Below are 72,089 nucleotides of genomic sequence, written 5' to 3'. Positions count from 1 at the left end.
AGGATTCCATCTCCACCAGCCTAAAAGGCAGCATTTCCAATGCAAGCAGTCGTGAAATGTGCGAATTTAGGACTGTGGCCTGTGGGGCGTTAGCTGCGAATTTCCGCTTTCATTCAAAGGTCTGGGATATGGACAATTGAACGCTGCGGTGGGACGTGGACGTGGACGTTGATGCTGTTTCTTGAGAAACTGCCATAACAAGTGAAGACTGAGAGGAGGGGGCATCTTTACATGCAGTATGGACAGGGGATTGCCTTGCACACACAACAGGGGGTGCTATTGCACGCACAACAGTGGAAGAAGCAGTGGTGACACCCACTGACACTGGTCGTGGACCCTGGGTTTCGCCCCACAAAGTCGGGTGCTTTGCTGCCATGTGCCTGATCATGCTGGTGGTGGTCAGGCTGGTAGTTTTGTCACCCCTGCTGATGCTGGCATGGCAGGTGAAACATATGGCCTTTTGGGGGTTATCAGCAGAGTCTTTAAAAAAATTCCAGACTCTGGAAGACCTACCGCTTGTACTGGCAACGTCCCTCGTGTTGGTGTTACGGGGAACGGTTGCCTGCCTTCTGTCTGCGGCCACCACACTGCTTCTTCCTGCCTGTTGGGGTACTCTGCCTCCCTCCCCCTGTGTGCTGCTGGCCTCACTCTGCATGTCCTCCTTCCACGTTGGGTCAGTTACTAGATCATCCACCACCTCCTCCTCTTCCACTTGCGCACCACGATCCTCCTCCTCACTTCCTGGCAATTGTGTCTCGTCATCGTCCACCTCTTGTGACAGATTGCCAACGTCGACTTCCTGTGGCCGTGGCTGTTCAAATATTTGGGCATCGCAACATGGGATCTCCTCTTCCACCACTTCAAGCGTATCAGGCGAGGGGCCCAAATATGGAAATGGACCAGTGAACAGCTCTTCAGAGTGTCCAAGTGTGGGATCACTTGCTGTCTGACGACACTCGGCATGGTGGGAGGAAGGAGCATCAGGGTGAGGAGGAGTATGCGGTCGAGACTCACGGCTACTAAGAGTTGACCGTGTGGAAGACAGACCGGAGGTGATGGTGCCCAGGTAACTGGAAGTATTGTCTGCTATCCAATTAATAACCTGTTCACACTGATCAGTTCTCAATACTGGTGTTGTTCTGTGCTTCCCTAGTAATTCGGTCAAGAAGTGGGAGCGAGAAGATGTGGCTGTTGGTTGTGGCACATTTTCACCTTGGCCACGGCCCCGTCCTCTGCACGAACCATCACCAGAACGTCCACTTCCACGTCCCTTGCCACGCGCCTTGCCCATTGTAAATGAAGTAAAGTAGCTTACACTTGCACTATCAATGGAAAAAGGGTAATAAAGAGTAGATTAGAACCGTGGAAGAGGAAAACCACAGTTATTGTTTACTGGGGTATACCACACTTTTTTAAATAGAGATATTTGCGGCTGAACAGTGAGCGACACACTCAAACTGCTTTTTTTTTAGATACCAAAGGCCCAAAACTGGATAGTACAGCGATTTGACCCGTGGAACTGCGAAACCACACTGGGATGTCGGGCCTACACAAGACTATTTTCAACAGATATATTTTTGTGTCACAACAGTCAGGAGACACTACTGTTTTTCTTTACGGAAAAAACTACCAAAACCTGAATAATAGAGATTTTTTACCGTGGAACAGCAAAACCACAGTTATAATTTACTGGTGTATACCAGACTTTTTAAAATATATATATATTTGCGGCTGAACAGTGAGCGACACACTCAAACTGTTTTTTTTAGATACAAATGGCCCAAAAGTGGATAATACAGAGGTTTGTACAGTGGAACTGCAAAACCACACTTGTATTTCTCGGGCCTACACCAGACTATTTTCAACAGATATATTTGTGTCTGAAAAATCAGGGAGACACTATTTTTATTTTTTTTTTACAGCAAAAAATGCAAAAAGCAGGATAATAGAGATTTTTTACCGTGGAACTGCAAAAGCACACTTCTGTCTCTCTGGCCTACACCAGACTATTTTCAACAGATATATTTGTGTCTGAAAAATCAGGGAGACACTATTATTATTTTTATACAGCAAAAAATGCCAAAAACAGGATAATAGAGATGTTTTACCGAGGAACATCAAAACCACAGTAATAATTTACTGGTGTATACCAGGCTTTTTAAAATATATATATATTTGCGGCTGAACAGTGAGCGACACACTCAAACTGTTTTTTTTAGATACAAATGGCCCATAGAACTGCAAAACCACACTTCTATTTCTCTGGCCTACACCAGACTATTTTCAACAGATATATTTGTGTCTGAAAAATCAGAGGCACACTTTTTTTTGGGGGGGGGGGGGCACCAAAAGGTTAATAAGATGGGTATTTGTACATTGTAAAGGAGGAAAAAAAAAAAAGGATTTAGATAAAAAAAAGGATTTTTCCTGGCCCCCTGGACCTGGAGCTAAGTCCAGCAATTTCAGCAACAGGAGCAGCACACAGGACTGTAATGCAGCGTTTGCTGGTATAACCACTGCGTCTCCTATACAGCCTGCCTGCCTGCCTGCCTGATATACCTGGGATGGATATTAGTCCTGAGAAGGACTGTTTGTTTGATCTGGCAGCCTTTACAGACCCTACACTAACTATTTTGCAGGATATAGCTCTCCCTAAATCAGCAGCGCTGTCCTTACACTGTCTGATCCGGAGCGACTGTGTCCAAGATGGCGGCGCCCGGTTTTAAATACTCGAGGTGACGCTGTGCGGCCAGCCAATCACTGTAATGCCCACAAACAACATGGCTGCGGCATTACAGTGACTGGCTGGCAATCCCTGCATGTTTATTGGCTCTGTAAAGAGCGCCAAACATGCAGGGCGGAGACCCGAGCTCCCGCCCGAGTAACCCGGAAATGCTCGGTGCTCGCCGAACATCCCGAGTAGCGTGATGCTCGGGCGAGTACCGAGCAGTGTCGAGCATGTTCGCTCAACACTAAATGTTATGTATTCAATATTTGTCATATTAATGGCTAATCATGCCCTGAGGTACTATCATAAGGAGATAGGTGATCGCAACCAAGTATAATCATAATATCTAAACAATGGCATATATGAATTTATTATTTTAATCCTGACCTCATAATATGAATTTTAAAATTCTACAATAAATGTTACATTTTATTGACCTGTTAGAGAGTGGTTTTATTTAGTGGATAGGTGATAACTTGCTTTCACTGGACATTGCCTTTAAGTTTTCTTGGCATGACTAAGTAAAATATAATTAAGTATCTAATGAATGACACAAGTTGAGTCAAAATTTGTGATTGCTTGACACATTACCAAAGGTTGGGTTTGGAAACTGAAGTAAGGTTTTTTTTTTTAACTAAGTCAACAATATATATGATAAGGTTAGGCTTTCTTTGGGCCCCCATCCAAAAAAAAACAAAAACATACAGTTACACCACAATTTTGTAGCCTACAACAACAAAACACCTCCTCAACCAGACTACATACCTCTGCTGGAACTGTAAAATGTTCTTACTTCTTTATCAATGACTGTGCAGAAAATCAAGTTTTACCACAAAACTTGGGCATCATCTAAATTGTATATGGATATGAAAAGGGCAAATATGAGTCTTTTTATCAGATATAAAACAGACTAACTCATTTAGCATTTGTAAGCTAGCTTTATAGGGCGTTAGTGAAACTGTCTCCTGAAACAAAATAACAGTTTTATGTAGTGGATACATTTCATGATAACAGGCTTATAACTCTGACCTCATTTTTTAATAGGGTTTAAAACACTGCAGCAGCACGGCAGGAAAATGCAAAATATGAGAACAAAATGTTACAACATATTTCTTTTGGTATATAATTAATGTTTTCTTTTAAAATTAAAAAGAAAAAGCGACAGACTCAAAAATAACTGATAGACTTACATGGCACTGGTTAATGCTCCTGATGCCCAATTTGCACCCGGCGCTGCACAGGCCAGAGCAGCCGCTTCACCAGCAGGGGTTGTGACCCCGTTGATACCCATGGCCCTGCCGTATATCCCTGGAGTGAAATGGATCCCCCAGTATAACAGCAAACCAGACACCCTGTCCGGATTCAAGAGAAAAATATGCGGTGTGCTGGATATGTACTCTATGACTGGCAAACAGAGAGCCGCTGTTGTATTAGGACAATTGACTGGTGCCGCAGAGCGGGAAGTTGAAACCTGGCCAGCCGCAGACCAGGAATCAGTATCCATCATCTTTAAGAGACTGCAAACTGTGTTTAAAAACCGCACTGAGACAGATCTCCGGATGAGGCTCTACCACTGTGTCCAGAAACCTGAGGACAGTGTCCGGGACTATGCCTGGCGCATACAGGAAGCCCTGCGGGCCCTGAAACAGGTTAGTCCAGCCAGCATACAAAATGAAAATAAAATGCTGACGGAACCGTTCATCCGGGGGTTGAGGTCCCAGGAGGAGAGCAGGACTGTACGGTGGTGGGCCTTAGACCATCCAGATGCCACCTTTGACACCCTTAAGGACATGGCTATAAAGGGTCTGCAACCCCTGGAAACAACAGATACTGCTATCCAGCGTTACCAGGGTGGGGCCACCCCAGTGCCAGCAGCACCCACTGCTCCTTCAGTAACGGTTGAAACAAAGATGCAAACAGTGCCTCCTAGCGAGCTGGACAGCCTACCCTCTGAAGTGCGCCAGTTAAGTAAAACTCTGGCCACTGTCCTGAGCACCCTGCAGCTACAGACGGAGCCTGAGCCAGAAAGATGGATTCTACTGGCCGACAGCCCTGAGGACTTCCTCTGGATGAGGAGGAAAAGGAGGACAATGCCACCCCGTAGGAGGACAACGCCACCACGGAGGAGGACAATGCCACCCCGTGGGAGGACCAATGACCAGCGTCGCCCTCCAGGAGAATTCATCTGCTACCGCTGCCAGAAGGCAGGCCACACAGTGCGGAACTGTCCTTTAAACGAGCAAACCCTGGGGCCGAGGGCCGATACCCAGGAGTAGATCAAGCAGGCCCATCAGGCTGGTACCATCGGTTCGTGGGAGGAAGACATTTCCTGTCCATTGTCCTGGATGGCATCGTGACACCTGCCCTGCTGAACACTGGATCTCAGGTAACCATCATACCTGATGTCCTCTACAAAAGGTACTGGTCCGTAGATGAACTCCAACCGCCAGCCCCGAACCTCTCCGTGTATGCCTCTAACGGCCTTCCTCTTCACCTAGTAGGGGTTAAGAACGTGACAGTGAAGATGGGGAGAGCAGAACTAAAGGACCAAGGACTGATTGTAGTGGAGTCTAATCCTGGTGATACCGACTTGTATATGATACTTGGTACAAATATTGTCGGTAACTGTTTGGGAGAAGTGTTGTTTTTGCTCCAACAGATTGCTGACACCACCAAACCAGGGCAGAGGAGTGTGCTCCAGAAAGAGATATGAGCCCTTATGTACCAGCAACAGGTAAAGCTAACAGGTGGTGAAATTGGTAATGTACGGGTGACAGACCCGATACCCATTGTGATTCCCCCGATGAGTGAAATGCTGATTTGGTGTAGGGCAGCAATAGGTCTCAAGGGACAGAACTACCAGGCGGTAGTGGAGCCTATTAGCTCAGAGCGCAAACCTACACTCTTAACTGCCAGAGGGGTGGTTGATGTACGCAATGGGAGGGTACCCGTACGTCTCCTAAATTGTGGGGAGGATGAAGTCAAATTACCACGATATGCCACTGTTGCCAGATTGTACACTGTAAATAACAACGCTATCCACACCGTGGAGTCCTTAACCTCACCAGACAGAGTGGAGGATAACGACTCGGATACCCAGTTGGAGGATTGGTGTCAACAGCTCCATGTTGGGACAGACGCCACTCCTGTCCATCAAAAACAAGGTGTATACAGGGTGGTTCAGGAATACGAGGGAGTATTCAGCAAACACCCACTTGATTTCGGGAGGATTAAAGGGGTACAACACCATATACCCACAGGTGACCATCCACCCATCAAAGAACGTTACAGGCCCATACCTCCAGCACACTACCAGAAAGCGAAGGAAATTGTTGCATGACATGAGGAAGGCAGGGGTAATAAGAGATAGCTGTAGCCCCTGGGCAGCTCCCCTGGTCCTAGTCAGGAAAAAGGATGGAAGCATGAGGATGTGTGTAGATTACAGACAGGTAAATCGCATAATACACAAGGATGCATACCCTTTGCCCCGTATAGAGGAATCCCTGGCTGCACTAAAGTCTGCAAATTACTTCTCTACCCTTGACCTCACAAGTGGGTACTGGCAAGTAGCAGTTGCTGAGGAGGACCGAGAGAAAACGGCCTTCACTACCCCGATAGGACTCTGCGAGTTCAACAGTATGCCGTTCGGACTCTGCAACGCCCCGGGAACATTCCAGAGATTGATGGAGTGCTGTTTGGGACACCGTAACTTCGAGACCGTGCTGCTATACCTGGATGACGTGATAGTGTACTCCAAGATGTAGGACCATTTGAAGCACCTGGCGGAGGTATTTGAGTCGTTGTCCCGGTATGGGATGAAATTGAAGCATTCCAAGTGCCACCTGCTCAAAAAGAAGGTTCAGTACCTGGGGCACATCGTCAGTCCAGAAGGAGTAGCACCAGACCCGGAGAAGGTCACTGCCATCCAGAAATGGCCAGAACCGAAGAGTCTCAAGGAGGTACGTCAGTTCCTGGGACTGGTCGGGTATTACCGGAGGTTTGTAAAGGACTACACCAAGAAGGCATCACCTTTGCAAGATCTCCTGGTAGGACAGTCCCACAGAGGCAAGAACACCCCCTTCCAGTGGGGTAAAGAGCAGGCTGAGTACTTTGCAGTGATGAAAGATATCCTGACCTGTGAAGAAATCCTGGCCTACCCTGACTACAGCCAACCGTTCCTGCTGTACACTGATGCCAGCAACGAGGGACTAGGAGCTGTGTTGAGTCAGAAGCAGTATGGCAAGGAGAAGGTGATCGCCTATGCTAGCAGGATGCTTCGTCCGACCGAGAGAAATCCGGAAAACTATAGCTCCTTTAAGTTGGAGTTCCTGGCCTTGGTCTGGGCCATCACTGAACGATTCAAGCACTACTTGGCCTCCAGTAAATTCACGGCTTACACTGACAACAACCCCTTGACTCATCTAGAGACAGCTAAGTTGGGAGCCATGGAATAGCGTTGGATGGCCCGGCTGTCAAACTATCAGTCAAGTGCAGGGCAGGCCACAAGAACGCCAACGCCAATGCCCTATCCAGAATGCCGCACTAGTCGGATACTGAAGAAGAAGTGGATGACCTGGAGGAGATTGAGCTACCTGCCTTCCACAGAAATGGGATGGTCCACGTGCAGCACACCTCCAGGAGGTATTGTGGTAAGACATTAAACCCTTTACCTCATCACAGTTGGAAGGAGACCCAGGACAGCGACCCGGTTGTCAGCCGTATCAAAGAACTGATAACCCAGGAAGGTTCCTCCCTGGAGAAGGACGCTCCTTCACAAGCCAAGCAACTGTGGAATGAGAGAAGCCGGCTGTTCATCTATAGAGAGAAGCTGTGCCGAAGGTATGTCAACCCCAGGACCCATGAGATGGTATGGCAGATAGTAGTGCCCAGGACTGACATCCAGATGGTGTTGGAGGCCTACCACGATCAAGTGGGGCACTTTGGCTGGAAGAAGCTAGAAACCCTGCTGAAGGGTCGGTTTTATTGGGTTGGAATGCGCAGTTCCATAGAGAGATGGTGCCGGGATTGTGGACCCTGTAGCCTCAGAAGAAAAGACTACAGCAGCCAGAAGGCACCCCTGCAGTCCATCAAGACAACCCAGCCTCTGGAGATCGTCGCTCTGGATCATGTCAAGCTGTCACCCAGCAGGTTAGGCTACTCGTATGCCCTGACCATGGTGGATCACTACTCCCGGTTCCTGGTGGCAGCCCCCGTCAAGGATCTGACAGCAGAAAGTGCAGCAAGGACGTTTCAAGCGTACTTCTGCAGGCCCCATGGATACCCAGAGCAGGTGCTGACGGATCAAGGCCCTGCCTTTGAAGCCAAATTGTTCAAAGAGTTTTGCCATCTGTACGGGTGTAAGAAGATCCGGACTACATCGTAGCACCCCCAAACCAATGGGTTATGTGAAAAGATGAATAACATAGTCATCGACCCGTTGAAGACCTTACCGCTAGAGGAGAGAAATCAGTGGCCAGACAAACTACCTGACCTGGTAGATCTGTACAATCACATACCTGTGAGTTCCACCAATTGTACTCCAGCGTACCTCATGAGAGCAAGATCCGGAAAGTTGCCCATGGACCTGGAGCTTGGAATGGTAGAGCCAGAAGCAGATATGTCCACTGAAGACTGGGACACGACGCGACAGGAGCAGTACAGGAGAGTACAGGCCTGTGTCGAAGACAGTCTAAATAGGGTGAGAGATAAGCAGGAAGCACAGTACAACAAGAGTGCACCAGCAGAACCCTTAACACCTGGAGAAGTTGTGCTAAAACAAAAAAGGAGAAACCACAAACTTGACGACCAGTGGGAAAGAGAACCTTATACTGTGTTGAATTCCAGATTCGACAATAGGAAAACCTGTCTAATTAGCAAAGACGGAGGAAGAACAACTGCAACAGTATCAAGAGACCATCTGAAGTTGTGCCCAAGTCTGTTGAAGCCCCAGGAGGAAGTGCCTCTCACTGTACCGGAGGAGCCTAAAGAAGAAGTACTCCATACTGACTTAGGAGATTTCCCGGCAGATTGGCCTCAATTGGATGGAGCACTAATAATACCTGTGCTACACTTCTACCAACAGCCAGAAGACTCTCCACTGGTAGTAAGACCTGTAAGTGCCCCAGAAGAGCCTGCTCAGGAAGAATCCCCGGAAGAAGGATCACCGGCTGAAGCAGAGCCAGTAGGCCCAGTAACCAGTATACTTGCCAGTCCCGTAGAGAGGTTAAGGCAGTCTTGCAGTCCACCAACACATAGAGCGGAAAATAGCGCAAGCATCTGACTCGCCCCCTGGGCCGTGGGGCACTCGGAGCCGGGCAACAGGGCAATAATGGGGGTAGTAGTGGCAACCCGGTCCGTGGCTCAGGGTGGTCAGACCAAATGTTGTGGCAGTCTATTTGTAGGGTTTTAAATGTCCGACTACGCCACCCGTGGATTGCGGTCAGGGTTAACCGCCGCTGCAGTGCAGACCGCTGGGGCAGATGTAAATGTGCAGCAATGAATAGTACAACTCTCCACAGGAGGAGTATGGCCCCAGGGCAGTATATAGATGGATGATTGAGGGGATGATTCCGACCGCAATAGCCAGGAAACGGAGGCCTCTTAAACAGTTCAGGGTCTTTATTAGAACAGGTGAGACGACCCAAAAACAGTCCCGGCTTCGAGGGGGCCTGGATGTCTGAGAACAAGTGGGAAGCTGGCCCTGGTCAGGGTGAGGGTGAAGGCCTACCGTACTCTCTGCGCTCTTTCTGGCTATTTCCCTCCTTGTGGTGTAACAGCCCACGTTCCTGAGCTCACCGTGTCTTCTCGCCCTTATGGCTTGCATCTTGGGTCCCTTTCTGATCATGGCTTGGTACAGTTCTGCTGGTCCCTTCTGCTGTGGCGGAACCTCCGGGCTTCTTAGGCCAAGGAATATACAATCCCCTGCGGACTGGTTATTTGCTGTAGGACTTGGAATCCTAACAGCCTCGGACACAAAAGTCCGGTAGTTCAGTTTCTCTCTCAGCCAGGACAGGCTTCCCTCGCCTTCCGTCCCTGGCTCGTGGCTACTCTGCTGCCACTCGTCCTCCTCAGCCTCAGCTGAACTGGCTCTCCCTTCTCTGGGACACCTCTCACTCCAGAGACAGGTCGTCCAGAACTCTCTAACCCTGCCCCCAGTTCCAGCTTTTATAGGGGCAACCTGCTCCCCCTACTGACCTGGGACAGGAGGTGCTGCATGCTAATGGTCCCTGACCAGAGAACCTCCCCCTTGCTCTCAGACACAGCTTTATTATACATTTGTGGTATCCAGGCCAGGGTGACACACATCCACACTACACGCATCCCAGTACTACGTAGGTCAACACGTAGCACGCAAGGTCAGACCCCTGTCAGATACAGAGAGTAGGAAGAGAAACTCTGACAGTATAAATAGTTGCCCCTTGGGGTATGTTATTCTTGTGTAATTTTCATGTATGTATTTATTGACTTATTTTTGCCTTGCAATGGACAATTTAGGTGACATGGACACTTTTCTTGTTGCATTTAGTTACCCGTAAGGGTATATATAAAGGACTATGTGGCTGAGGACTGTGTGCAGCCCAAAAACTGTTTACTTGTACATATTGCACTCCCTGGAGTGCCCCTTTTAGGTAACCACTGAAGAAAAACCTGTCTGGTGTGGCAAGACTTGTGGTCCAACATAGGATCACCTACGCCCTGCAGCCACGCCCAGGGCCTACGTGGAGGGTTTACGGACAGGTTCCTCAAGCTACCTTGTACTTTGCAGTGAAATGGACACCCTGTTAGGGGACTCACTGACAATTGCTCAAAAACTTAAACTATTGTACATATATTTATTATTTATTATGTTTTTGATACCTGTAACGTTCAAGCAAAGTGCCTCCCATAAAGGGAAGAAAAGTTATTACTGTTTAACCTGTTTATGAAAAATTGCTTCAAACCAGGAGTACTGAGTTTTACTAGGGGGGGAATGTGGCGCCCTGCTGCGCATTGGTGCCACAGATCCCAGAAGGGTGCATGGATGGACTTCTCCACATGAGGCCCTCACACATTCACACACCTCCACCCTACCACCTCAGACCAGCAGAGGGAGCCCGTTAGGGATATATAAAGGGAGGGTGGAGCCAGGCTGCTGAGATTAGTGTTCAGAGACAGAGAGGAACACAGCTCAGAGTGAGCAGAGAGCGTGCTGATGCTCAGAGAGCAGCGAAGAGGCAGCACGCTGGCTGCTGTGTTTAGGCGAGCCAAGGCCTACAGCACGTGTGAAACCCTAGTGAGGGCCTTGAGTGGGCCGAAGGCGAGAGGAGAAGGAAGAAGTAGTAAGGGTGCAGAGGAGCATACCAGGCTCACCCCGAGATATATACCGGACACCGAGTCCGCGCCTACAGGGACTCTTTGCACCCATTAGGGACTACCGGAACCCCTGGAAGACTACAGGTCCCAGGTTTGCCAAACGCTGACTACAGAACCAGGGCTAGGAGTCATGGAGGCCCCAGCATCCAGGGAGAGTGATCTCCAAAGAGAAGGTCCTACCACCAGGTCAGCAGGCGCAAGGGAGAGAGAGACAGTAACCAAGCTAGGCCTAGTTCCAGGCTGGCCAGAAGCTTAGTGAGAAAAGCCACGGATCAGGAGGGCCTATACCCGCTCACTGGGGAGAGTCCAAAAGTGCACCCTTCGCCCGGAGTACCCTGGACCGTACCTGCACCATCACCAGTAAAGGTACTGAAGCTTACCCCCATGTGAGTGTCCGTCTTTCCTCCGAGACCGTCCTGCCGTCTCTCCCCAGCATCCTCCATTACACCCCACACTGCCCTGGAGCTAGCTCTACCTGTGGAGAGCCACACCATTCCTGCTGCCGTAACACCAGCTCCAGAGGACTGCTCCACAGCGGCGGCACCCCTTTTTGCCGCATTCCACAGGTGGCGTCACAAACTTTCCAAATCCCCTATAAATTCCCCTTTTTTACTGACCGCCCTGGGTCACGGACCGGGCCAGCCACCGTGATATCCCCCACCGGCATACGCAGAGGCCCGGCTGCCGAGTACTCCCACGGCCCAGGGGGCGCGTCATGTATAGTTCGGAATTCTGTAGATGGGCAACGGATTCCAAATGGAATGAGTCAGCCCTTAGAAGTCAATTTTGTGAGGGCTTACTTAAAGGTTGAAAGATGCCTTGGCAGTATATGAAACCCTTCAGTCCTTGGAAGCTGCCATGTGGTTGGCAACACATCTTGATAGATGCCTACGGGATAGATGGGTGAGACCAACTTCTCCAGGGCCTTCTTGTCTGGGTTGTGTACCTCTGCCGGGGGAGCGGTCTGTAGGTGAACCAGTACACGAGGAGGTGAAGGAACCCATGCAATTAGGGGGTGTCGCTACATCATACATCTCCCCAGAGATTTGCAGGAAAAAAGGCGTATGTTTTTTTTGTGGGAAAAGGGGACATTTTGTTGGGACCTGTCCTTCAATTCCTAAACAAAAGGAGACTTGATTAACTCTTGGTAGTCTGGAGTTGGATAAACAGGGGGTTCATTTGTTACAAACCTGCAGTTCCCGCTTTGTCCTGTCAGCAGAGGTGGTGCTAGATTGCAAAACCGAGAACATTTCTGTGCTTGTTGACAGTGGAGCCGGAGTCACCATGGTTGATGTTGAGTTTGTGAAAACTCATGGTCTAGCTTGCTGTGCTTTAGCTGAACCTATTTCCATCTTTGCCATCGACTCGGTGCCACTTGCACAGAAAGCATTTACTCAGATTGTACACAATGTAAAACTGAGGGTGGAGTCAGTTCATTGTGAAATAATCCCTTGCTATGTCCTGGACAATCTTCCTACACCTATTGTATTAAGTATTCCTTGGCTTGTTAAACATAATCCATTGATGGATTGGCAAACCGGGGAGATTATTGAATGGGGAGATTACTGCCATGAGAACTGTTTAAATATTTCCCTTGCTACTGTCTCTATGGAAATATTACCTGCTTTTCTGTCTGGTTTTGAGGACGTTTTTTCTGGGAGGGGGTGTCAGGATTTGCCTCCTCATCGTGCTTATGACTGTCCTATTAACCTGACCCTGTGAGCTAAAAGTCCAGACTGTATAAACCTTTCTGGCCCTGAGAGACAAGCCATGAAGGATTTCATTGCGTAAAGTCTGGAAAAGGGACATATCAGACCCTCATCTTCGTCCATGGTGGCAGGGTTCTTCTTTGTGAAGAAAAAAGATGGCGGTCTACTTCCCTGTTTAGATTTCCGGGAGTTAAATTAAATTACCATCCGTGATACATATCCTCTTCCTCTGATTCCTGATTTGTTCAGCAAGGTTGTAGGAGCTAAGGTGTTCTCCAAGTTAGATTTAAGGGGCGCCTACAATCTAGTTAGAATCAGAGAGGGGGACGAATGGAAAACAGTGTTCAATACCCTAGAAGGACATTTCGAGAGTCTGGTTATGCCTTTTGGTTTGACCAATGCACCTGCGGTATTCCAGCATTTCATAAATGATATTTTCCATCATTTGGTGCGGAGGTTTGTGGTGTTCTATCTGGACGATATTTTGGTTTACTCATCTGATTTTAAGACACATTGGGGGCATGTTAAACAGGTGCTCCAGATATTAAGGGATAACAAACTTTATGCCAAACTGGAAAAATGTGTTTTCGCTGTTCAGGAGGTGCAGTTTTTGGGGTACTTTATGTCATCTTCAGGTTTTCGGATGGATCCGGAGAAGATCCGTACAGTCCTTGTCTGGGAACGTCCCGAGAACCTGAAGGCTCTACAACATTTTCTGGGCTTTACTAATTTTTATCGGAAATTAATCCAAAATTACTCTGTTATTGTGAAACCCCTTACTGACATGACTAAGAAGGGGCCTGATTTTTCCAAATGGTTGGATGCTTCCCTCCAGGCTTTTTCTTCCTTAAAGAATCATTTTGCCACTGCACCTATACTCAGTCAATTCGATGTTTCCCAACCCTTTATTGTGGAGGCTGATGCATCGGATGTCGGGGTTTGGGCTGTGTTGTCTCAGGGTAGGTCCCCTGGTAAATGGTGTCCGTGCACTTTCTTTTCTTAAAAATTGTCTTTGGCTGAGACAAATTATGACGTGGGTAATAGGGAACTTTTGGCAATCAGATTGGCGTTTGAATAATGGCGACATTGGTTGAAGGCGGCTGTACATCTTATTACTATTATTACTGACCATAAGAACCTGTCATACCTCCAGTCAGCTAAACGTCTCAACCCTAGGCAAGCCAGATGGTCCCTGTTTTTTACTAGGTTCAATTTTGTTGTCACTTTTCGTTCAGGGGTCAAAAATATCAAGGCTGATGCTTTATCCCAGAGCTTCCCTGGTGGTGGTGACCATGAGAACCCTTCCCTGATATTACAGAAAGGGGTAGTCATTTCAGAACTGTTTCCTGAACTAGAGGGTGAGGTGTTGGAAGCTCAGGGGGAAGCCCCTGCCTTCAGACCTTCAGGAAGGTTATTTGTAGCATCTGATCTGCGCCGCAAAGTAATTAAGGAACATCATAACTCTGTGCTTGCTGGGCATCCAGGTGGTGAGGCAACCGCGGACCTCCTCTCTCGTTGTTTTTGTTGGCCGGGGTTGCATCGGGATGTGATTGAACACGTAGCTGCTTGTAGTATTTGCGCACGTTCTAAGGTTTCGCATACCCATCCATCTGGTACTCTTCTTCTGCTACCTATCCCTAGTAGGCCATGGACACACCATGGATTTTATTACTGACCTACCGGTTTCTGCAGGCAAAATGGTGGTTTTGGTGGTTGTAGATAGGTTCAGTAAAATGGTTCATTTTGTTGCATTGCCTGCACTTCCAAATGCCAAGACACTTGCTCAGGTGTTCATAAATAAGATTGTGAAGCTACACGGAGTTCCCTCCAATGTGGTGTCAGATTGGGGGACCCAGTTTGTTTCCAAGTTCTGCAAAGCATTCTGTTCTCGACTGGGGGTGCAGCTGTCCTTTTCCTCTGCCTACCACCCACAGTCGAATGGACAGACCGAGCGTGTCAATCAGAATTTGGAGACCAACCTCACGTGTTTCGTCTCCGAAAATCAGGAGGATTGGGCATCCTACCTACTGCTGGCAGAATTTTCCATTAATAATCATAGGCAAGAATCCACTGGCAGGTCACCGTTCTTCGGTGCATATGGTTATCACCCAGAGATTGGTACCTTTAGTGGGGGAGGAGCTTCAGGAGTTCATGAGGAGGAACAGTTTGCTTTGTCGCTCTCCTCAGTATGGCAGGGTGTTCTAAGTAAATACAGATCAAGAGAGACAGGTATAAACGTATGACTGACAGAAAACGCTTACCAGGTCTGGACCTGAATGTGAATGTCTTTGTGTGGTTGTCTACCAGGAATATAAAATTTAAAGTTCCTTCTTGGAAACTGGGACCTAGGTTTATTGGTCCCTATAAAATAACCACCGTCATTAACCCAGCAGCGTTTCGTCTTGATCTTCCTCAGGCCCTTAAGGTCCACAACGTGTACCATAGGTCCTTACTCAAAAAGTATGAGGAACCTCTTGAGCCCTCGCCTCTACCACCGCCCCCAGTAATGGTTGATGGTAATCTGGAGTTCCAGATTTCGAGGATTGTAGATTCTCGTCTCCAACATTGTTCTCTACAATGCTTGGTGCACAGAAAAGGCTATGATCCAGAGGAGAGGATGTGGGTTTCAGCATCAGAGGTGAACGCTCCCTGATTGGTTTGCTCATTCCATGCCTCTTATCCTGAGAATCCCGGTCCTGAGTGTCTGGAGGCCACTCGTAGAGGTGGGGGTACTGTCACGGGTGTGTCAGAAGTGACAGACAGTCGCCCTGCAGTTGGTTGCAGGAGATCTCTACGTTTGGCATTACAGACAACTTCTAGGACTCTAGGTCCTCTAGGACCGAGCGGCTACCTCCCTCTGGCTGGTTAACTCCCTGGCCTGGGTATATAAATGATTGGAGAGTTCTGGAGGGAGGTGCCGGCGATATTCATTACTACCTATGAAGGCTTTAGCAAGAGCAGTTCTTTGTCCTCTCTGGAGCTTGAGGATGTATGCGCATTTGTCTGGAGTCGTCCAAAGCTAAGCTATTTCCCTCTGTTTGTCCTTCCTTGTTGTCTATAGTGTTTAGTGGAGATCAACTAGTGCTCATATCCTCCCTTCCCTAGCCTGAGCCAAACGCCAGGGAAAGACAGGGCGAGGTACGCGTGACGTGATTGGTGAAGAGCCAATACAGTGACGTTAAGGGAGACAAGGTGATGCTAGATCAACCTAGGAGGTCTCCACTTCCCCCACTTTCCCTAGAATCTGGGATCCCTTTCCATCTTCCCTTTGTGTTGCACTAAGTCTTTCCCACACCTTGCGTGACAATTGCTTTTGGTATAGTGGGTTTGTTTAGTAACAGAATAGTCATAGTATCTGTTATTTGGTTAATATATTGTTATTATCAATATTATTCAGAAGTATTAATTATCTTATTGTCATATTTACTGTGAGATTTATATATTATATTCAAATTATTTGTTTGGGCCTTTTTGGAGAGGAGGGGCAAACATAGACTGTGAACGCCACTGGGCCCACATATCTGGTGGAGGGGGGCAGGTCTAAATTTTGATGTGTGGCCAATAGGACTCCAGTTAATGCCATTGCTTATTATGGTTTTAGATATTGGTGAATTGATTAAGACTGGCATAAATTTTTAATGAACCTGAATTTGACACCAATACCACATTATGGCTATGGCCAAAGAAAATGATATAAAATTAGGAAATTATAAGACCATATAGTCTATTGCTTCAAGACTGTTACATCTTAAGTTAGGCATCCTGTAAGGGCATTACTTTCTCTTCTTGATCAACAAGAAGTGAGGTGTCACGAGTGTGTCAAATGTAGCAGACAGTCGTTCTGCAGCTAGTTGCAGAAGGTCACTTTGTTTGGCATTACAGATGTCTTCTTAAATCTGTCTTACTTTAGGACCCAGCGGCTACCTCCCTCCTGCTCTGATTTACACCCTTGCCTGGGTGTTTAAATACTTTCAGTTATCTGCAGGGAGGGGCCGGTGATATTCATATGTTCCCTTGTGAAGGCTTGGAGCTATTGCAGTCGGCTTACTTCCTCTTTGGTGCTCTGTAGGATGTTTGTTGTGATCTCTCTGAAGTCTGCTCAAGCTAAGTTTCTCCCCCCTGTGTTTGTCTCCCATGTTATCTTTAGTTTATAGTGGGGACTGACCAGTGCTCATGCCCCCTTCCCTACCCAGGGCCAGCTGCAGGGACATACAGGGCTTAGGTTTCCTGTTCGGCGATTGGTGAGGAACCAATATAGGGACGGTAGGGGAGACAGGGTGATATTAGATCAGCCTAGGAGGTCTCCACTCCCCCTTTCCCTAGTGTCTGGGCTCCCTTCCCCTCATCCCTTTGTGTTGCACTTTGTCTTTCCTACACTGTGCATGACATGAGGAACCCATGTAAAATAGGTTTATACAGTAAATGTTTTACATTCAGCTGCCCAAATGGTCTTGAAACCCACAATCAAGACGAATAGGGTGCAATTGGTCATTTAAGGCAATGTAACAATGGGAAGAATTTCTGAACCCGTGCAAGTGGTATTGTTTCGAACTAGAAAGTAGACATAGCTGCAACAATGTAATGATTATATGTCCCAATATGAAACAATGATACAATTAAACCTTCTATCAGAATGTAGTTTTAAATGTATTATGGTAATTGGACTAAAAATATTTGAATTTCCTATAGTTTATAATCTTTCTATATGAGATCACAATGTATCATAGCATTCTGTAGCTTTGCACTGGTGGACCCGAATGCTATGTTTATATGACCAATTTTAAAAATAGAAAGGCCAAGATAAGCCAACAATAATAATATTCTGATATACCCTGATCAAGACAAAAGAGATAAGCAATAAAATAACGGGAAAAAAAAGTTAAAAAACTATTATAGAGGGTTGGCCATTTATATGGATACACCTAAATTAAATGGGAATAGTTGGTGATATCAACTTCCTGTTTGTGGCACATTAGTATATGGGAGGGGGAAAACTTTTCCAGATGGGTGGTGACCATGGCGGCCATTTTGAAATTGGCCATTTTGGATCCAACTTTATTTTTTTCAATGGGAAGAGGGTCATGTGACACCAAACTTATTGAGAATTTCATAAGAAAAACAATGGTGTGTTTGGTTTTAACGTAACTTTATTCTTTCATGAGCTTTTTACAAGTTTATGACCACTTATAAAATGTGTTCAAAGTGCTGCCCATTGTGTTGGATTGTCAATGCAACCCTCTTCTCCCACTCTTGACACACTGATAGCAACACCGCAGAAGAAATGCTAGCACAGGCTTCCAGTATCCATTGTTTCAGATGCTGCACATCTCGTATCTTGATGGTATGGTGTGGTATATAGGGTACAAAGATAGTGGGGCCATTCTTCATTAAGGGAAACCTCAATGCCATTGGATATCTGAAATTGCTACATGATGATGTGTTGCCCTCTTTATGCACTGAAGATGGCACGTTCCCTGAGTTTTTCCAACAAGATGGTGCACCACCACATTATGGGTGTCAGATCCAAGCATTCCTGCATGAACAGTTTCCTGGAAAGTGGATTGGTCATCATGGGCCAGTTGAATGACCACCAAGGTCTCCCGATCTGACCCCCTTAGACTTTTATCTTTGGGGTCATCTGAAGGCAATTATCTATGCTGTGAAGATACGAGATGTGCAGCATCTGAAACAACATACTGGAAGCCTGTGCTAGAATTTCTTCTGTGGTGTTGCATTGACAAAAGTGTGTCAAAAGTGTGAGAAGAGGGTTGCATTGACAATTCAATACAATGGGCAGCACTTTGAACACATTTTATAAGTGGTCATAAACGTGTAAAAACCTCATGAAATAATAAAGTTACGTTAAAACCAAGCACACCATTGTTTTTCTTATGAAATTCTCATTAAGTTTGATGTGCCACATGACCCTCTTCCCATTGAAAAAAATAAAGTTGGATCCAAAATGGCCAACTTCAAAATAGCCGCCATAGTAACCACCCATCTGGAAAAGTTTTCCCCCTCCCATATACTAATGTGCCACAAACAGGAAGTTTATATCAACAACCATTCCCATTTAATTTAGATGTATCCACATAAATGGCCCATCCTGTATTTGTATGTATATATATATTGTGCTCACAGCCCAACACTGTGCAGGACACTTTGCATTTGCCACAGAACACCAGGATTGGCAAAGTCGCTACTGGCGCCCTGTGCTCTTCACAGATGAAAGCAGGTTCACACTGAGCACATGTGACAGACGTGAGAGAGTCTGGAGATGCCGTGGAGAGCGATCTGCTGCCTGTAACATCCTTCAGCATGATCGGTTTGGCATTAATGGTGTGGGGTGGCATTTCTTTGGAGGGCCGCACAGCCCTCCATGTGCTCGCCAAAGGTAGCCTGACTGCCATTAGGTACCGAGATGAGATCCTCAGACCCCTTGTGAGACCATATGCTGGTGCTGTTGGCACTGGGTTCCTCCTAATGCAGGACAATGCCAGACCCCATGTGGCTGGAGTGTGTCAGCAGTTCCTGCAAGATGAAGGCATTAAAGCTAAGGACTGGCCCACTCGTTCCCCAGACCTGAATCCGATTGAGCACATCTGGGACATCAGGTCTCGCTCCATCCACCAACGTCACGTTGCACCACAGACTGTCCTCGAGTTGGCGGATGCTTTAGTCCAGTTCTGGGAGGAGATCCCACAGGAGACCATCCGCAACCTCATCAGGAGCATGCCCAGGCATTGTAGGGAGGTCATACAGGCACGTGGAGGCCACACACAATACTGAGCCTCATTTTGACTTGTTTTAAGGACATTACATCAAAGTTGGATCAGCCAGTAGTGTTTTTTTCCACTTTAATTTTGGGGTTGACTCCAAATCCAGGCCTCCATTGGTTAATAAATTTGATTTCCATTGATGATTTTTGTGTGATTTTGTTGTCTGCACATTCAACTTTGTACAGAACAAAGTATTCAATGAGAATATTTCATTCATTCAGATCTAGGATGTGTTATTTGAGTGTTCCCTTTATTTTTTGAGCAGTGTATATATACAGTATGTATGGAAGGTATTCAGACCCCTTTAAATTTTTCACTCTTTTTTTCATTGCAGCCATTTGGTAAATTCTTGTCATAAGTATTCAGACCCTTTGCTCAGACACTCATATTTAAGTCACATGCTGTCCATTTCCTTGTGATCCTCCTTGAGATGGTTCTACGACGTCCTTCGAGTCCAGCGGTGTTTAATTAAACTGATAGGACTTGATTTGGAAAGACACACACCTGTAAGACCTCTCAGCTCACAGTGCATGTCAGACCAAATGAGAATCATGAGCTCAAAAGAACTGCCCAAGGAGCTCAGAGACAGAACTGTGGCAAGGCACAGATCTGGCCAAGGTTACAAAAGAATTTCTGCATTACTTAAGGTTCCTAAGAGCACAGTGGCCTTCATAATCCTTAAATGGAAAAAGTTTGGGACCACCAGAAGTCTTCCTAGACCTGGCCATCCAGCCAAACTGAGCAATCATGGGAGAAGAGCCTTGGTGAGTGAGGTAAAGAAGAACCCCAAGATCACTGTGGCTGAGCTCCAGAGATGCAGTAGGGAGATGGGAGAAAGTTACACAAAGTTAACTATCAATGCAGCCCTCCACCAGTCGGGCCTTTATGGCAGAGTGGCCCGACGGAAACCTCCCCTCATTGCAAGACATATGAAAGCCCGCATAGAGTTTGCTCAAAAACACATGAAGGACTCCCAGACTATGAGAAATAAGATTCTCTGGTCTGATGAGATGAAGATAGAACTTTTTGGTGATAATTCTAAGCGGTATGTGTGGAGAAAACCAGGCACTGCTCGTCACTTGCCAAATACAATCCCAACAGTGAAACATGGTGGTGGCAGCATCATGCTATCGGGGTGTTTTTCAGCTGCAGGGACAGGACGACTGGTTGCAATTGAAGGAAACATGAATGAGGCCAAGTACAGAGATATCCTGGATGAAAACCTCTTCCAGAGTGCTCTGGACCTCAGACTTGGCCGAAGGTTCACCTTCCAACAAGACAATGACGCTAAGCACACAGCTAAAATAACAAAGGAGTGGCTTCAGAACAACTCTGTGACCATTCTTGACTGGCTCAGCCAGAGCCCTGACCTAAACCCAATTGAGCATCTCTGGAGAGACCTGAAAATGGCTGCCCACCAACATTCACCATCCAACATGATGGAACTGGAGAGGATCTGCAAGGAAGAATGGCAGAGGATCCCCAAATCCAGGTGTGAAAAACATGTTGCATCATTCCCAAGAAGACTCATGGCTGTACTAGCTCAAAAGGGTGCTTCTACTCAATACTGAGCAAAGGGTCTGAATATTTATGACCATGTGATATTTCAGCTTTTATTTTTTAATAAATTTGCAAAAATTTCTACATTTCTGTTTTTTTTCAGTCAAGATCGGGTGCAGAGTGTACTTTAATGAGAAAAAAAAAATACTTTTTAGAATTTACCAAATGGCTGCAATGAAACAAAGAGTGAAACATTTAAAGGTGTCTGAATACTTTCCGTACCCACTGTGTATATATATATATATATATACATACAGATATATATTCATATATATATATATATATATATATATATATATATATATATTAGATTGGCCAAAAAGAGGATATAAAAAGCTTAAAGTGCAAATACTCGGTGTGGTCACTATAACATAAACTGTCAATACATTGTAGCACTAATGAACTATGAAAGTAAAAAAACACAAGTGCAATAGTCAAATAGGGAAATTCAAATAGTACAAACTGATAAGTAAACATCTTAATATAGACCCTACTTAATGAAGTGATCCTCCTATTACCCAGCCACACACCCCAATGCGCGTTTCTACTAACCTCACTGAGTGATGCATGCTATCATATGTTAAGTCATTTGCATGCACAATCTGGCTTTCAATGTGTAACGATGCGCCACTAGCCAGGCTAACCCTGGGGGGGCATTACTAAGTGGCTTGTTGGTCTACACTAGTGCCTCTGATGGTGAGGATACACTTAGGCTGTGGGATAGTCACCAGGTGCCACTCCAGTGTCTGCACCGGCAGCAGCTGACCCACGGGTGAGAGCAGGTGTGTGAGCTACAGAGGGGCTAGACAGAAAAGTAGTTAGTGGGTCCGGAGTTGGGACAGGCAGCACAGGTTCACAAACAAAGCTGGGGTCAGGATCGGAGAGATCAGAACAGAAGAGTAGACAAGCTGGGTGGATAACAGATTACACTAAACAGAGGTACACCTTAGCAGGAAGCTAGAGACAAAAAAACTAGAATCTAAGCTCAGGCAAGATGTGAAGGGCAGCGATGCCTAATATAGCACCTGCTGGTTGGTGATTGGCCAGGGAAGTAAGTGCAGGATAAAATCTGTGCTGATGTGTAAGCTATTGAAGACAGCAGTATCTTGGAAACAGCAGATCTCCCATCCATACTATATTACTGGGAGAGACACTCCCACAAGAAAAAAATTGAAAGCTTGAATCAGTTTGCATGTTGCACATGAAAGGGTCTAAAACTGAAAGAAAGAATTAAGATGTCAGACTTAACTTAGTGCAATTCTATTAACTGAAACTAACGACTAATGTAAAACATTTCTTTCCATTTCAAATGTGTCCATAGCCTTTAAGCTGTGAATTTACATATTTTATGTATTCATATGAACTTTTATTTTAATTTCATGCAAAACTTTCTGAAAGAAATTGCAACAAAAATGTTACTAGAACAACTCTCTTATCTTACATGTAAAGCTATCAGAGTATCACGTCCGGTTTGGTATCCTCTAGGCAGTTTTAGATTTGTTTCAGGCAAAAGCAATTATTATGCAAATATGACTGATTAAAACGCACAGGATTACATTTGTGGCTTTAACGATAAGGCAATGAATAAACATACCAAATATTACATTTATAAAAAATGCTGTTTTTGTCATTTTCAGTTGCACCTAGAGATTTCTTGTTTTTTTTTGTAATTGAGAACAGAAACGTCATACTTCATAAAAAAAAGTCAAGTCAACAAGTAAAAAATAACAGTTCTTGTTACTATGATCCAATCTAATCTAATAATTTTTCCTCCCATTATGTAGCACTATTTGGATAATAGAAATCTTTATGCATTTTATCAGTTGAGATATCCTTTGTACTCAAATTGTATGTAATTGTTCTGCTTTTCAAAATATCTGAAAAAAATAACAAAGCACATAAAATGAATTTTGCCAAGATTTTCGGTGTATGGTTATAAAAAATAATTTTTACCTTAAGGTAATTTCTAGTTGGCATCTGTTGCAAAAATTTATGTGAAGGAGATAGAATCCCGTAATTAAAACTAAAATATTTTCTTGGTTGCTAAAGTTTCCATTCCTCTGATTTTTGGGTGACTTTGGAACTATGGTTCCATTCCAATGAATTTTACTAATGTAAAGGACATATTAATATTCATGCTATGCAAGTGTAAAGGATATATTGATACTCATGCTATAGCAACTCCATTTTGTCTGCTTGTTTCAAAATCATGTTATCATCACTCCTTGTATAACATACATTCTTTTCTTCTTTTCTCATGCAACTTTCTCACACTAACCTTTTCTCACAAGAACATTTTGTCAGACACCCTGCTCCTGTTATCTAACTAGTCTAGGCCAGGATTGACCTTGTAAATTTCCATCGTGCTTTGAACTAACGATGATAATATGACCATATATGTGTTTCCATAATAACTGCACTAACATTGGCTCAAGCCTGTAGTACTGTAGTATGGCTGAAGGTGATTGGCTATTGATATACTCAAAACAATATAAAATGCTAAGCAAAATAAACGGGATCAGAGATTCTTTGAATCCTCCCATACAGAGCATTGCCTCCGCTTGGTTTTCTGTGGATTGCGCAATCAACATAATAATTTGACACTCACTTGGTCAACCGTGAAGGGCCATTGCCCTCCCTCAACAGCTGGTGCCGTGACTCGGATCCCTAACCAGTGATGCCCCACCACCTCTGGACGTCCACAAAGAGAGACTTTCTTTCAGTCTCCCCCACTGGAATTGGGACTGATCATCCCCCACAAAAAGCCACGGTAAGTGCACCAGTTCTTTACTAGTGATGCTGACCATTTGGCATGGTTTCCACGTGGTGCGTGGTTGTTTGCAGTGTCTCCGGACGTCTTGGTTGGATATAGTCAAAGGTGAGACTATAAGGAGTGTAGTCCCATTAGGGGTCTGATATTGATAACTTTCAAAGCAGTATCACCTCGGATTGACAAGTGAATATTGTGTGAATCTTCCTTAACTTCTGACAAAGATCCTTAGGGGACTGAATATTGTTAGTTTCAGTCACGGCAGGTGATCGAAGATTGGGTAGGACACGCACACAGATATAGATATATCGAGTGTCCGGAGAGCTGTGGATGAGAGTTCTCCTCCTTTCATCTGACCGTTCGAGACTCCCCCGACAGGATGGGGTGAATTAAAGTCAGTGGAACAGCTGGGAGGTCTCGTGCTGTGCACAAAATTAAGGATCTTTGTTGGTTGAGAGGTGGCAGTAGTGGTTAATAAATGTTTCCGTGGAGCAGAAAGAAATAGTCTCCCCTGCAGGAGGGAGAGGATGTGATGAATATCATGGTCAGTTGAGAGGGGAAAAGATCATTTAAGAATGCATCAAAAGTGTTTAAGGTGTTAAATTTTCCTGTGGGAGGGAGACTTCAGCCTGCGTTGTGGGACGAAGGCATCCGGCAGAAAAGGGGTAGATTAGTTGACTGTGGATTGCTGGAAGACGCTGAAAAGTTTAGGAAAGTTGCACATGAGATTTGTGATGTTGAAATAGAAGGGAGGAAATATGTAGAGAAAACCAAAAGGGTAATGTCATTGTGTGGGTCGTACCCGGGTGGGTAGATTACAGTATGAGACGTTAAATGCAGCAAGGAAGATAATGGAATGTTGGAAAAGTGAATGCATGTGGGAAAAGGTTGCGCTGAGTTTGTCGACAGAAGGAAAAAAGTATGTGGAGAAACTTAAACGGTTAACTAAAATATGCAAGCTACCAGATAAGTGCCAGTTACATCTGCTAAAATAGCAAACAGCCTTGGCTTGATATGGAACAGCAGAAAATTTGTCAAAAAAAAAGGGTGAATGGAGGAAGAAAATACAGACAATAAGGGAAAGATGCCATGTTATGTGTATTACAAAGATACTGCTCTCCAGCCACCACCCGATAATGGCAGATGGGGGGGAGATGGACCTGTACAAATTCCAGTCAGCAGATTATTGTGTTGCATGTCACGCGCCCCCTCCAGGAGGCCCACCCCTTGCTACTACCCAAGCCACTCCTAGTGCCCCATCCTCATCTGTTATACCTATGTCCGCCCAAAGTTCCAACCCTTCCTGCAGCGGCCATGTTGCTACACCCATTGCATCACCTCCGGCCTCTGACCAGATGTCCCTTTGGTGGCGGCCATCTTGGCACTCCCGGAATACAGGCAGCACTACACCCGGAATGTGTATCATGAAGATCATCATGTCAGTTAGTTATACATGCGGTGGGACCAAAATATGATCCCCTGGATGTACCCAGGTCAAAACACCTGCTCACAGAAACAATTCAAAACACCATAACATACACATCACAGCTTCATGCGGTCCCAACCCTAGCCCTGCCATTTATTTCCACCAGTATCTTTGCCTAATCAGTTTGCAAAGAACATGTCTAGCTGTCTGCTGCCGTGGCAGCTGGACAACTCTGAGGTAATACTATTACAATACGTGGATGATCTTCTCTTGTGTGCTCCCATGGAGCAAATGTCCATCAGGGCCAGTGTTAGCCTCCTCAAGCATCTAGCAGAACTGAATTGTCAAGTCTCAGCCTCGAAACTTCAGTTTTGCCTTGGTCAAGTGGTCTTCTTAGGCCACTGCCTTACTCAGGGTGCCAGACATCTCACAGAAGAAAGGAAGATGGCCATCTACCTGCTACCATTCCCAAAAGATCCAATAGAGATGCAACGGTTCCTTGGACTATGTACATATTGCAGACAATGGATCCCAGACGCCTCATGTCTGATGCAGCCCCTATATGATGCATTAAAAGAAGACACTCTGGCTGATGTAAACAACAAGGGCCACCAAGAAGTGCTGCAACAAGCCTTTGAGCAACTAAAATCAAGGATAATGACAGCCCCTGCCCTTGGAAACCCAACTATGCTCAACCTTTCCATTTGTATGTCTCTGAGATGGGAGGGCATGCAGCCGGAGTACTCATGCAGAGACACTGTACAAAGCAGCGCCCAGTCGGGTATTACTCAGCGCATCTGGACGCAGTAGCCAGGGACTCCCCCAGCTCTCTATGAGTGGTTCACGCCACACAGCAGTTACTTGAAAAGATGGCGGATATCATCCTTGGACATGAGACTTACATTTATGCTCCACGATATTGCGGCTGTTCTGGCTTTACAGCAACCTAAACATCTGTCTACACAGAGACACCTGCGGCTGCAGTGTTCATTGATGTTGCCAGAAAATGTGAAGTTACACCGGTGCACCACCATCAACCCGGCCACCCTGCTACCAGCACCTGAAGGAGAGGGGAAAGAGGCTCCACCGCATGATTGTCTGGAACAAATTACTGCGGAGTCAACTCCACTTGTTTTAGTGGCGGAAGTACCCTTGGATGATCCAGAACTTACGTTATATACGGATGGATCAAGATATGCTGACTCCTCTGGCAGGTTTCATACTGGATATGTTGTCACAACTGAAGATACATTGGTAGAGGCTGCAACCTTACCACTGCCAAGAAGTAGGTCTTTGAAGTTGTTCGCCGGTATGGAGTCCCAGAAGTTATCGAAAGTGATCAAGGACCAGCCTTTTCCTCATGTGTATATCAAGAAATACTTACCATGATTGGATCAACAGTAGCGTTACATACTCCTTACCATCCACGGTCAAGTGGCAAGGTGGAGCGATTGAATGGCACACTGAAAAGGCAATTAACCAAAATGATGCAGGAGACTACAGCCCTGTGGCCTGAGCTCCTTCCCATAGCACTATATCACATACGCACCACCCCCATAGGGAAACACAAACTGTCACCCTATGAGATACTATTTGGGTCAGAATCAGCTATAGCTAGATTTACCCCTCAACAATTATCAGAAGAAACAGATCATGTTGTTCAATATGTGATTCAGCTTGCCAAAGCACTAACTAACACCCATGCATTAGTATCATCTTCTATTCCAGATCCAGCTGATGCAGAAGGTTGTCATACCCTCAAACCTGGAGATTATGTGTATGTGAAGAAGCATGTTCGGAAACACTGACTAGAACCATTGTATGACGGACCATACCAAGTGCTCCTGACAACCCCAACAGCAGTAAAAAATGAATTTTCTGAATATAAGCCTAGTGATCCAACATGTGGCAATCCGAATGTTGGATATTGTAGCCCCCTGGGACAAATGTCTTCATGGTGTATGTTATCAAATAACACAGTTTTTATCGATTTGTTACATAAATTAGTATTACAGCACTCTGCTTTATGGGACCTGCCATCAGTCACATATTGGGTCTGTGGGAATAATGCATATAAATGGCTCCCAGTCGGAGTAGGGGGGACTTGTACGTTGGCCCGGCTAACTCCAGCCACTTATCTGATTCCCCATAGTAAAGTAGATTTGAGAGCCATCCCTCTCCATACCATCTATAAACGTGCTAAGGACAACACCCCACGCCCATCAGGAATACCTCATTTAGTACAAATGAGTATACCCAATAAGATAGCCAGTACTGTCTTCCTCTACCCTATGGTAACACAAATGTGGGACAAGTTAGTGGAAGTCACTGATTACTTAGATGACCAGATTTGGAATATTTTGGAAGTACTACTGTTGCAGTGCAGAATCAACTTATCATAGTCGCCAATCAATATACTTTAGTGCAGTACTATTTGACAGCAGCTCAAGGAGGGATGTGTCAGGTTATAGGCCCAGCCTGTTGTCACTATATTGACCCCGACTCTACCATACGGTTAAAGACTAAAATGGAAGACATTAGAAAACTCAGGGAGGAATATAACCAACGTAACGAATTGACCAAAGACAGTTGGTGGTCTGATACGTTCTACTTTTTTAAATCCTGCTAATTGGTTTAAAGGGATTGGTGGATGGATTGCTGGAATATTATAAGGAGTGTTGCATATTGCTGCTGGCATCTTGTTAATATATGTTTTACTAAAACTAGTCTTTTATTGTATCCCAATTTGCATGAGGAAAACCTGCCAGTCACCAGAGAGCAAGGAGGACGCTGTCAACCAACATCCAGTGCTACTATACACAGACCTCCCAGATTTAACCAGCATTGAGGACCTGGACGACAAGGGAATGATGACCTTTACCCGCATGCCCCAACCAACCTCACGTCTGAAGATCAGAGCTTTATGATTATATCAACAAACAAGGGGGGATGGACATGCCGCGACAGCCTCAATTGGTAACAAGGGCACTAATTGAGTGAAGACCAATGTCCCTCAGGCTCAAAGCATGACCCTGGGATAGCACCTCTATTGTTGATAATAACATAATTTTTAGGGGGGAATGTAAAGGACATATTAATATTCATGCTATCCAAGTGTATAGGACATATTGATACTCATGCTATAGCAACTGCATTTTGTCTGCTTGTTTCAAAATCATGTTATTATCACTCCTTGCATAACATACATTCTTTTCTTCTTTTCTCATGCAACTTTCTCACACTAACCTTTTCTCACAAGAACATTTTGTCAGACACCCTACTCCTGTTATCTAACTAGTCTATGCCAGGATTGACCTTGTAAATTTCCATCGTGCTTTGAACTACCGATGATAATATGACCATATATGTGTTTCCGTAATAACTGCACTAACATTGGCTCAAGCCTGTAGTACTGTAGTATGGCTGTAGGTGATTGGCTATTGATATACTCAAAACAATATAAAATGCTAAGCAAAATAAACAGGATCAGAGATTCTTTGAATCCTCCCATACAGTGCATTGCCTCCATTTGGTTCTCTGTGGATTGCGCAATCAACATAATAATTTGACACTCACTTGGTTAACTGTGAAGGGCCATTGCCCTCCCTCAACAGCAGTAAGGATAAAAAATTGGATAAAAGGCTGATCTGTGAATATTTGCTTAAAGGGGTAGTTCCATGAACAAAGTACATTTTAATTAATAGATCTTAGAATAAAAATAAGTTACACAATTGCATGTGTTAAAAAATGTTTCTGTCCCAAGATAATTTTATAAATGTGCCCCTGGGCAATGGATGTGTCTGACCATACAGGAACATGGTCGGATATTATACATCTTCTGGACATGTTAGGAAGCAAAAGAGTATGCAAACATTACAGCATGGAATCCCAGTTGATTCTTTCTGTGAGGTAAAACAAGTTTTTAAACAGGCATGGAAATGTTTTACCTCACAGAAAGCAGCAGCTGTGAATCTATGCTGTAATGTCTGTATATTCTCTTTGGTGTCATCCCTTGCCCAGGAGCTGTGGTATGATCACACTATGTTCCTGCACGGTCAGACACAGCCATTACACCGGAAATAGCAGGGGTACATTTATAATATTATGTCAGCACAGGATAATTGTTTTAATACGTTCAAATGTATTTTTATTCAAATATCTATTGATTAAAGTGTAACTTGTTTGTGGCATAACCCCTTTAAGTCCTCATTTATATGTTTGTTTACTCATTTACGTGTTCTATCTGTGCCTTTCACATATGACTTCAGTGTACAGTCCGTATGATGTAAAACCACTGATGACAATCGTACTATTATTTGTGTACTTGAGATGTCACCTAAAAGGGTATCCTATCTCCAAGATCCTATCCCAAAATGTAGTAGGTGTAGTAATAATAATAACAGCAATTACCTCCATTTAAGAAATGTAGTGTAGTTCTTCTGATTAGCTATATTGCTTACCCCTTGTGCAGGGCATTGCAGTAGCTTAGATATCCATGGTTACTGCCACTAACAACTAACTAACTGTCAGTGAGCTATAAGCTAAATTAGGGTGTGGTGCTTTCTGAAAGGTGTGTATCATTGCGTGTGTTTCTATGTTTGCCTGGGTGTATATATGATAGCATGCAATGGGCAGAAGATGTAATATGTGCAATATGTGTAAATACCAGTCTGTAACCCCTTTACGACCACTGCTACACCTTCTTACTGCGGTCATTGAGAGGCCTTAATTCTCAGTGCTGCTTTTTCATGGCACCAAGGATTAAGTGTATAGCACCCCCGCAGCAGGTGGAAATCCCGCAGATGACAGCTGTATATGATAGCTGATCCCCTGTGACATCGGCCTAGACTGGTTATGGAGCTGATCAGAGTCTATTAACCGCTTAAATGCCGCAGTCAATTGCAACAGCGGCATCTAGAGTAGGGTTGAAAGTAATAGCAGTGCAATATGATTGACCAGATTAATCACTGTTTTTGGCATAAATTATATTACCACATGGTCAAATAATTTACCAGTTGGTGCAGTAGATTCTAAGAAAACCAAGAGACTCAGCATTCTGCAGGTTTTTGAGTCTGTGTTTTTGAATAATTAATTGAAAGGGGCTGTGTTCAAAATACTAGCAGTGTGGAGTTCAATTAGTGAGGTCAATCGTTCTGTGAAGAAACAGGTGTGAATCACGTGGCCCTTATTTAAAGGGAATCTGTCACCCCTTGCCATTTATCTGACCTCTAATATGTGCATACAGGTGATAGAAATGTAAATCTATACCTAACTGTATGCCTCATATTAGAGGTCTTGTTGCTGTGAAATGTCTTTTTATTCATTGAAGTTTCTGATGCGTTTCCCTCCCGGGGCCAGGAAGAAATCCCTGTCTCCTGTGGTAATTATAATGTTTCCCCCCTCCCTTACACGTCCAAGTTCCCTGTGACATGCAGAGGCCGCGGCCAGATCCCACGCACTTCACTTTTTACATAAGGCGCACTTCTTCCTCCCGTCTTAGGTCATAGTGCTGCAGGGATCTTGTGCGCAGGTGTTGACAAGTCACTGTGACTTCCCGGTGCCTGCGCACAAGATCCCTGGGGCACTATGACTACATAGTACATAGTACAAGTGCACCTTCTGTAAAAAGGGAAGTGAGTACTGTGACAGTTAGAAGACGCCTGTGTGAAGCAAATATCTTAGCAAGAAGTCCCCGCAAAGTCCCACCGTTAAAAAAAGACATGTACTGAAGCGGATACAATTTGCAAAAGAACACATTTGCTGGCCTAAAGAGAAATGGAGAAACATTTTGTGGACTGATGAAAGTATAAATTGGTCAGATGACCCCCAAACTCTGCATTCAAGCCACGCTACACTCTGAAGACAGTGAAGCGTGGTGGTGCAAGCATCATGATATGGGCATGTTTCTCTTACTTTGGTGCCGGACCTATTTACCGCATACCAGGGATCATGGGTCAGTTTGCATTTATTAAAATACTTGAAGAGGTCATGTTGCCTGATGCTGAAGAGAATATGCCCTTGAAATGAGTGTTTCAACAAGACAACGACCCTAAACACACCAGTAAATGAACAAAACCTTGGTTCCAGTCCAACAAAATTGAGGTTATGGAGCGACCAGCCGAATAACCCGGACCGTAATCCGATAGAACACTTGTGGGGTGACATAAAAAATGCCGTTTCTGAGGCGAAGCCAACAAATGCCAAACAATTGTGGGATGTAGTCAAAGCATCCTGGGCTGGAATAACAGTTGACAGGTGCCAGAAGTTGGTTGACTCTATGCAACATAGATTTGAAGCAGTTCTAAAAAACTGTGGGTATACAACTAAATATTAGTTTAGTGATTCACAAGAATGCTAAATTCTCAAAAAGAATAGTACATATTGTGAATTTGTAAAGACAAATGCAGAAACTGCTATTTTTTAGAACAGCCCAATGTTCATTTTTTGTTATTTTCTGTAAAGTAGTTAAAAATTATATACATTTCTTTTCATGTTTGGAATTAGAAAATAATGTGCAATTTTCCCAATGCATGGAAATAAAAACTAGTATAAAGATTTTGTGCTTAACTCATGTTTTTGAACATATTGCTATTATTTTGAGTAGTGATGAGCGAACGTGCTCGCCACCTCTCAGTACTTGCTCGAGCATCAGTGTGCTCGACGAGCTCAGCACTCGGCGAGTATTTTCCGGGTATGCTCGGGCGGGAACTCAGGTCCCCTCCCTGTATGTTTGACACTCTTTAGAGAGCCAATGAGCATGCAGGGATTGCCTTCCATGCACTGTAATTCCGTAGCCATGTTGGTTGTGGGCATTACAGTGATTGGCTGGCGGCACAGCATCATCAGGTGTATATAAGACCGGGCGCCGCCATGCTCGTCACAGTCTACTCCGGAACCAGGCAGAGTAGGGAGAGCTGCTGCTGCATCAGAGAGAGATTTGCTTCTTCATAGTTAGTATAGGTATTCCACAACATGTATATATATATATATATATATATATATATATATATATATATATATCCAACTGAACTAACAGTCCTTCTGAGGACTAATCCAGCTGCATATATTCAGTGGTGATAGCAGGAGATCTTAATCTCAGACATTTCTTCCATTTTCATTCCATTGCAGTGTGTCGGTCAAGCTATTCACACTAGGTGTCTGTGAAGGATAGTATTAGCAAATACCAGGTTTGCTATTTAAAACCGTGGTTCTCTTTCAGACATAACACCTATAAGAGTGTTCCAAAATCAGATATTTCTTCCATTTTCATTCCACTGCCCTGTGTCGGTCAAGTTATTCACACTAGGTGTCTGTGAAGGATAGTATTAGCGAATTACAGACCTGCTATTTCAAACCATGGTTATCTTTCAGACATATCACCTGTAAGAGTATTCCAAAATCAGACATTTCTTCCATTTTCATTCTGTTGCAGTGTGTTGGTCAAGCTATTCACACTAGGTGTCTGTGAAGGATAGTATTAGCAAATAACAGGCTTGCTATTTAAAACCGTGGTTCTCTTTCAGACATAACGCCTATAAGAGTGTTCCAAAATCAGACATTTCTTCCATTTTCATTCCACTGCCGTGTGTCGGTCAAGTTATTCACACTAGGTGTCTGTGAAGGATAGTATTAGCAAATAACAGGCCTGCTATTTAAAACTGTGGTTCTCTGTCAGACATAATACCTGCAAGACTGTTCCAAAACCAGACATTTCTTCCATTTTCATTCCGTTGCATTGTGTCGGTCAAGCTATTCACAATAAGTGTCTGTGAAGGATAGTATTAGCAAATTACAGGCCTGCTATTTAAAATTGTGGTTCTCTGTCAGACGTATCACATATAACTGCGTTCCAAAATCAGCCATTTCTCGTGAACGTGGAAAATATTGTCCACCATTAAAAATGGGCAAGGTGCAAGGCAAGGGACAGGGAAGTTAACGTGATCATGATGGTGCATGCAGAGCCTGAGGACGTGGCCGTGGGCAAGCTGAAATTGTGCCACAACAAACACCCACATCTTGTCGCTCGACCTTCCTGTCCCAATTACTAGGGGACCGCAGAACACCACTATTGAACACAGAGCAGTGTCAAAAGGTTATTGGTTGGATAGCAGATAATGCTTCCAGTCACTTAGCCACCACCACCACCCTGTCTTCCACACGGTCAAGTCTGGACTAGAGATGAGCGGTGTTCGACTCGAACTGTTCGCCAATCTCAAATTCGAGCTGTTTTGAGCGGTGTTCGAGCCGTTCGGCGAACACGAACGATTTGAAAAAAATCCGGCTGTTCGAGGTTATGTTCGATAACTGTTCATGCACCGAAATCATAACTGGATTTTTTCACAGTAATGCTGATAATCATTGTTAATACGCAGTTTGAGTGTACAGCGGGGCGGGGGGAGGGGCAGGGGATGTATCTCTGCAGGAATAATGAAGATCTCCATTTTTTTTTCTCTTTCCCGCATTTACAGTGGGGAGGTGCAATCTGTCAGCCTATCAGCAGCGCACACACGGAGCGAAGTGCTTTTTTTCACACAAGCAAGGGCATGTGTCATTGGCAGTGTATGTCACATTTCCTTGCCCTATAACAGTGATTTTCAACCAGTGTTCCGCGGCACACTAGTGTGCCGCGACACATGGTCGGGTGTGCCGCGGGGAAAGTTCCCCAAACTATGGTGCCCCCTGTGTTTTGTTTCCCGGCAATGCGCTCGATGCGCAGTCACGCCTTCTTACAATGTAGGAGACGTGTACAATAACACATGCGCAAGCTTTGAACCTCGCGCGACTTAATGACGTCACCGAGGCCGACGCGTCATCCTGAGAGCGGAGAGACTCTCGCATTTGCCCGCCGCCAAGGTAATGCCCGCCAATAATGCTGACTATATGAGCTTTTGCCTGAGTATATGAATACTCAGCATATGAGCTGGTACTTTTAGTACTCCAGCAGTATACTGCATATAACAATGAGAAATGTAAAATGAGAAATACTATAGTCATGTGGCTGGAGTACTACAAGTACCAGCTCATATGCTGAGTATATGAGCTAGCACTTGTACTCTGGCCTCATGGCCATAGTACTTCTCATTGTACCCCTTTATATTGCAGTATATGAGCCACATAATAATCAGCACCATATACTGTGGCGCTGTACAGTGCACATCACCACAGTATATGATGCTGATAATCATGTGCTCATATATGTGGGACTGTATTTATGAGGTTACATGGGATTGAATATATGAGGGGGTTATCCTTTTTTATTTCACTTTTTTAAAATAAATAATTTATTGAAAGGACCTCTGCCAGGCATATTTCACTCTTGAGGGCTAAAAAAGTAGCTCTTGTGGTGGTAAGAAGCTGATTTAAAACCCCCAAGAGTGAACTCCGTGAGAGTTGTATGTATGGAATAATAAATGATATTAGTACCGTTCTTCAGCAGTCATGTCCTGCTTGAATTGACTCTAGTGGCGTAGCACTTGGCAGCCGGCTCTATTCTACTTATAGAGAAAGCTGAGTGCTACGTCACTAGTGTCAATTCAAGCAGGAAATGCAGACCGTAGTAATATAAGTTATTATCACACACATACAGCTCTCGCGAAGTTCACTCTTGGGGGGTTTAAATCAGCTTCTTGACACCACGAGAGCTGCTTTTTAAGCCCTCAGGAATGAAATATGCCTAGCAGAGGTCCTTTAAGTGTGGCAGATAATGTAATACTCTTCTATTTTAGTGTGTGGCTGCGCACACTATCTCAGCAGTGATGGAGAAGTATTTGAGAATGGAAAAGGCAAATGCCGAACAGGACCCTGGACACAATTCTAACCCAAATGAAGGCCCTAGTATGAGAGTTCGACAAAAGAAAAAAGACAAGACGGTGAGCTCAAGGCAATACAGTGAAAGCTATCTTTCATTTGGATTTACTTCCACTGGGGATGCGACAGCACCAACACCACTGTGTTTGGTGTGTGGTGAGAAGCTTTCCAATAGCGCTATGGTGCCAAGCAAACTTAAACGCCATCTCCAAATGAGACACCCTTCCGTTCAAAATAAACCGATGGAGTATTTTGTACGCTTACGTACAAACAATGAGAAAGGGGCAACTTTTTTGAGAAAAAGCACAAAGGTAAATGAGAGAGCCCTCAAAGCTAGCTACCTTGTTGCTGAACTCATAGCTAAATCAAAAAAGTCCCACACTGTGGCAGAAACATTAATACTACCAGCTTGTAAAGCTATTGTAAATGAGATGCTTGGCCCTGAAGCAGCTAAAGAGATAGCTAAAGTGCCTCTCTCTGATAACACAATTGCCAGACGGATTGATGACTTCTCTGCGGACATTGAAACAGTTGTTTTGGAAAAGGTGAGCATCAGTAAGAAATTTGCCTTGCAACTTGATGAGTCGACGGATATCAGTGGACATTGTCAGTTGTTGGCCAATGTGCGTTTTGTGGATGGTGAAGCCATTAGAGAAAACTTCCTATTTTGCAAGGCACTGACAGAAAAATCAACAGGAGAGGCAATATTCCAAGTGACATCGGAATATCTTGATAAAAGTGGACTTACATGGGAAAACTGCACAGGTGTCTGCACTGATGGAGCCGCAGCCATGGTCGGGCGCATCAAAGGCTTTGTAAGTAGGGTTAAAGAAAGAAACCCAGATGTTCTTGCTACCCACTGTTTCTTGCACCGTGAGGCCCTCGTTGCAAAGACCTTACCAGCAGATCTAGCTCCTGTGTTGGATGATGTTGTGCGCATAGTGAACTTTGTGAAGACGCGACCTTTGAGATGTCGCTTATTTGCGTCTTTGTGTACAGAAATGGGAGCGGAACATAAAATCTTATTGCTCCACGCGGAGGTCAGGTGGCTGTCACGCGGCAAAGTGCTGGCCCGTGTGTATGAGTTGCGAGAGGAACTTAAAATATTTCTTACAAACGAGAGGTCCGATTATTCAAAGCTGCTTGCAAGTGATGAGTGGTGTGCAAAGCTGGCATACCTGGCTGATATATTTCAATATCTGAATGAACTAAACACACGGATGCAAGGTCGAAATGAAAACCTGCTTACAAGCACTGATAAAATAAACGGATTCCGTTTAAAGGTGCAGCTCTGGCAACAACATGTGCAGGGTGGCAACCTTCAGATGTTCCCACTCACCGAGAAACTGCATGATGACAATACTGCTGCAATGTGCGAAGCGATTGGCAGACATTTGAAAACTCTTGAGGAGAAGTTATCGTTCTATTTCTCTTCAGCCTTCACAGAATGCCTTGACTGGGTTAGGGACCCATACAGCTCATTATCCGTTGCTGGAAAGGACATGACTTTAAAGGAGCAAGAGGAACTCGTTGAACTGAAGCAAGATCGCGGTTTAAAGCTAAAGTTTGCTGATCTTCCTTTGGACAGTTTTTGGTTATCTGTTGCCAAGGAGTTCCCCATTCCGGCCAACAAAGCTATTTTGACATTGCTCCCATTTTCAACCACATATCTATGTGAGCTGGGTTTCTCAAGCTTGACTGCGATAAAAACTAAAAACAGGGAGAAACTGAGAACTGTTGAGGAAGAGCTTCGTGTGTGTCTTTCCACCATTCCTGCCAGGATATCCCTTTTGTGTTTATCGAAACAGGCCCAGGTTTCACACTGAGTGAGTAAAATAAATTTAGAATCTATATTATTAACTATATGTATAATATGACTGTTTTAGTGTCATTTTGTGCTATTTTGGTTGGTGGTGTGCCCCAGGATTTTCTAAGTATAAAAAGTGTGCCACGGCTCAAAAAAGGTTGAAAATCACTGCCCTATAAGACCCAGCCATTTTCCCCGTCGCCACCATTTTCTCACTGCTGCAGCTGCATGTTAGACGGCACCGCTGTTGCTGTGTGCGCTATACTTTCAGTGTTAATTTCAAGCCAATTTTCTCAAAAATCTACAGATAGCTTGGGAGTAGGGAATAGTTGTGATTGCAGTCCTTTTGAGGACTAGGTTACAGCATTTCCTACGAATTTTAGCAGGCAGGTCTGTGCTCTAAAATAGACAGCTTGGGAGTAGGGACTAGTTGTAATTGAAGTCCTTTTGAGGACTAGGTTACAGCATTTCCTAGGACTTTTTGCCTGGCAGGTCTGTGCCAGTGCTGTGCAAGTGTTTTTCACAGCATTTGGCTAAATCTAGCTAAGCAAATCCTTTTTGGCCTCCTGCAGTGTGTGTTAGTCAGTTGAGTAGCATATCTGTGTTGCAAGCTACACCACCTGTGTATAGAATACAATTTTTTTTACTGCACCTAGCCAAGTAAAACCTTTCGGGCATAGCATCATTCTATTAGGCCATCTATGCTAAGCTCCACCAGCTTGCAAATTACTAATAATTTTTATCTGCATCTAGCTCGGAAAATAATTTTGGGCTTGTAGCAACGTGTGTGGGACTCATTCTATTAGTCCATCTATACTAAGCTCCACCAGCTTGCAAATTACAAATAATTTTTATCTGCATCGAGCTCGGAAAATAATTTTGGGCTTGTAGCAGTGTGTGGCACTTATTCTATTAGTCCATGTATACTAAGCTCCACCAGCTTGCAAATTACAAATAATTTTTATCTGCATCTAGCTCGGAAAATAATTTGGGGCTTGTAGCAGTGTGTGGGACTCATTCTATTAGTCCATCTATACTAAGCTCCACCACCTGTGTATGTAATAAAATTGTTTTACTGCATCTAACCCAGCCAATCCTTTTGGGCTAATACCACAGTTTTGCCACTCAGCTCTGCTCGGTTCCCATCCATCGTTTTTTGTGCAAACAACTCCAGAGTTGTCAATTAGTTAACCACCAAAATGAGTGGAAAAAGGCCTGCTGCTGGTGGAAAGGGGAATAGGCGTGTTGGGAAGGGAAAAAAAGGTTGTGTCCGTGGGGTAGGTGTTAAAGCAACAATAACATCTGCAGAAGAAAGACCATCTTCCAGCCAAGCTAAGATGTCTACTTCTTTTAGAGGACAATGTGATAAGATCCCTTTCTTACGGCCACGCCAATCGCTACAAATTCCAGATGAGGCACAAAAACAGCAGGTGCTTCAACGGATATCAAGTGCTCCTTTAAGTGGACTCTCCTCCACCTCAACTTCAACATCACAAATACTCCAGTCCTCAGAGGTGTCACCCCAATCGCACTTGCTTCCTCACAGCTCCCAAGTCTCCAGCTGCCCGTCTGAGTATGGGATAGAACAGATGGTTAAGTCTGCAGAGCTGTTTACTCATACTAAAGCCTGGGAATCAGAGGTCGGCTCCAGAGCTTCTGTGAATCCAGACGAGGAAATGATCTGCACTGATGCCCAGAATCTTTATGAGTCGGATCCAGGACCAGATGTAGAAGGTTCTGACCATAATGTAGACCCTCGTTCCCAAACTGTAACTTCTGTTGGTGGAGACAATGAGGAAGATGATGATGAGACTCAAATTCCTGATTGGAGCGACAACTTGAGTTTTTTGTCAGGGCAGGAAGAGGTTGGCTCTGAGGACGACGGGTGTGAGAACACACAGGGTGATGATGACGAGGTTGCAGATCCCACTTACTGTCAACCCACAGTCAGCAAGTCGATGAGGTCAGCAGAGGAGGTGGAGGAGGATGCTAGTGACGACGAGGTCAGGTTGCGCCTTCCTGGACAGAGACGTAGTACTGGAAGCACGTCAACAACTGCATCCTCAAACACAACTCTGCCTCTGACCACAAGTCGTGGTGGCTCTTCAGGTCGCATGGGTGCTAAGCCTTGCATAGACTGGGCATTTTTTCAGATCGATAAGGATGACCCAACTCGTGTTATCTGTAACATTTGTCACCAAAAGCTAAGTAGAGGCCAAAAAATCCATAGTTTGAGTACTTCATGCATGAACCGTCACATGGATATGAAGCATAAGTTGCAGTGGGAAGCTCACTGTGCTACAATGCGACCTAGCTGGCCGGGCCAACCACCGTCTGCCCCATCTTGTGCATCCGCGGCCTCTTCATCCTCTGTGACTGGGGGGACAGCAGTCACACATGTTTTTGGACGCAGATCTGCCACTTCTTTACCCGCAACAGCCAGTGTGATTGGCAGGTCATCATTTCATTTGGAAGTGGAAACACCAGCTGGTGTTGAGCGCTCTCCGACATCGAGAGCACCACCTCTGGATCAAGGCAATCTAACTTTTCCGCCTGCATCTTCCTCACAGACCGGCAGTTTGCCGGGGACACCCTTCTCAACCCCGTCTAAGCACAACAGCCAGCCCTCGGTCCCTCAAATGTGGACAAGTAAAAGACCATTTCCTCCTAGCCATGAGAAAGCTAAGAGGTTGAATTTCACCATCTGCAAGCTCTTGGCTACAGAAATGCTGCCTTTCCGCCTGGTGGACACAGAGGATTTTCAAGACCTTATGTCCGTCGCAGTGCCCCAGTACCAAATGCCCAGTCGGCACTACTTCTCAAAGAAAGGTGTGCCTGCGCTCCACCAGCATGTCACACACAACATCACCGCTTCTTTGAGAAACTCTGGTGTGACAGGGTGCATTTCATCACAGACACTTGGACGAGTAGGCATGGACAGGGGAGTTACATGTTGCTGACTGGGCACTGGGTAACTATGGTGACAGCAGGACAAGGGGCTGCTGTCCAAGTCTTGCCGTCCCCACGAGTTGTGCGTCAATCTTCTTTATCTCGAAGTTCCTCCACTGCTTCTGCCTCCTCAACCTCCTCTCGGTCCTCCACCTGCACCCAAAGCCTGTCTGGTCATGCCACACGCTTTCTAACTGCACAGAAGGGATGCTGCACACCTCCTTACTATGCTGGCAGCAGGGCTCAACGTCATCAGGTTTTTACTTTGAAATGTCTGGGAAATGTGAGTCACACAGATGAGGAGTTGTGGTCACCTCTGGAGAACCAGTTTCATGAATGGTTGTCTCCACTGGACCTGAAACCAGGGAAGGTCGTGTGCGACAATGCTGCAAACCTCGGTGCGGCCCTTCGCCGGGGCAATGTCACACACGTGCCTTGTATGGCTCACGTGTTGAACCTGGTTGTCCAGCAATTTTTAGCCTACTATCCTGGACTAGATGGCCTTCTGCAGAGGGCACGGTCACTGTGTGCTCACTTCCGCCGTTCGCATCGCGCAGCTCAGCGACTTACATCTCTACAGAAGTCGTTGGGCCTGCCACTTCACCGGCTAAAATGCGATATGCCTACCCGGTGGAATTCAACTCTGCACATGTTGCAGCGACTGTGGCAGCACCGAAAAGCCCTGATGCAATACGTTCTGACGTATAGCCTGGGCCAACGGGATCCAGAGGTGGGGCAAATCACGCTGGAGGAGTGGTCTCAGATCAGGGACCTATGCACCCTTCTGCACAGTTTTGAAATGGCGACGAAGATGTTTAGTGCTGACGATGCCATTATCAGCATGACTATTCCGGTGATTTACATGCTGGAGCACATGTTAAACAGAATTCGGAGTCAGGTTGTGCGACAAGAGGAGGTGGAGGAAGTAGAGGAGGAGGAGGAGTTGTATGCGGAAGGGCTAACATCTGCAAGGTCCAGAAAGTCAGCAGCACCAAGGTGGCAGGCATGTGAGGGTCGGGGAGATGGATTTACCAGTGCGCATGGTAGCAGCCAAACTAGTGAGGAAGGTGCAGGAGCCCAGGAAGAAGTGGAGGACGAACTGATGGAAGACTCATCAGATGAGGGAGACCTTGATCACATTTCTGTTGTGCGAGGTTGGGGGGAGAGGGCAGAGGAAGGAAGCATGATTGTTACCTCGCCACCAACACAACAGAGACTTGGTGCTCCTGGATGCGCAAGACACATGAGTGCCTTCTTGCTGCACTACCTGCAACATGACCCTCGAATTGTCAGAATTCGAAATAATCCTGACTACTGGGTTGCCACACTCTTAGATCCCCGGTACAAAAGTAAATTTGCCGAAATAATTCCTGCCATAGAAAGGGATTCAGGCATGCAGGAGTATCAGCAGAGACTGTTGCAGAATCTTACATGTGCTTTTCCACAAAACACCAGTGGTGCACGTAGTGAATCTCACAGTTCTAACTTGCCAACCGTGGGACTGTCGAGTGTTCAGCACTCAAACCGTAACAGAAACACAGTATCTGCTGGTAACAGCAATTTTGCGGAATCATTTCACAGCTTTTTTAGCCCATCCTTTGCAAGGCCACAGGAGACATGAAGTCTGACACATAGTCAACGCCTAGAGACGATGGTACAGGAGTATCTCCAAGTAAACATCGAAGCCATCACTGTGTCACTGGACCCTTGCTCTTTTTGGGCTTCCAATCTGGATAAATGGCCGGAGCTCGCCACTTACGCCTTGTAGATCTTGTCATGCCCCGCAGCCAGCGTTCTCTCTGAACGTGTGTTCAGCGCTGCTGGTGGTGTGCTGACAGATAAGTGCACGCGGCTGTCCACTGAGAATGTAGACAGACTCACGTTCATAAAGATGAACAAATCATGGATCCGCAAGGACTTTTCTACCCCTGTGTCATCCTGGGGAGAGTAAAAGCTTGAGGATTTAGTAAAATCACCTCACCAACCGTTTTAAGCTTTCAAATTACTAATAATTTTTAGCTGAATCTTGTCTGGAAAATAATTTTGGGCCTGTAGCAGTGTGCAGTACTCATTCTATTATGCCATCTATACTAAGCTCCACCAGCTTGCAAATTACTAATAATTTTTAGTTGCATCTTGTCTGGAAAATAATTTTGGGCCTGTAGCAGTGTGCGGTACTCATTCTATTATGCCATCTATACTAAGCTCCACCAGCTTGCAAATGACTAATAATTTTTAGCTGTATCTTGTCTGGAAAATAATTTTGGGCATAGTAGCAGTGTGTGGTACTCATTCTAACCAACCGTTTTAAGCAACTCTGGGGAAATTGATGCCATTTAAGTGGTATCTGTGCCACAAATTTTGGAAAAAATGGAAACTCTTTTTGGAGTCCCCTTGCTTTGTTTTATGTGACGTTGCCATCGTCAATTAGAGGTGGGTTGGGTCTCCCCCCCCTTTTAACCGTAAGAAAATACATACACTATGGCTTGGGGTAACACAGATGGTTGAGTCTGAAGAGCTGTTTACTCAGAGGTCTGCTCCAAAGCTTCAGTGTCTGCTAGTCAGCGTAGTAACCCAGCTGCGAAGCAAGCTGCACCGCCTGTGTATCTAATAATGATTTTTAAATGCATCTAGCCTAGGCAGAGTGTGGGAACCCCTAACCAAACCCAGACGCTCAGCGCCCTAACGCCCCTCTTTCATTGACAATACAATCATGTAACTCTTACAACTGGATGGGTGAGGATCAGTCACAGCTTTATTAACTGTTTATACTCATTTCATTAGAAATACATTTTATTTCTAAAATAATTCAGCTTGTTGCAGCATGCCCTGTGTCTCCAGTCTCCACAACGGCAAGTTGGCCAACAAGTGTAACTCTCCAACATGTCCTTTCTATTTCCAGGCCACGGAGGATCCTGCTTACTCGTATGCAGGACTCCGACCCCCATCCATCACTCTTAACGCTTGTTCCACTCCGTCCTGGAGTCCTGACAGTAATATGTCCAGTCCAGTATCCATTAAGTGAACACCGTCGGGCCGTATGAGGCCTGCTTTATCTCCTTCCAGTTGTCGGTGTCGTATCACTACACAGCCTCTGTCTCTTATAAATTTTGCCATCCGAATATTTATTACCTGCCTTGTCTGTTCAATGGCCATGATGTCTCACGCACCTTGCCATACCATTCTCGGCACAATCTCTGACCATACTATAGTTTGTTTTGTGAAAAATTCTCTGAAGCGTGCAGTGTCTAGTTTCATTATTGCCATTAGTTATGCGCTCTTGTGATAAGCTATGTCGTTTCCCCAGGCCTGTATAACTAAGATGACCGGACCTCTTGCCTCTCTCCCTACCTTGATTACCTCCATTAGTACCTGTGGCCATTGCAGGCCTCTAATACCTCTCCAGTTCAAATATGTGTTATGAAACTCCAATTTCCTCCTGCCTGGGAAGACTTTCACCCTTCTTTCTGCACAATATATGTACGAGTTCTTAATCATTGCATAGCAAAAAAAACAGCAAGGAAGTGGTATTTATATGTCATGTCCTGCTATGCACCTGTTCAAGGCAGAGTTAATCAGAAATTTAAACACACATAACATGTTAAAATCGTATAGCATAGAAACAATTCATATAACTGTAAATAATCAAAAAGAAAAAGAAAAGAAGAAAAAAGGAACATATATATAATAATAATCTATAAATGATCACTCATAATGATACATCAAATCATGTCTGATGTTTAAACCCGCTGGTACACGTGTATTTAAAGTATAAATCCACCAACTTTCTCTATTAAGGAGCTTTCTCCTATAATAATCCACCAAATCTCCACCAATCGCCACGGCCCATGGAGGGGCCACCACAGTCAGTGAATCCTTCCTTATTTAGTATAGAGTCTACCAATACTTTGGGCGTATTAGCCCAGCTGCGAAGCAAGCTGCACCGCCTGTGTATCTAATGAGAATTTTTAACTGCATCTAGCCTAGGCAGACTGTGGGGACCCCCAACCAGACCCAGATGCTCTGTATCTAACCCAGCCAATCATTTGATAGTATTGCTAGTAGCAGAGTCGCATGGGCTCTAAACCTTGCATAGCCTGTGCATTTTTCAGATCGCTAAGGATGACCCAACTCGTGTTATCTGTAACATTTGTCACCAAATCTAAGTAGAGGCCAAAAAATACATAGTTTGAGTACTTCATGCATGAACTGTCACATGGATATGAAGCATAAGTTGCAGTGCGAAGCTCACTGTACTACAATGCGGCCTAGCGGGCCGGGACAACCACCATCTGCCCCACCTGTGTCATCCTGGGGAGACTAAAAGCTACTGCGTAGTCTTTTCCAAAAATTTGAGGGAATTACCACAGGAATGGTTTGAAAGAGGTATAAGAGTTTACGTAGGATGTTCATTTTTAGTATACTTATTCTACCGAACCAGGAAAATTCCTTCACCGTCCAAGAAGTAAGATCTTTATGGAGTTGTTCAATAAAGGGCCCAAAATTAAGATAAAATAGAGGGGAGAGGTCTCTATGAATACGAATTCCTAAGTATTTGATACCCTGTGAGGGCCAGGCAAAGGGAAAGTTGGACTGGATGGAATCCTGTGTGGATTTGGGGAGGGAGACATCGAGGGCCTGAGACTTCGCTGCATTGATTTTAAAATTTGACCATGTAACAAAGTGATCTATTTCAGCCATAACAGCAGGGATGTATATATGTGATTGAGTGATATATACTAGGACATCATCAGGAAATGCAGAGCACTTGTACTCAGTGCCTCCCACCTCAATCCACCTAATATTGGGGTTATCGCGAATTGATGAGAGCAGGTGCTCCATCACTAGAATGTATAAGAGAGGGGACAGAGGACATCCCTGCCTTGTCCCATTGGTGATTATGAAAGGTGATGAAAATGTTCCATTTATCTTCAGCCTAGCTGACGGATTGCGATACAGGGCCATGATTTTGGCTATAAAAGGGTCCCCTAGACCCCTACCCCAAGCTTTTTAAGAGAATAATATATGGCGTGCCAGGAGACTCTATGGAATGCTTTCTCAGTATCCAACGAGAGTATCTAATTACAAATTTTTAACTGCATCTAGCCCAGGCAATACTTTGGGCCTAGTAGCAGTGTCTGCTAGTCTGTGGAGTATTCACCGCCTGTAGATCTAATTACAAATTTTTAACTGCATCTAGCCCAGGAAATACTTTGGACCTAGTGTCTGCTATTCAGCGGATTATCCCACCTGTTAAGCAAGCTACACCACCTGTAGTTTGGACACTTAATTTTTTCAAAGGAAATGCTTCGGGCCCCCGGGACACTCAGTGAAGAGCATCGGGGAGGCACCCCAAGGCACAGGGGCTGGGACTGCCGGTAGGATGCCTTGCGGTGGACCGCCAAGCTCGATCCTTATAAAAGCTTTTTAACTGCAGCGGACGCTACTGGAGCTGAAATTCCCGCGGCTGCTGGCATCAGACTTGCCTTCCAATAGATCCTTGTAAAAGGATTTAAAGTGCACTCATTCAAATTACAGAGACAATTTAAATTAAAAAGCTTAGACCTGCCTCCACCGCAGGGGGCTCGCTCGACCCACCAGCGGACAGGCACCAGTATTGGGAGAGGGTGGCTGGCCGTCAGGGTCCACCGCAGCTCTGGCACAAACCCGGCGACATGGAGGTCGCACAGGCAGGAACGGACTGGCCGTATCGGCTTCGCACTTTTTTGGTTTTAGAAGGGCATGCCTATATCTGTGTCTCCCCCTCCCTTTACTCCTCCACCTCTTTTCTTTTCACATGACTATATGTACTTGTCACTTTTCCATGTGTTAGTTGTGTCTTCTGAGCAGTTGGTCAGCTTTTGGACACCTTTGAAGGTGTTTTCTATGTGTTTCTATGTGTTTTAGTTTGCCTGCCATTGGTTTTAACGGTGTTCGAAGGTGTTCGACAAACAGTTCAACGAACAGTTTGGCGAACATACAGGTGTTCGACGAACCGAACTCAAACACTACGGGGGTGGCTCAACTCTAGTCTGGACCGCATATTCCTCATCCTGATCCTCCTTCCTCCCACCATGCCGAGTGCCCAGAGACAACTGATCCCACACTTGGACACTCAGAAGAGCTGTTCACTTTTCCATTTGTAGATTCGGGCCTCTCTCCCGGCCAGCTTCAAGCGAGTCAAGAGGAGAATGTGTGTAGCGATGCCCAAATATTGGAGCAGCCACGGCCATATGAAGGCAATGGTGGGAAAGTGCAATTACTGTCGCAAGAGGTGGATGATGATGATGATGAGACGCAATTGCCAGAAAGTTAGGAGGAGGACCAGGGTGCCAAAGTGGAAGACGAGGTGGTGACTGATATAGTAACTGACCCAACTTGGCAGGGGGACATTCAGAGCGAGGACAGCAGCACACAGGAGGAGGGAGGCATAGCACCACAACAGACAGGAATAAGTAGTGTGGTGGCCGCAGACACAAGGCGGGAAAGCGTTCCTTGTAACGCCAACATCACGTAAGTTGCCAGTACAACTGTTAGGTCTTCCCGAGTCTGGTTGTTTTTTAAAGACTGCAGATAACCCCAAAAAGGCCATTTGCACCACCTGCCAGGCCAGCATCAGCAGGGGTAGTAAAACTAGCAGCCTGACCACCACCAGCTTGATCAGGCACAAGGCAGCAAAGCACTCGACTAAGTGGGACGAACCCCAGGGTCCAGCAACTGTGTCTGCAGGTGACACCACTGCTTGTTCCGCTGTTCTGCATGCATGCCAATCCCCTGTCCATGGCGCATGCCAAGATGCCTGCCGCCCTGCACCTGTCGTTGAACACTCTCAGCTAGCACCAACAGGAAGCACGTCCACATTCTTGTCCCAGCGCAGCGTTTGGTGGTCCCTACCCCAGTCCTTGGAACACAAGCGCAAATACGCAGCCAACGCCCCACAGGCCACACTACTAAATTCACACATTTCGCGAATGCTTGCACTCGAAATTTTGCCTTTTAGGCTTGTGGAGATGGAAGCTTTCCACAACCTGATGGTGGCGACACGTGGACATGTGCTTTTGGGCAGGGACAGTACATCTCGCTGATGGCACACTGGGTTAATATAGTGGAAGCCAGGACCCAGTCGGACCTTGGGACAGAACACATCCTCCCAACGCCGAGGATTGCGGGTACTGGGTCAATCAAGGTTTCCCCCACATTCTACAGCTCTTGCATCTTCTCCTCCTCCTCTTCAGCCTCCATCTCCGAAATGACCACATCAGTGGCAAGCTGGAAGCACTGCAGCACTGCCTCGGTCAAGAGGCAACAGGCTGTGCTGAAGCTAATATGCTTAGGTGACAAACCACACAACACAGACACATGGAGACACACTTCCTAATAATGGGAACATTGCTTTCAGGAGGCCCTCGACATTTACATTTCTTACAAGGGTCATTGGAGTTCCTCCAAATTTTTGGCAGCCGTTGCTTCACTGCATAGGCAAACAGTATGGGAGACACAATTCCTAAAAATGGGAGCATTTTTTGCAGGAGGCCCTCCAACCTCTACGTCTCTTGCAAGGGGCATTGGAGTTCCTCCAAATTTTTGGCAGCCGTTGCTTCATTGCACATAGGCAAACAGTATGGGAGACACACTTCCTAATAATGAGAGCATTTTTGCAGGGGCCCTCCGACCTCTACGTCTCTTGCAAGGGGCATTGGAGTTCCTCCAAAGTTTTGGCAGCCATTGCTTCACTGCATAGGCAAACAGTATGGAAGACACGCTTCCTAATAATGGGAACATTGTTTTCAGGAGGCCCTCCGACCTCTACGTCTCTTGCAAGGACCATTGGAGTTCCTCCAAATTTTTGGCAGCCGTTGCAGTCACTGCATACGCAATAACAGTAAAGGAGACCCACTCGTTAATAATGGGAACAGCAAAGCATAGCCGAGTGATGGCCCTATAAAAATAGTCTTTGTGACTTTCAGAGTCCCTCCATCATAAATTAAACAGGATGTATGATGATGTGTCACACACCACATGGCCAGATAAGGTAGTAAAATGTTAAAATGACATTTACTGATAAATGTTTTTTCACCTTTGAAAGCAATGCAAAAGTGCAAAAACGCATCAAAATAGCTACGTGTGAACATAGCCCAAGGTGTGGAGGAGTATTTTTGTTTTTGGTTATTAATTTTGCCTTATGTACAAGTCATTACCCTAGAAAGGATTTTCCTTAACATATTTCCCCGAATAATCCATTTTGGTTTCGTTTTTGTATGTTTTTGACAGCAGTGACCTGGGAGTCAGAGACGCTTCCATGGGTCTTCCCTATGCTGTTCCCATGTCATTTGAGCACTGTTCCCATCGATTTGGGCAATTTTTAGGCCCTCTCCAGACAGCCGGGGAAGATGGGAGCAGCCGGAAAAATGCTCAAGTTTCCCATAGAGTTACATTGGGCTCGTTACTTGGACCGAGAACTAGAGTATTGCAATTTGCTCGACTCGAACAATGAGCACCCGAGCATTTTAGTGCTCACTCATCACTAATTTTGAGCACTGCTGTAAGTAGTTTAAAGGGGTTAAAAGAAACCCTTTTAACACCATCATCCCCTACGATTATAATCATCTGATTACCCCAGGGTAACTATGGCCTGTTAGACCTAACTATAACCCAGTTTTAACAGGCTGAGTCAGTGAGAAACTGACAGGTCTCAGGCACTGCAGTACATAAGTATTGCAATGCATGAGATCAACAAAGTGTTCCACAGTGAAACTAAGTGAAAAAGTTTCAAAAAATATTAAATATAATATGAAATAAAGTAAAAAAACATACAAAAAGTGCACAAAAATCACAAAAACATATTTCACCATTAAAAACGCAGCCTTTGTGTTCAAAGAAAAATAACCAAAAAAACGTCCACATAATTGGCATTGAATTGACATCTGGTGCTTCCCTGTATGGCCCTGCAACTACTACATCATATAGTCTAGCACAGTCAGGGGCAGGGAGACAATCACAGCCAGTCTAAAAGATGGAGGCTGGCCAAAGAGCATCATTTTATGCTTGTTTTATGCTTGTACAGTGCAAGGATAGAAGGTCAGAGTGCACAGCTCAATGCACATAGGTGTAGAAAAAAGACATAATCTGAATGTGATGCATAATCAGATTGAACATGGGAGTGGTAGTCTCAGTCTATGAGGGCAGACAGACGAACGTATTTCTTGTGCGAGGATCGCATTGCAGTCCTCGGACTGACAGTCAGCTCTCCTGACCTGAGAGTGACAGCTCCACAGAAATACATCACGCTGTCACGCTCAGGTCAGGAGAGGTGCCGGGCCAGTCGCACTGAGATGCGATCCTCGCACGAGAAATATGGCCCTATGAATACTAATCCAGAGATTCAAGTGATCTATAGGGACATGCTATGGTGTATAGTCACTTAGGCCACATTCACACGCCAGTATTTGGTCAGTATTTCACATCAGTATTTGTAAGTTTAAACCCGGAGTGGAACAATCAGAGGAAAAGTATAAAAGAAACATGTTACCACTTCTGCGTTTTGGTTTCAGTCCTAGTTGTGGCTTACAAATACTGATGTGAAATACGCACCAAAATACTGCTGTATGTAGCCTTAGTCTGACTGTTAATTGATTTATCTGAGATATACTTTAATAAGCGCACCGTAAACCCTGCCGTACATGTAGAGCGCAAATCAGTAGCGGGTGTATGGAGCAAGCTCACGGGGTGAGTTCACCCTATATCAAGAAGATACTGGCTGTGTGATAGGCCATGTTCAAATGTTCAGTATTTGATCAGTATTTTACATCAGTATTTGTAAGCCAAAACCAGGAGTGGAACAATCATAGGAAAAGGATAATAGAAACACGTTACCACTTCTGCATTTTTCACCCACTCCTGATTTTAGCTTACAAATACTGAGATAAAATACTGACCAAATACGCAGCCTAAAGTTAGGACCTGATTCTAACAGCCGAGGGTGTAGCGGAGTGCCGCCCGCAGCTGTTCACATGTTGAATGTTGAAACTCTGTCTTTAAGGGGACTAATAAATACAGTGAAAAGTAAAAAAGTAAAAATAAAAAAGCATAAAAGTTCAAATCACTCCTCTTTTCCACCATTAAAAATAAAGAATAAAATAAAATACATGATAAATGATATCACCGCGTCCACAAAAGTCCAATCTATCAAAACATAAAAATAATTAATCCAATAGTTAAACACAGTAAACAAGAAAAATTCAAAAGGCCAAAATTGTGTTTTTTTGGTGAAAACTCCGCCGACTGTGCATCCAAAGACGTTGTTGAATTGTGTAGTTTTTTCTCTAGAGGCTTCTATGTGGAGCCTGAAAAAAACACATTAAAAATGCTGCTTTACATCTGCAAAAAAAAGCATCAAATAAGGGGGAAAAGGCATAAAATGCAATAACAAGAAGAGACTTTCATTGCGTAGATCAGTGCGAACAACTGCTAAAAACGTGCAGAAAACTAAAAATACAATGTTTACTCCACATGTGAACACGGCCTTACAGACACTAAAAAGCAAGATGCCATATAGTGAAGTTCATGCAAAATTGAGAAAATTCTGGCTGCTGAATTTATGAATGAACGGAGAAAAAATAAATCTATATGTCCCAACTAGAGATGAGCAGGACACACAAATGATGTCACGCCAGTACTGGCTAATCAAAACCCATAAAATAAGAGACTCATGGGCTTTTTGTCCAGCCACCAGGTACCACTGACTTGGGTCACGTGAATGCATCTGCTCATCTCTAGTCCCAACCGTCCCAGATAAAGCAGGATATTCTCAGATTCGGGTCTACGCTCTGCAGTCGAGGGCATCTGCTGAATGTACCTTCCTCTGACATCTCCTCCTGCTAGGGTTGAAAGAAATGGTAAATGGGTGTGATGCGGAGTGTGGCTAGGGGATTGTCAAAATTTGGTTTGTCCCTCTTCCTATTCTGTAAAACTTGTGAGGTTCTACGTTGGTAGGTGTCTGGCTCTCGGCACTCCCACTGATCAGCTGTTATAAGCTCCGGCATACATAAACAGTGGATGGGACAGAGCAGCATGGTGGACGTTTAGTGCCCGTTACGGGGAACAGCAGCTCGATTCTTGACAACTCTCTGCTTTGGCCACTAAACAGTGTCAGGAGCCGTGCTGTTCTGCTCCGTACACTGTTTACACCTGAATTCCAAAGTAGTGGACAGACCCTTTCATTCATTGGAGGCATTGGAAAATGCACATTTATGCAAACTTATGCACACTACAAATCAGATAATATACAATCAGTACAAAAGTACCTGTGCAAAAAAATAGAAAGCATGCTACAGATTGAAAAGCACATAGAATCATAGAGTCATAAACCCCTTACCCTAATAATTTCCCAGGTTTCCACTTTTATACCCATTGTCCATATCCTACCAAATGTTGTATACTTTGACAAAGCTAACATATTACTCTTAATCTTGCAATAAAACCTTTTTTTCGTAGATATAAATATGAGATATAAAAAGCAGATTTGTATTTTGAAATGAATGTGAACATCTCACTACCCTGGATTTACGTTGCAGCAATAAACAGAGAAAGATCAAGTAATAAAAATCTAACACTTATTTTCTCTTTCTCTGTAGAAAATATTACCAGAATGGATTGCCAAAACCTTGTTATTGTCCATCAGGTAAGAACATGCCGGTTGTTAATTACATCATCTGAATAACCATGATCTCTCAGATGAATTTACACTTTGATTAATATGAAAAGCATATATAGTGTGTACTTTGTGTCATATATAGAAAAAACAGAAAGTCATACAAGAAATGTCTATTAGTTTAGAAATGTAAAATATTTTGCTATGAAGAAATACAGTGCATCTTTTTTTTGTGAGAATCATACATAGTGGTGAGAGGTTCCATAGCAGAGACTAAAATGGGGCACCCTTCTGGTAAGGGTTAACTCTACCGCACCCTTAACCGCATGGAATAGAAGGATAATGGCTTTAGGGGTATTTGCCTCTTGTAGATGCACAGAGAGCACTCACGCTGAGGTGAGATCCTGAAAACAATATATAGCATTGTTGTTTGGTTACTTTATGTATGAAGCTACTATTTGGTCACTGTTTTGTTTTGTATTATCCAAGCATGGTAGGCTAGAGCTGGACTCATAAAATTATTATTTTAATATTAGGCAAGGACACTTTCAAAAAGGATTATATATTCATATTGATATGTATTTTCAAAGTGAGTACACTAGCTTCATCAGGTCTAAGATACCTATTTAATAAGACATGGCATTTGTATTATGAAATCTGTCAAAATATCTACTTTAAGCAGCCAAATCTGTCTTTGTCCTTTATCAGAGTAGGATCATATAAGCGTATAAAAACAATCTGTCCGTTTTATCCAGAAAAGTGGGACGCTTTTTTCTCACTTGTCATCCGAGTGCAGTCCATATCTAATCTAACAAAGCCTTCCTCTTTGGTATGTTTGCCCTTATTTCCAGTATCTCGGCTGTAGATTTGAGCCCACGTGGACACCAATGTCACAACTATTCAGAAACATATGCTACAATAGTCTTTGAGGTTGCTATTATTTTTAATAAATTGGATTAAAAAAATTGCGGGAGATATGTACTGAAAAAAATGCACCAGATTTTTGGCGCAAATTGCAGCATAAAAGTAAGCTATGATGAGCTCTAAATTTATATATCTTAGATACTCCCCCCCCCCCCTCCTTCCGTGGCAGTATTGAATATTATATGGAAAGGGGGCATGAATAAGAAGAGTTAGAAAATGTACAAATATATTAACAATGTGCACCATTTCCAGCATGTTATTCATTGATGCATCTTGTTGAAAATTTTTAAATCATCATCTTTCTTTTCAGTTAATCAGCCCTGATGGTGCTCTACAAAGATGAGCAAATCGTTTGAAATTCAAATTCTCCGACTTCACCAAATTTTTCCCAAAAAATCTGTTTCACGGAGAATAAATTTGTGCAAATCTCAATAGTGGAAAGCTTGTAATTGCTCGTAAAATACACATGGGGAGAAGAGAGAAAGAACCTCGCTGACAATAAGAACTTACACACTACAGGAGAGAGAGGACCCTGCTGACCATAAGAGCGTACACTCTACAGGAGAGGACCCTGCTGACCATAATAGCTTACACTCTACAGAAGAGAGAGACTCACCCGGTGAGTTTGGGATACAAAACGACTGCTGTACAAACTGTGCTCCACTGGGAATCAGTGTTGATAAAAACTGACACTGATAAAACTTGGATGAAAGTCTGATCAACAACACTGATGAAACTCGGATCATTTTTTGGATACCAGAAAAATAACTGATGTCTGAACGAGCCCCCTAAGGCTAAAAATATATTAGTTAGAACTAAAAATGAACTACCAAAAAAATCTCTGATGTTTGAATGAGTCCTAAGGCTAAAAACTACTAATTAGAACTAAAAGTGAACTTCTATTGGTGAATACTGGAAAAACAAGTATAACCAATTATTGAAAAGGCTGCATACTAAAGATTTTGATATCAGGTGTTTTTGTGACATTTTTGGGGTCAGTGGTGTTTTTTCACATGCAGAATGGTCTGGTTATAGCATGTCTATCATTTCTCCTGTAGGAATTGACAAAAAATGCAGAAAAATGCATGTTTTATGATGTTTGAAAAAAAAGGCACTCACCAAAAATATGTAAAAAAAAGTCATGGAATTTTATGGCATTTTTAGGTGTTTAAAAATAGAGCATGTAAAAGAGCCTTATATATACATATTGTTATCTCATAAGGGCTAGGCTCATGGGGTTACTTACAACTATGTACAACTAATGTTTATTAATATATAGCAAAGAGATATTTCTAATAAGCCATGTAACTATTACAAAGCGCATCCTTTACATTCAGAAGAAATAAGGTTTCAACATATAATCATAGATGCTTCTTTACTGTTAGAGCAGTTGAGATTCTGAAACTTCCTGACACATGTTCTGACTGCTGAGTAGCATAAAGAATTGAAAAAGTAGTTTGGAGGCTTTTTTTTTAAAAAAAAAATAATAATATTACAAGTCATATGTACTAGATTGTGTATTCCAGGGTGTGCAAAGAACGACAAAAATATCCTGTAACTCGGGTCAAACCATTTTTAATGGCATTTTTTTTTATTTACAATTAACTCTTTGGATGCCAAGAACATATATTACATCCTGCTTGGTTTTGAACTTTGAATTTTTACTCTTAAGAGGTGAAGAGAGCTTCTTAGGCTTCTGGGGCTTCAATATTTAGCCAAAAAACGTTATTTTCATGCATATCCGTTTTTACAAAATGTTATGCTTGAAAAGTGAATGTAGGCATCCATGGGCAATAGTTTTCAATGTGCTACAAGTCTTTTCCATAATATTCGAATGTATTGTTTTTTTAAAAAAAAATCTGCTTTTTTTCTGCATGTGAAAAATTTTTCAAAAAAACTTCATCAGCAAAGTTTGTTAATTGATAATTAACTGTTACATTATGACTAGAAATTACCATATATCTTTATAGTAAAATATAGAGTACAATTGCTAAGCATTTTTCAGATTTTAACGACCAACATAAAATTATACTATATGCAGGCTGAAAAAAATGAAAAAGAAGGTATAACAAAGAACTGGTAGAAATCCCTGCTTTTTAAACGTATTTCTGTTCACAGCATAAGCACTTCTGATTGTACTTATAGGTTATTTTATAAGAGGAGAATAAAAAAGAATTCAATTGAATTTCTGGTTTTGTCTGTGTTTGTGGTGAATCTTCCAGAGTGTTATATAACAAGGGATAAACAATACATTATTTCCCTTCACAAAGAAAAAAAACAGTATTTTAAGAGCCAGATCAGAGGTTGTCTGGATCAATATTCACGTGTTTCCTTAAAATTGGGAGTTTAATGTCCTCCAGCTAAAAAGTCACTTTAATTTTGCAATGAATTGTTCTGCATTTGAAGAAGATTGTCTGAAGTCCTTGATGATGGGAGAATCAATAGTACTTGTTACCTGCCTTCTTTCTCATCATGTTGAATACTGATGGAAAGTCTTGAATACAAATGTATTATTATTACACAACCGGGTAAAACTTTTAATGCTAAAGGAACGATAAAAAGGATGACACATAGCAGAATTGGCTTCTTGCTTCATTTATCAACATACTGAAATATACATGCATAGAAGGGGGGACGTAAGAGAAATGAAGTGTACCCAAAAATGATTTTAAAATATTGTAAAATTTTGTAGCTTTCAGCAGTCATCTCCTTACTGTCAGAGGGGGAAGTAAAATGAATAATAACCAGTGGCATGCAGAATAAGACGTTGACCCATAGCAAATGTAAAACATAGCACAGAGAGCAGGAGTTCTCGGCCCCTAAATCAGTGAAATTTAAACTATATATTAAATGATTAACAATTCCAACCTTTAATGTGTTTCCATTCTCCGAGGAACCATAGTAGCTACAAGTGATGCCTCTATGGTACATATGCTCTTTATAATGATTGATAGTCACAGCTCACCACCTACCCCTCCCTGCACAATGGCCTCTAAAAAGTTACAGAGAATGTCCACGAACCTTAAGTAAATTGTTTGTTTGGGGGTTTTCCCCACAAACTAATTACATCTTAACCAATAGATCTTGGAATAACAAAAAGTTCTACAATTGGATGTATTAAAAAAATGTCCCTGTACTGAGAAAATCTTATAAATGTGCCCCTGCTGTGTAATGTGTAATGGCTGTGTCTGACCCTGCAGGAACATGGTATGATCATACCACATCTCCTGGGCAGGGGAGAAGAGTGTACAGACAGGATAGCACGGGATCACAGCTGATTCTTTCTGTGAGGTAAAACATATTTTTAAACAGGCAGAGAAATGTTTTACCTCACAGAAAGCAGCAGCTGCAATCATGTGCTGTCCTGCCTGTATACTTTTCTGTTTCCACCCCTGACCAGAAGATGTGGTATACTCAGACCATGTCTCCGCACGATCAGACTCAGCCATTACACAGTACATAGCAAAGGAAAAGTATTTGTAACACATCCAATTGTTGAACTTATTAGTCAAAGATCTATTAATTAAAATGTACTTTGTTTGTGGGACAACAGTTTTAATGTGTACGGACCACGCCCTATGCTGGGTCCAGAAGAGCACTTGAAGAATCGTCTGTTTTTCATCTAAAAAAAAGATTTTTCATCCACATAGTGTCCGTATGTTCACATCAGTATGTAAACCATATGTCCATTTTTGACATACGCATGACATCTATTTTTAAAATACAGAAAAAAAAAAATAGAAGGTCTAATAGAGTTTCCTATGTAGTCTTTGCAATGTACCTTATTTTTAAGACTATAAGGCGCACCTTTTTCCTCCAAAATTGTGGCAGAAACTGGGGGGTACGTCTTATAGTCCAGATGTACCTGCTGTGGCTGTTTATGGGGGGGACTGGCAATGGCGCAAGAGCGGGTCACAGGAGGCAGGAGCCGGGGCGGGAGGGACTATGGGTGTGGAGAGCAATGAATATTCATTCTCTTTAATAGTGGGCTCTAGTGATGAGCGAGCATGCTCGTTACTCGAGATTTACGAGCATGCTCGGGTGTTTTCCGAGTATCTTTGGCGTGCTCGAAAGTCATATTTGAGTCACTGTGTGTGCATGATTTGCGACTGTTTGACAGCTTTAATACATGTGAGGAATGCCTGTTTGTTACTCAAACATGATATTCGAGCACGCAGCAAATACTTGGCGAGCACCTGAGCACGCTCGCCGAAAGGGTTAACAGAACACGCTCGCTCATCACTAGTGGGCACACGTGATCTCCCCGCCGATGCAGGAGCAGCGGCTGCAGCTAACAATTACACTCTGATATCAGCTGCTGGCATCAGAACAGGACGCAGCGCTGCGAGGGAGTAGAGGGAAGGTGAGGATAATCCTTTATTTTTTTATGTGTGAAGCGTGATGGGGGGCCATGTATACCATGATGGGGGGGCTATGTATACCAGGATGAGAGTGGGGGCCATGTATAACATTTTTCCAATTTTTTTCTTCATTTTTTCACCCCCTTTTGTTCATCCTGTCTCATTTTTTCATTTATTTACATTCAATTTTTATTCAATTTTTATTTTGTTTTACTCCTTTCATCTTATCATTGTTTCAGCTATGCACCTTCAAATCTTCCATTTTTTTCCAATCCCTTTCATTTCATACACTCATCGTTTACCCTATGTTCTCCCTATCTGACAATCTGGCACTGCGCACCCAGTTCTAATGGATGCGCGGCTAAAACCTGCATTTCTAGATCACACACTTGTATGATTCACTGCACTTCTTCTGCTCCATTCGGCCAGTTCCAGTCGACAATCGGCTCACACGTGCGCAATAGCCCCATCGCACAGCTGCGTCTCATCATCTTTGTTCACCTCCCCTATTTAAGTCCGGACCTCGGCACTTTTCACTACACGCTGCGGTGAGACATCACGCTTCTCATCCTGTATATGGACTAACTTATATTCAGGTAGCACAGTGATGAGCGAGCACTAAAATGCTCTGGTTCGAGTTGAGCAAATTGGAATGTTTGTGTGCTCGGTCTGAGTAACGAGCCCAATGTAAGTCCATGGGAAACTCGAGCATTTTTCCAGCGGCTCACCTCGGCGGTCTGCAGAGGGCCTAAAAATTGATCAAATCGATGGGAACAGTGCTCAAATGACATGAGAACAGCATGGGGAAGACCCCTGGAAACATTTCCGACTGCCAGGTCAATGCTGTTAACAATATCCACTTTTACGGACAATAAAACATACAAAAACGAAACCAAAATGGATTTTCCTGGGAAATATGTTAAGGAACATCCTTTCCAGGTTAATGACTTGTATATAAGGCAAAATAAATATCCAAAAACAAAAATGCTCCTCCACACCTTGGGCTATGTTCACACGTAGTGTTTTTGATGCGTTTTTGCATTTTTGCATTGCTTTCAACCAAGACAAATGCATTCACCAGGAAATGTCATTTTAACATTTTACAACCTTAACTGGCCATGTGGTGTGTGACACATCATCAGACACATCCTGTTTCATTTAGGATGGAGGGACTCTGAAAGCCTATTTTTATAGGGCCCTTATTATTCTTAAAGGGCCAGCAGTCGGCCCTCGCTATTGTTAGAGAGCCATCAGCCGGCTATACTTTGTTGTTCCCATTATTAACGAGTGGGTCTCCTATACTGTTATTGCATATGCAGTGACTGCAAGGGCTCCCAAAAATTTGGACGCAACCCAATACCCCTTTGAAGAGACATAGAGGAGGGCCTCAGTAAAAAAAAATATTCCCATTATAAAGGAGCGGATATCCTATAGTGGTAATGCCCATGCTGTGACTGCAAGGGCTGACAAAATTTGGGAAAAACCCCACTAAGAATTTAAAGACACATAGAGTTGGGCCACAGTAACGACATGTTCCCATTAGAAAGGAGAGGATCTGCTATTCAGTTATAGGGTATGCAGTGAGTGCAACGGCTGCAAAAATGTAGGAAAAACCCTACTAACAAATTAAAGACACATAGAGCTGGGCCACAGTAACGACATGTTCACATTAGAAAGGAGAGGGTCTGCTATTTAGTTATAGGGTATGCAGTGAGTTCAACGGCTGCCAAAATTTAGGAAAAACCCCATTAACAATTTAAAGACACATAGAGGTGGGCCTCAGTAACAACATATTCCCATTAGAAAGGAGAGGGTCTCCCATACTGTTTGCCTATGCAGTGACTGCAATGGCTGTCAAAAATTTGGAGGCACTTCAATGCCCCTTGCAAGAGACGTAGAGGTCGGAGGACCTCCTAAAAACAATGTTCCCATTATTAGGAAGTGTGTCTCCCATACTGTTTGCCTAAGCAGTAAAGCAATGGCTGCCAAAAATTTGGAGGAACTCCAATGCCCCTTGCAAGAGACGTAGAGTTCAGATGGCCTTCTGAAAACAATGTTCCCATTATTAGGAAGTGGGTCTCCCATAGTGTTTGCCTATGCAGTGAATCAACCCCTGCCAAAAATTTGGAGGAATTTCAATGCCCCTTGCAAGAGACGTAGAGGTCAGAGGGCCTCCTGAAAACAATGTTCCCATTATTAGGAAGTGGGTCTCCCATACCGTCTGCCTATGCAGTGAAGCGACGTCTGCCAAAAATTTGGAGGAACTCCAATGTCCCTTGCAAGAGACGTAGATATGTTGATATGGTACATATGGTGGTGATATGGTGGTGAATGATGAGGATGCGGAGAAGAAAGAGGACAAGAGACAAAATCAGGAAGCGTATACCCATGTGTGGGTGTGAAGACAGAGGTGCATGGGAATAGAGTTAGACCTCCCAAAAAAAAGACACTGTATTTGAGTTCATGTTACGCTGCTATCATTCGGTGGTGTTGAGAAGTCTGGCTCAATCCAGCCCTTGTTCATTTTTATAAGAGTCAGCCTGTCAGCATTTTCAGTTGACAGGTGGATGCGCTTATTGGTTATAATTCCACCAGCGGCACTAAAAACCCTCTCTGACAAAACGCTAGCGGCAGGGCAGCCCAGCACCTCCAAGGTGTAGAGAGCCAGTTCATGCCACATGTCCAGCTTGGATACCCAATAATTATAAGGCACAGAGGAATCAAGGAGGACGTTGGTATGGTCGGCAAGGTACTCCCTCAGCATCTTCCGCAACTTTTGACTACTTGGGAGAGTACCCCGCGCATCAGGACTTGTGCGATGGGAGAGTCTGAGAAAACTGTCTCAGAACTTTGACAGTGTTCCTCTGGCTCAGCTGGATTGCATTTGTGTCTCTCTCGTCTGTACTCCTTGGTGGTCCAACGAACTGTGACCTCTGCCGCCAGCGTTTTCAGATGGGAATTTTTTTAATAAGTCCGCAACAAGGACCTTCTCGTTCTGCCCCATTTTATTAGGCCTATCCTGCGCAGGAATAAGAGACAGAAAGTTCTCAATGTAGCGTGGGTCTATAGGTGTCACCAACCAATAAAGTCTTTCGTGTCCTCACCAAGAGGACGACTGACCATGCTCGCCTCTTCATCCTCCTCCTCTTCCTCCTCCTCCATTTCCTCAGGCCATCAATGCTGAGCAGATTGTATTACAGTTGTGCAGGTAATACCGTCTATAGCACAGGAAACTAGCTCCTGTTCTTCCTCCTCCTCCTCCTCTTCTTCATTGTCACCCAATCCACATTGGGATGAGATGAGGCTGGGCTCTATGGAATCACCCTGTATGTTTCCTTGCTCCATCTCATCCTCTTAAATTGTGAGCAGACAGTGTTTAAGAAGACAGAGAAGCGGGATGGTGACGCTAATTATGGCATCATCGCCACTTACCATCTTGGTGGAGTTCTCAAAGTTTTGGAGGAAACAGCTGAACCACGAGGTTTAGCACATAGACCAGGCATGGTACGTGTGTGAGCTTGTCTCACCTCAGAGCCGCCACCAGGTTCCGGCCATTGTCACACACGACCATGCCTAGCTGTAGGGTCTGCTGTGTCAGCCACAGATCTGCCTGCTCTTTCAGAGCTGTCCACAACTCTTCAGCATTGTGCGGTTAGTCACCTAAGCATATTAGCTTTAGCACAGTCTGTTGCCGCTTGGTTGAGTCAGTGCTGCAGTGCTTCCAGCTTGCGACTGATGTGGTCATTTCGGAGATGGAGGCTGAAGAGGAGAAGGAGGAGATGCAGGTGCTGTGGAATGTAGGGGCAACTCTGATTGACCCAGGGACCCTAATTCTGCTGATGCTGTCCTGGCAGGTGGTGCAAATGGCTTTTTGTGGTTCTCTGCAGAGTCTTTAAAAAATAACTAGTAGTAAAATCTCGGCACACCAATAGCTGATTATTAGTTAATTTTTATCATAGCAGTCCACATCAAACGTTTCGGTCCTTTTACAGACCTTCGTCAGTGTACTGCAGGTAAAGAGAAAAGTATAACATAAATTCATTAATATGCATGGGTCAAAATTGGAAATAAAATGCGAAGTATCACATTGGATCAACAGAGTGCCTATGCATGTATGCACATTTAACATGGACAAAGGTTCACAGTATCACAAAGCATATCAGACATGGTATGTAAGCAGTCATGGTATATAGACATAACAAAGGAGGTAGTAACGTACCCTGATGCTATTGAGATTGGGAGAGGAAGGAGGAATGAGGAATGCAGTGTCCTTGGAGGGATGTCCTGTGGATATGATGTACAAGGTGAGTATGAATAGGGTATTCTAAAGGGTGTGGAAGCTACCTGGTTAATCCTGCATACCTGGTGCACTCTGCAGATGCCTCTCCAGACAGACAAACGCGGTATCCACCGCTTGTAAAAGGTCTGCTGGTGAGGAGAGTGGCGTGCAGGAAGATTTAGAAGGGGGGCGGGCTTAAGGACAGGGGAATGGCCAATGCCTGATAGCCCGGGTGCTCGGCAGTGCGCGTCTTCCGGTGACGTCACAGGAAGTGACGTAGCGAACTTCAGGAAGCGAACGTGGTTGGTCGGAGCGCGCGCATGCTCAGAACCTTGCGTGTCACAGAGTGTGACGATGCGTTCCACCAGGTGGGAGGCGTTTGGTACAGGAATGTGGAGGAGTTTCACCTTGTGTGGGAGAGAAGCTGTGGATTGCATATGAAGTAGAAGGGGAAGAGGCAGAGGAGAGTTGAGCGGAGGTCCTGATGTTGATCTATAATAAAGAATAAATATGTTAGTATATAATGCAGGTTAAACAGATAATATAACACCAGGAAACCCCAACATGATTAGTGCAACAGTATCCTTATGGTGTCAATTTAGACATAATATGAGATCACATTCTCGAGTATGCGAGTTCACATAAATGACAGGAGGTCATAGTCCTTGTTAAGTCCTCTGGGGGCTAAGGACTGTAGTTCATGTATCCAAAAGGCTTCTCGTTGTTTTAATTTTTGAATGCGGTTGCCGCCGCGACGGGGTTGCTGGACATGCTCAATTATCTGGAACTTCAATTGCGCGACACGGGGTCCTGATGTGTTAAAGTGATGAGGATTGGGTAGTAATAACTGTTTACATCTGATGGTGGATTTGTGTTTCGATATTCTGTCTTTGATAGGTTGTGTCGTCTCGCCTACATATACCAGACCACAAGGGCATTTAATGAGATAGACCACAAAGCTTGTGTCGCATGTAAAGAAACCTTTTATCGAGTATCTCTTGCTGGTGTGGGGATGATTGATCATGTCACCTTTCTGGACGTTATTACACTGATGGCACTGAAGACAAGGGTATGTGCCCCTTTTTTGTGTTTGCAACAGTCTCTGGCGTGTGCTGGGAGCAGTTGAGCCCACATCGGCTCGTATTAGTGAATCTTTTAAATTGGGCGCTCTTTTAAAGCAAGGTAAAAACGGTTTCTGAAATTCAATAATGGTGGGGTATCCTGTCCTGAGGATATTCCAATGTCTACGGATCGTTCTGTGTAATATGAAGGCTGTAGGATGAAACGTATGCACGAAGGGGATGCGGTTGGAGTTGTCCATTTTTGGACGTGCATGAGGATGTTGTTGCTGTTTTAGTAGTTGTAGTGGGTAACCCCATTCCTGAAATTTAATAGACATCTCACGAAGTCGCTGATCTCGTAATGTTGGGTCGGTAACGATTCTTTTGACCCTTTGGAACTGGGATTTGGGGATAGCTTGTTTGACTGACTCCGGGTGATTGCTGGAGAAATGTAAAAGAGTGTTGCGGTCAGTCGGCTTCCGATAGATATCGGTTTGTAGGAGACCTGGTCATCCTTGATGACTAATGTGTCTAGAAAATTGATCTGTTTGGAGTGTGAATTAATGGTATAATTCAAATTGGGCCAGGCTGAATTCATGTAGATGAAGAATTCGGTGAGGGTGTCTTGGGAGCCCCCCCATATGCAAAAATTATCGTCTATATAGCGTTTCCAGAGTATGGAGTACCTCTGGAAGAGGGGGTGAGGATAGACGATTTCTGCTTCAAAGGCGGCCATATAGCAATTTGCACATGGGGGGGCTACATTCGATCCCATTGCGGTCCCTGTAGTCTGTAAAAAGAATGTGTCTTGAAAAAGAAAATATTTTATTGTTAGGACTAGGGATAATAATTCTAAAGACAGATCAACGACAGCCGGGTCTAATTGTGCATGTCTCAGCATTGCTCCAACCGTGCGGATGCCATCCACGTGGGGAATAGATGTATAAAGACTGGATACATCAAATGTGACTAATATGGCCTCAGAGGGAATCTGGTTGATATCTGTGAGGACATTGAGGAAAGCTCCAGTGTCCAATAAGTAAGAAGGGCTCTTTTGGGTCAAGGGAGTTAGTATTTTTTCCAGAAATATCGATAAAGGGGCTAAAACAGAATCGGTGGATGCAACTATAGGTCGGCCTGGAGGTTTAGTAAGTTTTTTGTGAATTTTGGGTAAAACGTAAAATATTGGAATGAGGGGGTGTTTATTGGTTAGAAAGTCACTAGTTTTCATGTCAATGATACCTGCTGACAAGAAACGCTGTAAAACTGCTGCTATTTCTTGTTGGATTTGGGAGGTAGGTTCTCTAGAGAGTTTTCTATAAGTGGATTCATCTTGTAGTTGTCTCAATATTTCTGAAATGTAGTCGCATTTATCTAGAATCACTATTGCTCCGCCTTTGTCGGCGGGTTTTATTATGAGATCCTGGTCCTCCTGTAAGCTACGAAGGGCTTGTCGGTCAAGGGGGGTAAGATTATTATGATGGTGTAACTTACCCCTATCTATGTTGTTTCTTAGATCTTGGAAGGCATTGTCTATAAAGGAGATAAATGTCTCTACTGCTGGTGTTCCTCTAGGGGGTCTATATGTACTTTTAGGTCTCAAACCCAGACTCTGTGATGTGATGCCTACTGGTGAATCTGAAGATACATGAGTCGGGGGGTTATTTGAAAAGTGTGTTTTAAGACGTAATGTTCTATAGAAGCGCTGTAATTCCATATCTAATTGGAAGGTGTTGTACTTGTGTGTGGGGCTAAATGTTAGCCCTTTCTGTAGCACTGAGGTTTGGGCGACGCTAAGAGTTTTTGAGGAGATATTTACCACCACCGTTGAGCTCGGGATCTGGTGATCCTGGTGTAGTCTGTATTTCCTCCTCCGCCTGCCGCTCCGCCTCGTTGTCTTCTTGGTGATCGTCGTCTGGAAAGACCTAAAAAAGGAGCAGATTGTGTCAGTTGATCTCTGTGCTCCGTTTTGGAGCCTGATGTTGAGAAATGGGTAGAGGATTTTGCTGGACAACTCCAACCGCATCCCCTTCGTGCATACGTTTAATCGTACAGCCTTCATATTACACAGAACGATCCGTAGACATTGGAATATCCTCAGGACAGGATACCCCACCATTACTGAATTTCAGAAGCCGTTTTTACCTTGCTTTAAAAGAGCGCCCAATTTAAAAGATTCACTAATACGAGCCGATGTGGGCTCAACTGCTCCCAGCACACGCCAGAGACTGTTGCAAACACAAAAAAGGGGAACATACCCTTGTCTTCAGTGCCATCAGTGTAATAACGTCCAGAAAGGTGACATGATCAATCATCCCCACACCGGCAAGAGATACCCGATAAAAGGTTTCTTTACATGCGACACAAGCTTTGTGGTCTATCTCATTAAATGCCCTTGTGGTCTGGTATATGTAGGCGAGACGACACAACCTATCAAAGACAGAACATCGAAACACAAATCCACCATCAGATGTAAACAGCTATTACTACCCATTCCTCATCACTTTCACACATCAGGACACAGTGTCGCGCAATTGAAGTTCCAGATAATTGAGCATGTCCAGCAACCCCGTCACGGCGGCAACCGCATTCAAAAATTAAAACAACGAGAAGCCTTTTGGATACATGAACTACAGTCCTTAGCCCCCAGAGGACTTAACAAGGACTATGACCTCCTGTCATTTATGTGAACTCACATACTCGAGAATGTGAACTCATATTATGTCTAAATTGACACCATAAGGATACTGTTGCACTAATCATGTTGGGGTTTCCTGGTGTTATATTATCTGTTTAACCTGCATTATATACTAACATATTTGTTCTTTATTATAGATCAACATCAGGGCCTCCGCTCAACTCTCCCCTGCCTCCTCCCCTTCTACTTCATATGCAATCCACAGCTTCTCTCCCACACAAGGTGAAACGCTTCCACATTCCTGTACCAAACGCCTCCAACCTGGTGGAACGCATCGTCACACTCTGTGACACGCAAGGTTCTGAGCATGCGCGCGTTCCGACCATTCACGTTTGCTTCCTGAAGTTCGCTACGTCACTTCCTGTGATGTCACCGGAAGACACGCACTGCCGAGCACCCGGGCGATCAGGCATTGGCCATTCCCCTGTCCTTAAGCCTGCCCCCCTTCTAAATCTTCCTGCACGCCACTCTCCTCACCAGCAGACCTTTTACAAGCGGTGGATACCGCGTTTGTCTGTCTGGAGAGGCATCTGCACAGTGCACCAGGTATGCAGGATTAACCAGGTTGCTTCCACACCCTTTAGAATACCCTATTCATACTCACCTTGTACATCATATCCACAGGACATCCCTCCAAGGACACTGCATTCCTCATTCCTCCTTCCTCTCCCAATCTCAATAACATCAGGGTACGTTACTACCTCCTTTGTTATGTCTATATACCATGACTGCTTACATACCATGTCTGATATGCTTTGTGATACTGTGAACCTTTGTCCATGTTAAATGTGCATACATGCATAGGCACTCTGTTGATCCAATGTGATACTTCGCATTTTATTTCCAATTTTGACCCATGCATATTAATGAATTTATGTTATACTTTTCTCTTTACCTGCAGTACACTGACGAAGGTCTGTAAAAGGACCGAAATGTTTGATGTGGACTGCTATAATAAAAGTTAACTATTAATCAGCTATTGGTGTGCCGAGATTTTACTATTAATTTCATGGTCTTGGATTCCTCTCGAGCACCCTGGTCCAGTTGTGCTGCGTGTTCTATCTATAATTATGTACGCATGTCCGTATGCACACTGTCGTGCCATGACAACCCCCACATTTTCATACAACGCCGACGAAGCCTCCAGTATCATCGCACAGACTAATCTCTCCAGCGATTTTCTCAGAGTTCCACCCAGGGAGACACGTGGACGAGACCTCGAGAAAGAACGCAGGCATTTAACTAATATTGAACTTCACTGTGTAACCTTGACAGAGTACCTCAGGGCCCACAGAATCCCTAGAGGGTTACGGGTACAAATACGTGCTACTTTATTCTCAGATATTCCAGATTACTGTTCCAAATTTGAACTAATTCTTAACAAATGCTCATTTGATCTCATGGTACTAACCGTTGATTTTCTACATAAGGCCATCACCACTACTAAAGAAAGGATCAAGAACATTGAAGACCAACTGACATCCTCAACCAGTCTGGAGGACCTACAGGAACTACAGAACAAAATTCAAGCAAATATTGATCTTCACAAAAGAGACACGGAAGCTAAAAAAAGGAATAAATTCATCAGAGACTCTGAAGATTACGAACTAAAACGAGTCTACAAATGGCGGGACAACTCCTTTACCGGCAGGAATACCCACCGATCAGCAAAATCCTCTACCGATTTCTCAACATCAGGCTCCGAAACGGAGCACAGAGATCAACTGACACAATCTGCTACTTTTTTAGGTCTTCCCAGATGACGATCACCAAGAAGACAACGAGGCGGGGCGGCAGGCGGAGGAGGAAATACAGACTACACCAGGATCACCAGATCCCGAGCTCAACGCTGGTGGTAAATATCTCCTCAAAAACTCTTAGCGTCGCCCAAACCTCAGTGCTACAGAAAGGGCTAACATTTAGCCCCACACACAAGTACAACACCTTCCAATTAGATATGGAATTACAGCGCTTCTATAGAACATTACGTCTTAAAACACACTTTTCAAATAACCCCCCGACTCATGTATCTTCAGATTCACCAGTAGGCATCACATCACAGAGTCTGGGTTTGAGACCTAAAAGTACATATAGACCCCCTAGAGGAACACCAGCAGTAGAGACATTTATCTCCTTTATAGATAATGCCTTCCAAGATCTAAGAAACAACATAGATAGGGGTAAGTTACACCATCATAATAATCTTACCCCCCTTGACCAACAAGCCCTTCGTAGCTTACAGGAGGACCAGGATCTCATAATAAAACCCGCCGACAAAGGCGGAGCAATAGTGATTCTAGATAAATGCGACTACATTTCAGAAATATTGAGACAACTACAAGATGAATCCACTTATAGAAAACTCCCTAGAGATCCTACCTCCCAAATCCAACAAGAAATAGCAGTAGTTTTACAGCGTTTCTTGTCAGCAGGTATCATTGACACGAAAACTAGTGACTTTCTAACCAATAAACACCCCATCATTCCAATATTTTACGTTTTACCCAAAATTCACAAAAATCTTACTAAACCTCCAGGCCGACCTATAGTAGCATCCACCGATTCTGTTTTAGCCCCTTTATCGATATTTCTGGAAAAAATACTAACTCCCTTGACCCAAAAGAGCCCTTCTTACTTATTGGACACTGGAGCTTTCCTCAATGTCCTCACAGATATCAACCAGATTCCCTCTGAGGCCATATTAGTCACATTTGACGTATCCAGTCTTTATACATCTATTCCCCACGCGGATGGCATCCGCACGGTTGGAGCAATGCTGAGACATGCACAATTAGACCCGGCTGTCGTTGATCTGTCTTTAGAATTATTATCCCTAGTCCTAACAAAAAAATATTTTCTTTTTCAAGACACATTCTTTTTACAGACTACAGGGACCGCAATGGGATCGAATGTAGCCCCCCCCATATGCAAATTGCTATATGGCCGCCTTTGAAGCAGAAATCGTCTATCCTCACCCCCTCTTACAGAGGTACTCCATACTCTGGAAACACTATATAGACGATAATTTTTGCATATGGGGGGGCTCCCAAGACACCCTCACCGAATTCTTCATCTACATGAATTCAGCCTGGCCCAATTTGAATTTCACCATTAATTCACACTCCAAACAGATCAATTTTCTAGACACATTAGTCATCAAGGATGACCAGGGTCTCCTACAAACCGATATCTATCGGAAGCCGACTGACCGCAACACTCTTTTACATTTCTCCAGCAATCACCCGGAGTCAGTCAAACAAGCTATCCCCAAATCCCAGTTCCAAAGGGTCAAAAGAATCGTTACCGACCCAACATTACGAGATCAGCGACTTCGTGAGATGTCTATTAAATTTCAGGAACGGGGTTACCCACTACAACTACTAAAACAACAACAACATCCTCATACACGTCCAAAAATGGACAACTCCAACCGCATCCCCTTCGTGCATACGTTTCATCCTACAGCTTTCATATTACACAGAACGATCCGTAGACATTGGAATATCCTCAGGACAGGATACCCCACCATTATTGAATTTCAGAAACCGTTTTTACCTTGCTTTAAAAGAGCGCCCAATTTAAAAGATTCACTAATACCAGCTGATGTGGGCTCAACTGCTCCCAGCACACGCCAGAGACTGTTGCAAACACAAAAAAGAGGCACATACCCTTGTCTTCAGTGCCATCAGTGTAATAACGTCCAGAAAGGTGACATGATCAATCATCCCCACACCAGCAAGAGATACTCGATAAAAGGTTTCTTTACATGAGACACAAGCTTTGTGGTCTATCTCATTAAATGCCCTTGTGGTCTGGTATATGTAGGCGAGACGACACAACCTATCAAAGACAGAATATTGAAACACAAATCCACCATCAGATGTAAACAGTTATTACTACCCATTCCTCATCACTTTCACACATCAGGACACCGTGTCGGGCAATTGAAGTTCCAGATAATTGAGCATGTCCAGCAACCCCGTCGCGGCGGCAACCGCATTCAAAAATTAAAACAACGAGAAGCGTTTTGGATACATGAACTACAGTCCTTAGCCCCAAGAGGACTTAACAGGGACTATGACCTCCTGTCATTTATGTGAACTCGCATACTCGAAAATGTGAACTCATATTATGTCTCAATTGACACCATAAGGATACTGTTGCACTAATCATGTTGGGGTTTCCTGGTGTTATATTATCTGTTTAACCTGCATTATATACTAACATATTTGTTCTTTATTATAGATCAACATCAGGGCCTCCACTCAACTCTCCCCTGCCTCCTCCCCTTCTACTTCATATGCAATCCACAGCTTCTCTCCCACACAAGGTGAAACGCTTCCACATTCCTGTACCAAACGCCTCCCACCTGGTGGAACGCATCGTCACACTCTGTGACACGCAAGGTTCTGAGCATGCGCGCGTTCCGACCATTCACGTTTGCTTCCTGAAGTTCGCTACGTCACTTCCTGTGATGTCACCGGAAGACACGCACTGCCGAGCACCCGGGCGATCAGGCATTGGCCATTCCCCTGTCCTTAAGCCTGCCCCCCTTCTAAATCTTCCTGCACGCCACTCTCCTCACCAGCAGACCTTTTACAAGCGGTGGATACCGCGTTTGTCTGTCTGGAGAGGCATCTGCACAGTGCACCAGGTATGCAGGATTAACCAGGTTGCTTCCACACCCTTTAGAATACCCTATTCATACTCACCTTGTACATCATATCCACAGGACATCCCTCCAAGGACACTGCATTCCTCATTCCTCCTTCCTCTCCCAATCTCAATAACATCAGGGTACGTTACTACCTCCTTTGTTATGTCTATATACCATGACTGCTTACATACCATGTCTGATATGCTTTGTGATACTGTGAACCTTTGTCCATGTTAAATGTGCATACATGCATAGGCACTCTGTTGATCCAATGTGATACTTCGCATTTTATTTCCAATTTTGACCCATGCATATTAATGAATTTATGTTATACTTTTCTCTTTACCTGCAGTACACTGACGAAGGTCTGTAAAAGGACCGAAATGTTTGATGTGGACTGCTATAATAAAAGTTAACTATTAATCAGCTATTGGTGTGCCGAGATTTTACTATTAATTTCATGGTCTTGGATTCCTCTCGAGCACCCTGGTCCAGTTGTGCTGCGTGTTCTATCTATAATTATGTACGCATGTCCGTATGCACACTGTCGTGCCATGACAACCCCCACATTTTCATACAACACCGACGAAGCCTCCAGTATCATCGCACAGACTAATCTCTCCAGCGATTTTCTCAGAGTTCCACCCAGGGAGACACGTGGACGAGACCTCGAGAAAGAACGCAGGCATTTAACTAATATTGAACTTCACTGTGTAACCTTGACAGAGTACCTCAGGGCCCACAGAATCCCTAGAGGGTTACGGGTACAAATACGTCCTACTTTATTCTCAGATATTCCAGATTACTGTTCCAAATTTGAACTAATTCTTAACAAATGCTCATTTGATCTCATGGTACTAACCGTTGATTTTCTACATAAGGCCATCACCACTACTAAAGAAAGGATCAAGAACATTGAAGATCAACTGACATCCTCAACCAGTCTGGAGGACCTACAGGAACTACAGAACAAAATTCAAGCAAATATTGATCTTCACAAAAGAGACACGGAAGCTAAAAAAAGGAATAAATTCATCAGAGACTCTGAAGATTACGAACTAAAACGAGTCTACAAATGGCGGGACAACTCCTTTACCGGCAGGAATACCCACCGATCAGCAAAATCCTCTACCGATTTCTCAACATCAGGCTCCGAAACGGAGCACAGAGATCAACTGACACAATCTGCTACTTTTTTAGGTCTTCCCAGATGACGATCACCAAGAAGACAACGAGGCGGGGCGGCAGGCGGAGGAGGAAATACAGACTACACCAGGATCACCAGATCCCGAGCTCAACGCTGGTGGTAAATATCTCCTCAAAAACTCTTAGCGTCGCCCAAACCTCAGTGCTACAGAAAGGGCTAACATTTAGCCCCACACACAAGTACAACACCTTCCAATTAGATATGGAATTACAGCGCTTCTATAGAACATTACGTCTTAAAACACACTTTTCAAATAACCCCCCGACTCATGTATCTTCAGATTCACCAGTAGGCATCACATCACAGAGTCTGTGTTTGAGACCTAAAAGTACATATAGACCCCCTAGAGGAACACCAGCAGTAGAGACATTTATCTCCTTTATAGATAATGCCTTCCAAGATCTAAGAAACAACATAGATAGGGGTAAGTTACACCATCATAATAATCTTACCCCCCTTGACCGACAAGCCCTTCGTAGCTTACAGGAGGACCAGGATCTCATAATAAAACCCGCCGACAAAGGCGGAGCAATAGTGATTCTAGATAAATGCGACTACATTTCAGAAATATTGAGACAACTACAAGATGAATCCACTTATAGAAAACTCCCTAGAGATCCTACCTCCCAAATCCAACAAGAAATAGCAGTAGTTTTACAGCGTTTCTTGTCAGCAGGTATCATTGACACGAAAACTAGTGACTTTCTAACCAATAAACACCCCATCATTCCAATATTTTACGTTTTACCCAAAATTCACAAAAATCTTACTAAACCTCCAGGCCGACCTATAGTAGCATCCACCGATTCTGTTTTAGCCCCTTTATCGATATTTCTGGAAAAAATACTAACTCCCTTGACCCAAAAGAGCCCTTCTTACTTATTGGACACTGGAGCTTTCCTCAATGTCCTCACAGATATCAACCAGATTCCCTCTGAGGCCATATTAGTCACATTTGACGTATCCAGTCTTTATACATCTAGTCCCCACGCGGATGGCATCCGCACGGTTGGAGCAATGCTGAGACATGCACAATTAGACCCGGCTGTCGTTGATCTGTCTTTAGAATTATTATCCCTAGTCCTAACAAAAAAATATTTTCTTTTTCAAGACACATTCTTTTTACAGACTACAGGGACCGCAATGGGATCGAATGTAGCCCCCCCCATATGCAAATTGCTATATGGCCGCCTTTGAAGCAGAAATCGTCTATCCTCACCCCCTCTTCCAGAGGTACTCCATACTCTGGAAACGCTATATAGACGATAATTTTTGCATATGGGGGGGCTCCCAAGACACCCTCACCGAATTCTTCATCTACATGAATTCAGCCTGGCCCAATTTGAATTTCACCATTAATTCACA

This window comes from Phyllobates terribilis, unplaced genomic scaffold, assembly GCF_046119375.1.
Source record: "Phyllobates terribilis strain yellow unplaced genomic scaffold, ASM4611937v1 Scaffold_3__8_contigs__length_932513732, whole genome shotgun sequence".
NCBI lineage: Eukaryota > Metazoa > Chordata > Amphibia > Anura > Dendrobatidae > Phyllobates > Phyllobates terribilis.
Note: the sequence above shows the minus strand (reverse complement) of the source record.